The 72,089-nt window shown below is 37.9% G+C and overlaps 1 protein-coding gene and 1 pseudogene across 1 annotated transcript; one reads left to right on the top strand and one right to left on the bottom strand.

Annotated features, from left to right (window-relative positions):
* Positions 1-39,508: 39,508 nt before the first annotated feature.
* On the bottom strand, positions 39,509-39,982 carry LOC143600333 (uncharacterized). Its single transcript, XM_077078054.1, has one exon. The coding sequence runs from the start codon at positions 39,980-39,982 to the stop codon at positions 39,509-39,511; it is 474 nt and encodes a 157-aa protein (XP_076934169.1).
* A 7,433-nt stretch (positions 39,983-47,415) lies between these two features.
* On the top strand, positions 47,416-48,366 carry LOC143600332 (AT-hook motif nuclear-localized protein 18 pseudogene; annotated as a pseudogene).
* Positions 48,367-72,089: the final 23,723 nt, after the last annotated feature.

The raw sequence follows: 72,089 nt of genomic DNA, 5'->3' as shown, positions 1-72,089 counted from the left end.
CCAACACTTTCACAACTCTTGGAAATAAAAGAAGTTCTCTCCACTTCATCTTTTCTCTCTTTTACATAAACAAAACTAAGATCCGAGATCCGAGTGTTGTCGGTGATTTCTGCTAACCAACAACACGGATTGATCCGAGTCAAGTTGTGAGATCCATCTAGAGGACCTATAAGTGGTATCAGAGCTTTCGGCTCGACTTTTGTGGTTTTCGGGTCAAACTTTTCGGGTTTTGATCTTAGTTTTTTTTTTTGGATTTTAGGTTGATTTCGTGTTACTCACCTCTTTTGGAGTTTCTTACACCTTAGAAACACACGAGAATCACCAAATCTAAGTTTTTAGTGTTTTAAGTTTTTGTGTCTGAGCTCAGATTCGACTTAAAAACTCAGATCTAGGCCAATTTAGAGGTTTTTAGACTAAAGTCTTTTTGACTTTTTGGAAGTTTAGGTGCTATATTCTCAAAAAAAAAAAAAAATATTGTAGCAATCGTTTCCGGGTATTGTAGCAGTTGCATCACCAAGGTACTGTAGCAGTTGCATCGCCGAGGTACTGTAGCAATCGCGGGTACTATAGCAAATCGATTCGCATCGCACGGGTATTGTAGCAATTCGCATCGGGTACTGTAGCAACTCATGCGAATTACTGTAGCAAAACAATTCGCATGTACTATAGCAACTCGGGTACTGTAGCAACTCATGCGAATTACTGTAGCAAAACAATTCCCATGTAATGTAGCAACTCGGCACTGTAGCAACTCATGCGAATTACTGTCGTAAAAAGAATTCGCATGCACTGTAGCAACTCGGCACTGTACAACTCGGGTACTATAGCAACTCAGTACTGCAACAAAAAAATAAAAAATAAAATCTTACGATCTTGAACTTGGAGGAAATCTGGATATGGGAGAAAGCCGAAAGAAAATGTTAAAAGGAGAATTTGACATGTTTACACATGTTAAAGGAGAATCGGTTGCCTCTCTCATTAACAAATTTGAGTCACTCGTAACCGAAATAAGAAGTGTCGGTATCATCAATGGTTTGTATGAGATCAACATGAAGCTATTGAATTCAATGCCTTATACATGGAACATCAATGTAGTTACCATAAAGAGAACCACAAACCTGTATACCATAACACTCTCAAAGTTGGCTTCTACCATCAAGTCTTTTGAAATAATGGAGGATAAGCTCCAAATAAACAATCAGTCCAAAGAAAATAAAGTTGGGGCAAGTGCCGCAGGTGAAAGCAGTCATGCATGTCCTATCATTCCTGGCACATCACATTGTGATGAGGTAAACCAAAATTTATGCTCACAAGATTTCATATTCAAGGTTGCGTATTATACAAATAGTTATGATAAAAGTTTAAAAGAAATTTCTAAACTTAAGAAACTAAATGGTGAATATGTAAAAGCCGATAAGATATATGTTGATAAGATCAAAACTCATTATGATGATCTTGCAAGTCTCCGACGGAAAATTTTTGTAATTCAACATGAAGTTAAATATTATAAAGACATAGTTTCAAAATTGCAAAATGAAAATGAAGATTTAAGAAAAGAAGTGTCTGTAAATAAATCAAATGTTGAGAAACATGAAAAGGCAGTCAAGAGATTTGAAATAGCATCTGGTCAGTTAGATGAGATTTTTGGAGCACAGAGGAGTGCTAAACTAAAGTCGGGTCTAGGCTATGATTATACAGCAGTTCCTCCATCAATGAATGACAATTACACTAGCCTACCTCACTTTAGTTATAATAGCCCTCCCGAGGAAGAGATGGTATATAGAATTGGTCATGTACCAAAACCAGTAACATTTATTCCTCCAGTTTCTAATGCAACTGCTCCAATACCTGCAACTATTGATTCTAGTGGCGATTCATCATGTTCAGCAGGTTGTATTAAAGAAAGTGGGTCGGTGGAAACGGTGACACGAGTTGTGATTATGAAACCGTCTGTGATGAAACTTTTGTTGAAAACTGTGTCAATGAAAGTAGGCCTACTGAGGTGAACATATCAAGTTGTTCATCATCAAGTTGTGAGACTGAGGATAATTCAAGTAAAAGCAAAGTTTTTGAAAATGAAAAGACAAGTACTTCGTGTAAATATGTTTCACCAAATAAACGGCCATTTTCTCAAACAACCAATCAATTAAGAAATCCTCAGTCATACAACTTCTGTGATAACAACTACTATGGTCATTATCAACAAAATTTTGTTGATCCATATTACACAAATGTGTTTTATAATTATGTTCCTTTCCAAGGATCACCTTTCCCATCGCACCAACCACATTATAGTTCAGATGAGTTCTATGACACTCCTAGGAGAAAGTGATGCTTTGTGTGTGGTCACTCTTCTCACCTTGCAAGATATTACAAGCACTGGTTCAAGCAACAACTTGATATTCAAAGGCGGCTTAGTCAGTCCCCAAAAGGAGCTTTTAGTAGCCTAGATTCAAGGACTAATCAAGCTGATAGTGAAGCCAGTGAAATGGATGTGAGATCCAAAGTAAATAAATTAAAACTCAAAAAGAAACCATTTTGGAAATCCAAGAAGGATAAACTCAAAAAGGATCCTAAGATTGTAAAGTCTGAGAATTCACCAAAAATAATTTTAAAATCAGGAAAAGAAAAGTCCAAAATTGCCAAAAACCAAGGAACAAGTTTTTGCTTGGATTCCTAAGGACTGCTCTTCATCAAGTGAGGCTCCAACAAGAAATAAATGGTTTTCAGGAAATAAAATTAAGTCTGGTCGGTTTACGGTTGCCCTTCCCGGGATAAAAGTATCCCGGGAACCCATGTCTATTTAAACACTTAGTGTATGCAGGGTTAATCAAGAAGGACTATCAATAGTATTAGGTACTTAGATAGTGATTGGACCCGGCATATGATGGGAGACGAATCCTTTCTATTTGATGCTAAACCATTCGATTGCAGATTCGAGTCTTTCATAAGCGATATGGGAGGACAAACTTCAAGGAAGGGAAGCCTTGTTTAAATGGTTCAACAACAACTTTTCGAGTGTTTCTCAAACTAACCTCGTCCAACTACTTCTCTCAAGTGATGGATCCAGCATCAGCTGTTGGGTCTCAATTTGAATCTCTTCAACTTTGTTATACAATGTGATAATGCGTGCTTAAGATAGTCCATCTGACAACAACTTTGCTGACCTTTTCACTAAAGCCATCGATCATGCACGATTTGAGTTTCTGGTCGAATCGCTCGGCAAGATCAATTTTGATTAAAGCAACCTATCTATCCTTTTGTTTTAAATTGTAAATAGTTTTAAAATATGTCACAATTTTAGAGGAAGAAAATGAGTTAACTTTAACTCACCAAAAAGATTTTCACTTTGTAAGTTTAAGAAAAACTAAAATGAGTCATTTGACTTACCAAAAAGATTTTATGTTATTTTAAGAAAATCAGAAAAACGTTTCCAAAAGTACTGTCGCATTTAGAGGGAGCTCCTGTTTAGAGGGAGTCAGATATTTTAAAACTTTGAGAAATTGATTCGACCCTTGGAAAATGATAAGAAATTATTTCTAACAATTCTAGCACATGAAAAGAGTAGATCAAAAGCCAATAAGATCATTGCTTGATGTGTAGATACGCTTGACAAATGAGTTAGTGTCATAGTGGTATAAATTTAAATATCTGCCTATGCTAGTGGTTACACGTTATGAAGTAGTTGCTGACTCCAACTAAAGTCATATCAATGAAGGCAGAAATGTAAACAACATGTTATACCCAAGCCCCTCTTTACCTGATTACAGTTGTCTTATGAAAATCTGTGTCATTTTCATTTTTATGGAGTTAAGAAAAGCTTCAAGAAAAGTGTCAAAAAAAAAAAAAGAAAATGAAAAAGAAAAATCAAGAATAAGAGTCAAGGAAAGTCAGTTCTAGGAATTTTAACTTCTGATTTATTTCTTCATTTATTTTGATTCAAGCCTTGGACTTTCTACATTTGTCGTCATACAAGATCTGATTGTTAAGGCCCTGAATCTTTTGCTTTGTTTTATTTTCTTTCTTTTGTTCAAGCCTTGGACTTTCTCTACACGATAATATGGTATTATCCGACCTGATTGTTAGGCCCCTGAACTTCTGTTTTATTTTAATCTTTCTAGATCGAGTCAAGTGTACAAGAATAAAGTGTCAAGTGAGTTAATAAGCGTACTGTGATCAGATAAGAAAGGTTTAAGTCAAGTTGAGGTGATATGTCAACACAAACTAGGCCCAAGGTATGATGGAATCAGTAATATGTCTGATTAAATGGGGACCATATAAGCATTGTGCCTAATCTATACCTTAACATATCACATTGACATCCAAATATGTGTTAAGTTTAAAGCGGACAAATTTTATCTACAATCGACTTTGGGTTCTTGGCATAATAATGTCCAAATAGAAGTGTGATCTAGAAAGTTAACAGATAATGTGATTCCATGTCGTGATCTTTCTCACAAAATTAATTTAGTAAACTTTTAAGTAAATATTTTTGATATATAATATTAATTTCATCTTAACTCCTATCTTATTTTTTTTGTTTTCTTTTATGTTTCAACTTCAAAATATTATGTATATATTTTCGCTATTTTAAAATATATGAAAATGCCAAAAAGATTTTAAGTTTTTATTGTGTTCGTACATATTTTGTTTAACCCTGTTTATAATCATGAGTTTTGTTTTCAAGGTCGTTCATGCAAAGTTTGTTGGAAACCTAGGACTTAAACAAATCACTTACAAGTTGAGGGACTGAAATTGGGAGGGCCTGTGAACGAATTCTTCTTTGACCCTCGAGAGGGTCTGTGAACGAATCTTATTCGTTCTGAGTTTTGTGTAGTTGTATATGGACAGATAGATCAAGATCAAGTCTGCTTGGATGTAGAAACTAGAGTTGCAGACGTTGAAGTGCTTAGAAGAAAATGAGAACGTGAAAGTTGGTGGTTGAAGCTAAAAAATGAACTGATTGCATTCGAAGACAAGGAAAGAAACCAGTCGGCTCAAGAAAGTCAACAAAAGAAAATTAGATGTCGAGCCTCCCGCATCTGATGTTTCTAAAATTTGTTGTTGCCGATCCTTCCCAGAAAATAAGATTGAAGTTCAAGTCTACAAGATCAGAAAATAAAGAATTTGTCAAGATCCAATTTGGTTCAAGATCCTGGATCAAGACAAGTACTAAGTTTCAAGAAATAAAGACGAAGCAAAGAACTTGACGAAGGTTCCTCGACATACTCAATCCTAGAGGGAGATTGTAGGGCCAATATTATATATTGTTTTTAGGATTGTATATGTCGTTTTAGTTTGCTTTTAGTCGGTGTAGTACGTACTCGGTACGTTTATTTTGTAAGTTTATTATGTAAAGTTTCGAGAAGTGGGGACCATATAAAAGGGCCACTTACCCATTTCTCCACAACATAACTCCAACACTTTCACAACAACTCTTGGAAATACAAGAAGTTCTCTCCACTTCATCTTTTCTCTCTTTTACGTAAACAAAACTAAGTTCCGAGATCCAAGTGTTGTCGGTGATTTCCGCTAACCAACAACACCGATTGATCCGAGTCAAGTTGTGAGATCTATCTAGAGGACCTACAAAAGGTAAAAAACATGATAATCATTATGACTCACTCTTTACTGGATTTCACCATGGATTAATCAAACTATAAGAAATTAACCCTATAGCGACGAAGGCTATATCGAGGACAAAAGTCGTCGCTATTAACAGCCTTTTCTCGAGGACATTTCGTCGATATAGGGTTGGTCAAACTTTTTTCACTTTTGGACCCTATTTCGACGACATGTCGTCGCCATAGCCTAAATTAACTTTTATTTTTATTTATCCCGAGTAGATAAATAAATGAAAAAAATCAATAAAATATAATAAACACACTACTGTGACGACATCTCCTCGTTATAGGTTAATTAACTTAATTTATTATTTTTTTATTGATGATGGAAAAATAACAAAAAGAATAAAATATGTTTTTTTTAAAGAAAATTACCAACCCTATATCGAGGACAAGTCGTCGATATAAGGTTAATGCAATTTTTTTAGTTAATCTATATCAACGACATGTCCTCGAGAAAGAGTAATTAAAAAAAATTAATCATTTGTACTTTCGGGTCGAGTTGACTGAAAATGTCATGAAATTATATAAGATTGGCTCGTTTATTATTTTTTATATTATTCAATTGCTTATTTTGGTATGAATATTAGGGGTGTTATCCGGGTAAAATGTTTGGGTCAGGTTAATTGAGTTAGCACTTCACGAAATTTAACCTAAAGAACGACCCGTTTATGAATGGATTGTTCGGTTTTGGGTGAAGCGGGTCGAGTTTATTATGTTCTAATCATCTCTATGGATTGATCGTTTATTATTTTTTACATATAGATTCATGTTCTAATAATCTCTATGTCTAAATTAGGGTCAATCCACTAAATTTCTCGCCATCAAAAATCAAGTGAGTGTTTTACCATGTAAACCATTTTATACATATGATTAGGTATGTATGCTTGTTCATAACATATATAATTGTATTTATTTTATCGTATTAGATGGAAGGTCGATACTCGTGATTAAGAGAGGATTGTGGTCGGCCTCATGTATGTATAAAATTCTATATGTTTGGGTTATTTTGAGAACGCTTGTATAAGATGTATGTTCTTTTTGTCTTTTTATTATTTTGATGCCCATTGTGCTTTTATTAGTTTTGGCAATTTTGATAATTTGGTTGAAAAAAACCCGGTAAATAAAATATATATGTATATTAATTTTGGTCACCCTATATCGTCAAGATTGGGTTGGTCAAACGTTTTTCACTTTTGGACCCTATCTCGACGACATATCGTCGAGATATGCTATAGCAAACTATTGGAGATATAACAAAAATAAATGCGCCAAGTTGAAACCCTACTTTTATTATATGTGTGTATATTAATTTTTCTTACTAATTATTTTCTTTTGGTATTGTATTCGCCTCGTACGTGTGTATGTATATGTCCACGTATCTACGTAGGTATGTATGTATGTATGTATGTATGTATGTATGTATGTATGTATGTATGTATGCGTCTATGTGTCTATGTATGTATGTATGTTTGAATGTATATATGTATCTATGTATGTATGTTTGTGTGTACATATATGTTTATGCGTTTATGCATCTATGCATGTATGTATATGTCTATGTATGTATGTTTGTATGTATATATCTGTCTATGTATGTATATATGTGTCAATGTATGTATGTATGCATGTATGTGTCTATGTGTCCATATATGTATGTGTTTATGTGTCTCGTATGTATGCATGCATGCATGTATGTATGTATGTGTCTCGTATGTATGTATGGATGGGTTTGTGCGTCTATGTATGTATGCATGCATGCATGTATGTATGTATGTATGTATGTATGTATGTATGCATGTATGTATGTATGTATGTATGCGTCTATGTATGTATGTGTCTATGTACTTATGTATGTATATTTATATGTATATATGTGTCTATGCATCTAGGTAGGTATGTATGTGTGTGTCTATGTTTGTATGCATGCATGTATGTATGCACGCATGTATGTATGTATGTATGTATGTATGTATGTATGTATGTATGTATGTATGTATGCATGCATGTATGTATGTATGTATGCATGTATGTATGTATGCGTCTATGTACGTATGTAGGTATGTTTGTATGTATGTATATGTGTCTATGCGTCTATGTATGTTTGTATGTATATATCTGTCTATGCGTCTTTGTATGTGTCTACGTATGTATGTATGCATGTATGTGTCTATGTATATGTCTATGTGTGTGTGTGTGTATGTATGTATGTATACGTGTGTGTCTCTGTGTCTCATATGTATGTATAGATGGGTCTGTGTGTCTATGTGTGTATGTATGTATATATGCATGCATGTTTATATGTGTCTATATATTTATGTGTCTATGTACGTACGCAGGTATGTTTGTATATATATATGTGTCTATGTATGTATGTATGTATGTATGTATGCATATAAGTATATTTATACATATAATGTTTATTCTATTTTAATATAAAAACAACTATTATTAATATAATTTTCATCATCATTAATATAATTAATGTATATAAAAAAAACAAATTATTCAAAAATAGCCTATAGTGATGAAATGTCCTCGCTAAAGGTAAAATAAATTTTTTTCATTTATTTTATAATATTGAGTGATAAATAAATAATCAATAAAAAAATAAATTGACCTATATGGACGAAATGTCCTCGATACTAAGTTTGGCGGTGTGGAGGGAAGTTTAGCCACATCAATGAAAATTTCAATATTTTAATATTGGCCTATATCGACGAAATGTCCTCGCTATAGGTCTCAGCTTTATATTCTAATTTCTTTCTCAGTTTGTTTCACAATCCACCACCACTCCTCCAAACTTATTTTGTGCCACCGCCAAGCCTGCGTCTAATGTCGCCGATAACTTTCACCATGGCTCGTCCCACCTCCGCTGTAGTTGATAACCTTCACCACCACTGGTTTCACCTCTGTCGATCTTCACCACAACTAGTTTCACCTTCGTCGGCACAGCTACTCGCTGATGTATCCCAACTCTATTACCGCCGTCAGTCCCGATCCACAAATTTGGTACCACACAATTATTGTATTTATGTATCTTTGTTTGAACTATAGACCCAATTTAGTTTTAATTATATGTTTGAGTAGTATGTTTTAAAATAGAGATTTAGGATGTAATTTTCCACTAAATTTGTTTGGAAAATAGGATTGATTAGTATCTTTGAAAAACTCGAGATTTAGGAGGTGATTTGGCCCTAACTATGTTCGAAAATTAGAAACATGTTTGTTAATTATTATGTATGTATGTATTGTCAGGACCGTAAATCTGGTGTAACCTTAATAAGGTTGACAAGAACACACAGATCTAATAACCCGAAGACCTATTGAATATTCTGGCGGAATCAAAATATTCAATGGATGGGAACAAAGGTTTGAGATAATGACAACGAAACAATAAATTATAGTCGTTAAGAACAAAAGCAAAGACAAAGATTCACTGCATTTAATATATCATTTAATGTAAAATTGAAAGGAATGTCCAGGGTTTCGTGACGGCGATGACTGTACGAGGAGACAAAGAGAATATTCGTTTAGAATGTTTTGCTCTCGTATTGCATGCGCTCAGTCGTACCCTAAATGGAAACCTAGGATACTATTTATAGACCCTGACATTCCTTCTAGAATACCTAATCATTACATAATGAAAGACAAATAAAAATACAAGTGTAAGAGTCTTCGAGCATGATCTCTATCTTGCTCGAGCAGAATCAATATGCATTGTATGCTCGGTGATTATCTTCGAGCATACTTTACTTAGAATATTTTCAAATAGAAAATATTCTCCTTTAACATGCTTCATTCTTCTCAACTAATTCTTGCTTTGATCGAACTTGTCCATCGAGCAAGCCCATTCTTCTTGATGTCTTCAATCCTGTCTTGAGACTTATTGAACAATCTTTAGCATGCTCGGATGTAAATCTTGCTCGGGGGACTGAATCATGCTCGAAGTCTATGCTTAGAACATATGACATCTTCTTATTGCATCCATGCTCGTCACCAATGTGCTCGAACATCCTGTGCTCGGATCACTTGGTTAAAACTTGAATGATCAAGTTGTTTGCTCGATTGGCAATCCATACTCAACATAAGAACACTCTTGCTCGGAGAAGTGTAGCTTGCTCGAAGCCTTCAACACTTAGAGGAATTCACCAAAAATGGCTCTGAAGACCATGCTCGAGGTAGTAAACCATGCTCGATGATCCAAGCTTGCTCGAAGTCCATACGTAGTGGATTTCAGGAGGAGGTTGAGAAGATTACAATCTTCCTTGCAAAATTCTGACTCAACATGTATGTATGTATGTATGTATGTATGTATGTATGTATGTTTGTATGTATGTATGTATGCATGTATGTATGTATCTTTCAGTTGGGTTGTAGAGTCAAAAATGAAAAAAGAAAAAAGAAAAATGGTATAATTTTAATGTATAGACATAGAAGATGCAAATTTGATTCTAAGGTCAAATTTATTGTTTGTTACATTGCAACCAGTTTTTAAAATGTCACTTTACTTGGCGTAGACTATAAGTGATGAACAACATGAGAGATTAAACAACTTAACACTGCAATTAATAACAACTTAATACTCATGTTTTATAAGTGACAACTATATTTTCAACCGGCACAACCAATTAATAAAACCTCAATGGTGAAACCCGGGTGTTGGTAGATGTAACACCCCAGGTTAAGCGGAAACGCCCGAGTGTGACGTACATATTGTTCAAAAACACGTGACACTATTTGGTAACCATAATAACATTAATTCATTAATAAGCCAAGTAACACAAGTTCAAAAGTAACAATACAAGTTCAAACCAAAACATAATCATAGCAATAGTTCTTTTATTTAAATACCCTAAATAATCTAAGTGTCTTCCAATGCTTCATCCCTTAATCATGGTACCTGTAACGTATGTATAAAATAAAGGTCAGCTATAAATATAGCTGGTGAGTTTTCACAGTTTAAATATGTACATAAAAACCATACATTTAATAGACATGTGATAAACGAGCAAGTAAGCCATTTCCAGTTGGTAACAACCAACGTACTTGGGTAATCGCGCAAGTAAGGTCCTTTCCAATTGGTAACAACCAACGTACTTTCATAATGAGGTCCTTTTCCACTCGATGCAAATGGATTGGAGTGCAAAGGGGGACGTATGATCATACTTAATGAGGCTTCCCAATGTGCAAGTAATACAAGTAACACACAAGTCCATATACGAATTAGTTTTGTAATAGAAGAAATCAATACTTGAATTTTATTATGGATACATATGCTACCCCAAAAGAATAAAACATTAAAAAGAGGTGGTGAAAAACTCACCTTATAATTAAGGTAAAAGAGAACTTGAAAGCGTTGAAGGATGGCAAACAATCGAGCGCGTCACGAAAACCGAAGCGTGTGATCAATACCAACTAAAATAGACAAAAACAAGACTCAATCGATAACCTTACGGGATTGCATTTTTTATTGGGTATTTCATGTTATTTTGTATTCTTTAAATTTAATATTATCATTTAAGTTTTAACGGAAGATTGGTTATTAATACGATTTAAGCACTTTAACGGCGAGAAAACGAAGTTTATATGTTCGAAAGGCTTGAACTATTGTTCATAAGTTATATTTATATTTATTGTGTTGACGAAAACAATTTTTAGAAGTTCAAAGTTTACTTTACGTTTATTAAACGATTTTTAATTGCGGTTTACGAAAACCGGAAACTTGGTTTTTAAATGTAAAATAGTGAGATTTATTTTAGAATTAATTTGCATAATTTTTATTTAATTTAAAAAGGGTTTTATAAATTTATTTTGATTTTTTAAATGATTAAAATTGATTAAGAAGTTTATTAATAAGGCTGGAAATTAATTTAAAAAAAAAATATGATTGACCTAGGTTTCAAACCCGGGTCTTTGCTATGCAAGTGTAATGCGTTAAACATGTGTTCTGGGGGAAAGACATCCGATAGGTTTGGTTTTCTATTATACTTATTCATTATCTGATTCAAGTTAATAATAATAATAATAATAATAATAATAATAATAATAATAATAATAGTATATAATCTGTTTTAAAAAAAACTTGACACGCGTGACCCGGGTTTCGAACCCGGGTCAATATTGTGACAAACCATGTGACTAACCAACTGCTCTGATTGTTTCATTCGTTATAAGCATAAAAAATTATATATATATAATATACTTCAGGTTCAGCTTCTTCATATGAAGTTTCTGTTCAATGTTTGGTCAATTAAGTTTAGGATTATTGTTTATTGATGTAACAACATTGACATGCATATATCAATCACCACAAAAAAATGCCATTTAGTGGCACACATTTTTTATGTCATTGAACTTTTGTGCCACTATTTTAGGTTTTAATAACACTTTGTGTATGTCATAGTTGCCTGTCACACACTTTTAATAGTATTTAGCATTTGTGCCACTAAAATATAGGTTAATTGACACTTTGTGTGTGCCATATTTGTTTGGCACACACTTTTAGTGTCATTTAGTATTTATGTCACCAAAATTTAGATTTTTAATGCCACTTAATGTATGCCATATTTGCATGGCCCACATTTTTAACAACATTCGGCTTCAATGCCACTGAGTCACGATTACTACACATATTATTGTTGAAAACTAAATAACACTATTTATTATCATTTTTAATACAAGACAACCCTTAATTATTTTAACTACCTGTTATTTTCAATTTATTATATTATTTGTCACTACTAAAAAAAATTAGGATAATGCAACATTTTAGACCCAACCTCCCAACTATTTAGAAAATATTATTTTTACTTGGACTATTTATCATATCATTTGTCACTACTAAAAAATTAGGATAATGCAACTTTTTAGACCCAACCTCCCAGCTATATAGAAAATATTATTTTTACTTGGACTATATGTAGTTCTGAAGTGTGTGGACCATGAATTTCAATTACGATTACAATGCCCCATTTAATTTGAGTCATATACAATATTACTGTAGTTGGTTTCCAATATTTAAATTCTTTTACTGGAAGAAAATGTACAGATGAATCGCAAAGAAGACAGAAATTGCCAACAATGAGAATGTGAACAAGGAGGTATGAATAGCAACACTCGCTTCTAATAGCAAATTATGAATAGGATAGCAAACGGGTCGAATTTTTTGAGCATAGTGATCCACTTGTATGAATCATCGTCGCCAGTAAATTAGAATAAGAAAAAAAAAACGTTTTGCTTTATGATCAAGATCTAAACACCAACTATGATCACTTTTATGTGTTATTTCTTTATTAGATCCACACATAACTTTAAGTCAATTACATTAGTTCCTATAAGAAAAACCACAAATTTTCAAACTTTTATAAGTACAATAGAAATCAGTAAACACAAGTGATCAAACCAAATATGCCTAAATTGTAAGTTATAAACAAAAGGAGCATAAACCTACAAATCAAAACTAGAGGTGATGAAACAGGCGGGCCAAGTTCGGTGGCATGCTGGGCTTAACTGATTCGGTCAAGCGGGACGATTTAAAAAGGGTGTTTTTTGGTTTGGGTCACAACGGTTCACTTTAGAATGGGATTATATTGGTCCGAATCAGGATCGGCTAGGCTCATACGAGGCAATTTGAAAAATGGTAGTTTTGGAAACCGGAAGCACTTTACAATATTCTAACATCAATCAGCAGCCCCTAGTACCATTTTCTGATCTTTAAAGACCATATGCAGTTAACTTTGAACCTCTATCAGATTATATACAACTAAAGACTTGGCCAAGTCCAGCATTTGACATCTTATAATTGAGCATCTAACAACTGTTGGGTTTTAGTGGTGATTAGTTAAAATTTCGTTTATTAAATCCGGTTCAATAAACGTGACAAATAATAATTAATTACATTAATTAATATACGCAGAGGAAAATATATTTTAATCAGCACCGAAAACAAAACCCGACAGGATCCGGTTACAAACAATACGAATACGAGTAAAAACATTAAATATAAACTAACAATATATTTAAGTTTACCTCGGTTAATAATTAACCGGTTGAGACACCGAAGGCTAACGAACCGAACTAGACGACACAACGAGATCCAACGACCAACGGTGCGGTGCACGACGGCAACCCAACAGCGGTGGTGGTGTGCGGACAGCAGCGGTGGCACCGGCAGGCGGTGGCGGACAGGCGGCGGTGGCTGGTCAGGCGCCGGTAGTGATGGCGGCGGTGAAGCAGGTGGCCGGCTGTTGGATGGAGGAAGGATTAGATGGACTTGTTAGGATTAGTTGTCAGGTTATTAAAACATCATATATTTATATAGCCTCCTATTAGGTTTAACTAATCTCATTAGTTATAAACCTAATGGGCCAACAAGTCCAATTCTTACTCCAAAGCCCGCTCCATGTATTTTTTGTCTTATTAAAGTGTCTAACCCGGTTAACTAACTTAAGCGGGTTAATGGTTCGTTACCTCACGGTGTAACTCTCACGGGTCATAACCCGGTTGGCCGTATTAACTTACCCGAACCGGTCCATAATTCTAACAGTCTCCCTTTTGGACGGTTTATGGTTAAGTTACTCAATACTGACAGCCAGTGGTGCTCTAGCTACACATAATTGTCCCCAACAGGTTATAACATTTTAAATTCATTAACCAAAATAATCTTGGAATACACTATTGCAAGATAACGAATTTATGGTAATCGTTGTCATCTATCCTTTCTGTATAAGACATCAATTGAACAATGAGACATGGATCAAGTTCGATCTCATATGGAGTTCAATCATTATAGTTCTCAATCAAGAATCAAAGTGGTCCAATCAAACACACAGTTAGTTGGGTAAGGCCTCACACTTTACCAGTTTGAATCAACGAGGGCGCCAAGATGTCTAACTGTTACATATCATGTAAGAGTACAGAATCCCATCTTGAATACATACAACTCCCACTGAACTTCAGATCATTCCTAACCAATGCCTTTATAGCTGGCATTTACGCGACAACGGTTGACACTATTCAAAGAATAACCTTTAGTAAACGAAAGTTCTAATATGTATCTGAGGTCTAAGAATACTAAATGAGTATACCAGTAGCAAAACATCTTATGACTAAGATCCATGAAGATGATTTGATGCGAGTTACATCCAACGTCATTCCTAATGAGGTCTGTGAGTTTGGAAGTCAACTCCTTGAGTCCAAAGTCAGAATACTCTTAATTCAGAGTCGTTCCCACGAGTCTGACTGACTACGGATAATTTAGAATACAATATTCACGGATTAAACGTATTAAAACGAACACGGTTATATCATTCAACATTTGCATTTAACCATTAAATCAAAAGAGAACTTAAAGTATAACTGTTTGAAATGTTCACACATCCAAATACTAAATCAAAACAAACTACTAGCTAATCTAAGACCGATAGCATCTCTGTGATGATCATGCTTGTCCTGAGTCATCGGTTTAATGAATGGGTCGGCTAGGTTTTGATCTGTGTCTACTTTGCTTATTATGTTGTCTCCTCGTTCCAGTATATCTCGTATATAGTGGAACTTACTTAGAATGTGCTTGGCCTTCTGATGAGATCTGAGCTCTTTAGCTTGAGCAATGGCTCCTGTGTTATCACAGATTACGTTGATCGATTTCCGAAAGCTTGGAACCAGATTGAGGTGGGCTATGAATTTCTTCATCCAAGCAGATTGTGAGCGAGAATCATCTCGGTCAATCTGGAAGCTATCATTAGTGTAACACCTTACAGTGAGCTCATCTTCCACTCCTCCAAACACTAAGAACATGTCTTTCGTCCTTTTCAGGTACCTCAGAATGTTCTTCACAGCAGTCTAGTGGGCAATGCCAGGGTTCTGCTAAAAACGACTAGTTATGCTCAGTGCATACGAGACGTCCGGTCTAGTACATAACATAGCATACATGATAGAAACAATCGCTGAAGCATATGGAATTGCTTGCATGTGCTTAGTTTCAATGTCCGTTGCCGGAGATTGCGATTTGTTCAACACGGTTCCTTTAGCCTTGGGGAGAGCTCTTTTCTTGGAGTTGTCCATAGAGAAGCGAGCGATTACTTTGTCTATGTATGTACTTTAACTCAGCTCTAGAAGCCGCTTAGACCTATCTCGGTAGATCTTAATTCCTAGAAAATAAGTAGCTTCACCAAGATCTTTCATTGCGAAACAAGATCCCAACCAGTTCTTAACTTCCTTAAGCATGGGGATGTTATTTCCAATGATCAGTATATCATCCACATACAGGATGAGGAATGATATAGTGCTCCCACTAGCCTTTCTGTAAACACAAGGCTCATCTTCATTTTTGATAAAACCAAACTCTTTGATTTTCTCATCAAAATGAAGATTCTAGCTGCGAGATGCCTGTTTAAGTCCATAACTGGACTTATTCCGTTTGCACACCCTGTTAGGATATTTAGGATCGACAAAACCTTCAGGCTGAACCATATAGACATCTTCAGAAAGATGTCCATTAAGAAAAGCAGTTTTGACATCCATTTGCCATATCTTGTAGTCATAGTACGCGGCTATGGCAAGTAGTATCCTTATCGACTTAGTCATATCAACGGGCGAGAAGGTTTCATCATAGTTAATACCCTGAGTTTGAGTAAAACCTTTCGCGACTAGCCGTGCTTTATAAGTCTGCATATTTCCATGCATGTCGGTTTTCTTCTTGAAAATCCACTTGCTCCCTACTGCCCGACACTCGGGGGGTAGCTCAACCAAGTTCCAGACTTGATTGTCACGCATAGATTGCATCTCGGCGTTCATGGCATCTTGCCATTTCTCAGATTCCGGGTCTAAGATAGCAGATTTGTAATTAGTAGGTTCGTCACTTGACTCGGCTGCTAAGAGGACCTCGGGACCATCAAGATGCCATAGGTATTTAGAGTTTGGTACACGAGTCCTATTACTTCTGTGAACGCTTGTGTTCATGTCCGATGTATCAGCAACAACTTGTTGATCAGACGTTCCAACTTCCTCAGCGGTAGTTTGTAGTTCTTGAATTTCTTCAAGATCGACAATATTATCTCCAGTTCCTCGATCAAGAATTTCCTTCTCGAGAAAATGGCCATTCCTTTTGATAGAAATCACATTTGTATCAGGATGGAAGAAATAATATCCGCTTTGGTTATAGTATCCGACAAAAACAACTTTTACGCCGCAAGGATTGATCTTATCGTTCACTAGTGACATGAGCATCACATTCCCATACTCTAAGGAAAGACAAATTGGGTTTTCGCCCATGCCATATCTCATATGGGGTTTTGCTTACGTTTTTAGTTGGAGCCAGATTGACAATGCGGGCGGAGGTCAAAAGGGCAGAGCTCCAAAAGGAGTGAGGCAAGTTAGTTCTACACATCATTGATCGTACCATGTTTAGCAAAGGATTTATTTCTCCTCTCGCTCACGCCATTGTGTTAGGGTGTGCCGGGTGGAGTGAGCTGTGAAACAATTCCACGCTCTTTCAAATGATGTATGAATTCTGAGCTGAGATACTCTCCACCTCGATCTGATCAAAGCATTTTAATAGTTTTTCCGAGTTGGTTTTCCACTTCGTTTTGAAACTCTTTGAACTTTTCAAAGGTTTCATGCTTGTGTTTCATGAGATACACGTAGGCATACCGACTGTAATCGCCAATAAAAGAAACGAAGTATCTTTCATGATTCCTAGACTTGGTTTTGAAATGACCGCATACGTCAGTATGTATGATTCCCAACAGATCCTTTGCTCGTTCATTCTTATGAGTGAAGGAACCTTTGGCGAGTTTGCCAGCTAAGTAGGATTCGCTGTCATCAAAAGAGTCCGGTCCTATGGATTCAAGAATCCCTTCGGATTGGAGTCTCTTAACTCGTGACTTGCTTTGTGGCCAAGTCGGCAATGCCATAGAAATGTATCATTGATGCCAGATCTGATACGTTTAGAAAGATTATATACATTATTGTTTATTTGAACATCAACCTCAGAAATACCATTTCGAGGTTTAGCCTCAAAATAAAAGATATCATTCAAGTAGGCAGAAATAGTATTACTATTAAAAACGTACTTAAATCCTTGTTCAAATAATAAAGAAACTAAAATAATGTTTCTGGTCAAACCAGGTGCAAACAAACAGTTATCCAAAGTAACTACAAGGCCAGACGGACAAGCAAAACGATATATGCCAGTTGCAAGAACTGGGACTCTCTTCCCATTTCCAACGATGAGTTCCGTGCTGCCTTGTTTCAACTTCTTCCAGTTTTCTGGCTCCTGAAAGACATTAACAATGTAGTAACCACATCCGGTATCAAATACCCATGTGTTGCTAGAGATAGTGAAAAGTTCAATAACATAAATAGAAATACCTTTGAGGAGCTTTCACCATTGGTCCTCTACCTTTTCAGCTCAGCAAGGTAGTCGGAACAGTTACGTTTCCAGTCCCATTTTGTTGCACTTGTAGCACTGGCGCTCCTCAGGAGGCGGCGGTGGTACCTTTGCAACACCTTTGTTAGTGTTGGTGGCAGACCTGGCAGCAACAGTAACCTTCTTCTTTCCTTTACCGTTATGACCGTGGTTCTTGGGTTAAGGCTTGACGACTCCAGCAGATCGAACCATAAGAACTTGATTTGTTTTAGCGGGAATATTCATCTCAGCCGTCTTGAGCATTCCATGAAGCTCTGGCACTGTCTTCACCCAACCATTCATATTGAAATTCATTACGAACTGGTCGTAAGAGCTGGGAAGAGTGTTCAGGATGAAATCCGCTGCCATTTCATCTGACAAGGGAAAATCAAGTTTCCTTAGCTGTTCGATGTACCCTTTTATCTTGACGACATGCGCACTAACAGGTGATCCCTGTTCCATTCTACAACTGATGAGCTGCTTCATAGTTTTATAGCGTTCTTGACGGGCTTGTTTCTGGAACATGCCCTTGAGTTGCTCAAGCATCTCATAGGCACCAAAATCTTCCAAGCCTTTAGCAAGCTCGTAAGACATGGTGGCTAGCATGATACAAACGACTTCAGCAGAGTCGTCCATATGTTTGTCAAGAACCCTCCTGGCATCAACAGTATTGTTTTCAGGCTCGGTTGGAACAGGTCCATCGAGAATATAGTGCTTCTTTGCCATCTTGTGAACAAGTCCCAAGTTACGGTGCCACTCAAGAAAGTTGGTGCCATTCAACTTTTCTTTCTCAAGGATATTCTTGAGGGTGAATAAGGAGTTATTATCAGTAGACATCTGTTCAATTAAACAAAAGTAAATTTTATTAGTATTTTCGATGTTTTTAATCCTATTATTAATGGCCCAATGACATTTGAGCTTGAGAATCTGGCTTCGAGTTACTAATGGCAGCTGTAGCACACAACATTAGTAAGTGGTTAGGCAGACAGACAACGATTGCTAATTGTGGATAAAGCACAACTCTCGTTTATGAGGCCTATTAAGACAACATTTACCAAAGTAGATACGTTTAGTCTCATCTATGCCCACCTTAGTCTCCAGACAGTTGTAGCACGTAACAAGAGAGTAAAGTAATAGTCGCTCTAGTATAGTCACTTGTGAAAGAGTCGGATGTGTCATCGAAACCCTTTCACCTTAAAGGGATAGGCTAGAAATCAAGTGCGGAGCTGTAGCTCCAAACACTTGAAGTTTCACAGTATACCTCAAGTGTGACTTATAGTAGGATGGCATAGACTATTGATTTAAATTGGGATTAATTTTAAATATTACCGAATAGAGTAAAAGTCCAGTTTTACTTTATTGATCGAGACAACTTGATGAACCCTTTCATCTCTCAGGACACTTAGTTTTATATAACCTATTAAAACTAAGTTTGTCGCGATAATACCAACCAATTTTAAGTTAATAGTTTTACCTATTAAGTTATTAGTTATGGAAAATTAAATTTAGTTTACTTTTGTAAAACTTGATTGGTTAATTTATTTTAAAATATTTGGTATTAGGTTGGTGGTGTTATAATCCTATTATAATCAAGCAAGCAACCAAAATAGCAAACAGAATATGTAAAGCTTAAATGGCCATGATTAGTGATTGATCTTGCTAGAGCCTATTAGCAAGATCAATCGAGTCAAGGGGTTACAACACAAAACAACCATAAGAATGGATGATATGTGTCTAATAACCCTATAAATATGACCTGACCCTCACAACTAAGCTTTAATAATAAAACGAAAATCCTAAAACCACACACAACCGGCAAGTGTACCGATCGCAAGTAGTATAGACCTAGGAAGTCCGAGTATCGAACACGTGGACACGTCAGAACGCTAACGATCACTAACCCTAGACAAGACCTACCTTAGAATAATAATTATATTGATTTTTGATTTTAAAATACTTAACTGAACTAACTAGACTGACTAACAAAACTTACCAAAAATAGAAAACTTAACGGGGAACTAACTGAGTTGACTTCGGATGGAGAAAACGTCTACCTAGGTCTCAATCAAATTGTAGGCCTAACAAGATAATGGATTGGATGACTTCAAGACACCAGTCCCTAAAGATGACACGACTAAGGATCGCTCGGGCTCACTGGATTACCTCTCGGTCTCACTCAACAAGCCTAAACTACTCAAAATCGCCTAAAACGACCAAACCGGGAAATAATTGCTAACGTGTTCTAATGAAGGATCACCTCTCGGTCTCACCAACACTCGACCCTAATGTTAATGAATACTACACAACCAAGGATAGAGGAACAATTCAACTTAAACCAAAATAGATCAACTAGTCGCTCAAAACTCCTAAACCTGACAAGAAACGAACTCGCTCTCGCGCAATCCTAATTCTAGCATGCAAAGGCAATGAGACAACCCTAACTTCCTATCACCTCTCGGTCTCAAGGAAGGTGTCTAACCGCTGTACTTAATCCAATTAATCACGCAACAAAACCCTACGGTTGTACCTACCGCAAACAAACCCTAAACACAAAGTCTAGAATCAAACAATGCACCGATCAATCAATACAAAACTAATCAATCAACACACGAGGTTTATGCAATGAATCACCAAAATTTCCAGCCCTTAAACACAACCTATTTCATGTCTAAATCAAACTTTAAAATAGCAATTCAAGTCTATCAATCAAACAATCCAAAAAGCTCATCAAACACTAACAAGAATCATCATTCCTAGGTAGAACTAACAAGTTTAGCCAATAATCATCTTTGGACAGCCATGAACATTAAATAAAAGCATCATTAAACTCATCTTAAACATCAATTTAAACATTCAATAACCAATACTAATCAATAACAAGTCAATATCCCAAGTAATTGCAAAACTACTAATCAATTGAACAAGTAAACCAAAGTATATGAACAATGAAAAAGATGTAAGGATATGAATGAATTCTGGGCTGTTCTTGGCTGCTACAACTGATGAAAAACCTTCCCGAGGCTTGGTTCTTGTGTCTTCCTCCTTCCCTAGCCGCTACACGATCAAAACCCTAGCCGAAAAAACTTTTTTCTCTTTTCTTCCTTCCTGCTCTGCTGCGATCGGAACCTGCTGCAGCCCCTAGGGTTTTTATTTTTTTTATATAATATAATATAATATGGTCTTGGGCCTCCATGATGCATACGGGTCGGGCCTTGAGTTGTTTACTTGAAAACGTATGCGTAAAATGCTCGAAGAGTCCCGGTTTCTTCCTTTCTTTTACCCAAAACCTACAAGATTAATAAATGTATGTAAAACCTATCTAAAACGAGTTAAAACATATAAAATATAATATAATACGTAGATAAAACGTGCAGAAAATACGAGTGTTTTACAACACATCAAATATCCCCACACTTAAGACTTTTTCGTCCCTGAAAAAGAATACTACACAGGATCATACCCGAGTTCAACCGACAACTCTTGGTTTTATTTATTTATTATTATTATTAATATTTTTTTTTCTTTTTAAAGTATTATAACAAGTGACCCGTTACACCTTCCAACTTTCACCTAATAAGCCAGATCAGGTCGATTGCCGGTATTTCTGTCCACTTTAAACCCATGCCCCTAATACTTACCGATGCAAATAAGGCGTGACAATTCTATTAATTTGTATGACTAAGTGGAACCCACACCCAAAAGCCCTGCTGCCACTTCACCAATTCCATTATGGTTTTGCCGGGCCGAGCCACCCCAACTTGACATAAACCTATTGCCACATGATTAAAACATTTTGACTCATATACAATCCTATAAACTCTAGCTTGGTCAAGATCGACCGACAATAGTTTCCTTCATGGTGGTTTTGATTTAAAATAATTTTTTTTCTGCCTTTGGCTTTTATTTTTATTTTATTTTATTTTTTTTATACCATGTTGGACGAAACTACAGAAATGCATCAAGGCTCAGATCTGCGCCACCGCGCAACAGAGGGCCGAGCAAAACTGTCTTCTGCTAGCATCAACGTTCAGGTCTGCGCCACTACGCAACAAAGTACGGAGCTTCACAGGAATAAACACATATACAAAAGATTATACAAATAATATACAGACGATCATGTGACTCGAGGCTTGAGTATGACCCGGCTTTTCATTCCAGTTCTGTCAAGAGCTTAGTTAAACAAACAAAACCCCTAAGATGTTTCCCACTAAAGTCAGGCCATTTAAGAGGTTCAATTAGGTCAACAACCAAACCGCCCTTTCATTCTCAAAGGCTGAGCCTACCGACACATGATTACTGAGTCTAAACCGTTTGGTTACCATACATTACGTGCGGGTCTAATGGGCACTGTTCTTATTTATTATATATATATATATTAAAAGACACCAAGAGATTATGAAACAAACACTACTCGGTAATAATATCATTTCCTGTTCAACGTAGAGAAAACATATTTCAAGGGACAATTTTTCAAAAATTATTATTATCATTATTATTATTATTATTATTATTATTATTTTTATTTTTTTATTTTTTATTTTTTTTTCAAAAATTTTCCTACAACTAAGTAAAATAAAATAAACCCCATCCCCACACTTAGAACGAAATCGTCCTCGATGAGTATAAGGAAAAGAAATAAAATAAAAATAAAAACATAAAATAAAAAGAGAATATACAAGAGTAAAAACAAAGAACGGGTTACTCCCCTGGTTTGTGTGCAGAATCTTCAATAGCTGAGTAGTGTCCAGACGACCGTATAGCATTTGATTCGTGGCCGCAACCTCGGGAGAACCTGTTCCAAAACACCACCATAGCTACTATGCGCATAATGTAACCTGCAAAACTCAAACTCGCTCGCATGTAGCGGCGTACAATACGGAAAACAAAAACATAAAGAAATAAACATATTTTTATATATATATATATAAATAGGATACTCCTTAAATCGACCGACTCGAATGAAGATTGAGTACGAGCGGTTTCATCTTGGAACAACCTGAAATAGAAAAAAACAAAGAAAACAGATAGCGTCACACAAATACATACATACAAACTCTACAACTCGGGCAGTCTCCCGAGTGTGCATCCTTCGTGTCTAGGTCACGGAGAGCGCGTCAAGGTAGAATACCTCGACCGTCTGATCAGTCACCGGCTCTCCTATGTAGTGCTTCAATCTATGACCATTCACCTTAAACTTCCCACCTTTATCCTCTATTTCCACAGTGCCGTACGGGAAGACCTCAGTGACCGTGAACGGTCCCGACCATCGGGATCTCAACTTTCCCGGGAATAACCTCAACCGGGAGTTATACAATAAAACCAAATCCCCACACTTGAACTGCTTGCTACCCTTCAACTTCCTATCGTGCAGTTCCTTCGTCCGCTCCTTATACATAAATGACTGCGCGTAAGCGTGATCTCTCAGCTCCTCTAACTTGTGCAACTGGTAGAAACGAGTGCTCTCTGCGGCAGACATATCAAAGTTGACCCTCTGTAGGGCCCAAGAAGCACGGTGCTCCAACTCGACAGGAAGGTGGCAGGACTTCCCATAAATCATCCAAAACGGTGTGGAACCGGTCGGAGTCTTGTAGGCTGTACGGAAGGCCCACAACGCGTCATCCAACTTGTCAGACCAATCCCGACGATTCGAACCAACCATTTTCTCAATAATACGTTTGATCCCCCGGTTACTCACCTCTACCTGCCCACTAGTCTGTGGGTGGTAGACGGTTGCAAGCCGATGGGTGACCCCATAGCGACGCAACGCCTTCTCCATCTGCGCATTGCAAAAGTGAGTTCCTCTATCACTGATCAACGCCTTCGGGACACCAAAACGAGCAAAAAGGCTCTTGAGAAAACGTAGTACAACTCGGGCATCATTAGTGGGTAAGGCCTTGGCCTCAACCCACTTCGAGACATAATCAACCGCCACGAGTATATACTTGTTCCCACACGAAGATGGAAACGGTCCCATGAAATCAATTCCCCACACATCAAAAACCTCACAAACCTGAATAGCATTCTGGGGCATTTCATTTCGCGAAGAAAGGTTGCCGACCCACTGGCAACGATCACAATTCCTCACAAACGCGTGCGCATCCTTAAAAATCGAAGGCCAATAGAATCCACAATCAAACACCTTCTTTGCCGTCAAACTCGCACCGTGGTGACCTCCTGTCGGTCCAACATGGCAATGGCTCAGATTCTGCCATCCCTCCTTAATGTCAACACACCTCCTGATCAACTGGTCAGCACCTATACGAAAAAGATATGGGTCGTCCCACAGGTAAAACTTGACATCAGCAAAGAATTTCTTCTTTTGCTGGTAAGACGTCTTCGGGTAGTACCCGTCAGCAAGATAGTTCGCAAAGTCGGCGAACCATGGGAAACCCTCATCCTGAGCCGAAACAAACATAAGACTCTCTGTCGGAAAGTGGTCATTAATCCTGACCCCCGGCTCTCCTAACTCAGCTCCCTCAAGACGCGAAAGAGGATCGGCCGCCACATTCTCGGCCCCCTTCTTATCACGGATTTCAATATCAAACTCTTGAAGCAACAGGATCCATCGGATAAGGCGTGGTTTAGCATCCTGTTTGCTAAAGAGATAACGAATGGCAGAATGATCCGTGTACACAATCGTCTTGGAAAGAACAAGATAGGACCTGAATTTGTCGAATGCAAACACCACAGCTAAAAGCTCTTTCTCGGTGGTGGTGTAACTCTCCTGTGCACCATTCAGGGTCCGGCTCGCATAGTAAATCGGATGGAAGTGTTTATCCTTCCGCTGTCCAAGAACCGCTCCGACTGCGAAATCGCTGGCATCACACATCAACTTAAAGGGAAGCGACCAGTCGGGAGCAATCATGATCGGGGCGTTAACGAGTTTGTCTTTTAAAAGATCAAACGCCTCGATACACTGCTCAGAAAACACGAATGGGGCATCCTTCTCCAAGATTTTGGTCATGGGTCTCGCAATCTTAGAAAATTCTTTAATGAACCAGCGATAGAACCTAGCATGACCCAGAAAACTCCGGATGGATCTCAGGGAAGTGGGCGGGGGAAGATTAGAGATGGTATCGACCTTCGCTCGGTCGACCTCTATCCCCGCACTCGAAATACGATGCCCCAAAACGATGCCCTCGCGTACCATGAAGTGACACTTCTCCCAGTTAAGAACTAGGTTGGTGTCAACGCATCGGGCCAACATCCTCTCAAGGTTGCAGAGACACTGATCGAAAGAACTCCCAAACACAGAAAAATCTTCCATGAACACCTCCATGGAGTCCTCGATCATGTCATGAAATATAGCCACCATGCACCTCTGAAATGTGGCTGGAGCGTTACACAGTCCGAACGGCATACGTCGATAGGCAAATGTACCGTACGGGCAGGTAAAGGTGGTTTTTCTCCTGGTCATCGGGAGCAATAGGAATCTGAAAGTACCCAGAGAAACCATCTAAGAAGCAGTAGTACTGCTGACCTGCCAAACGCTCTAACATCTGATCAATGAAGGGTAGAGGAAAGTGGTCTTTCCTCATGGCATCATTTAGTCTGCGGTAATCGATGCAGACTCTCCAACCGGTCACAGTCCTAGTAGGAATGAGCTCGTTCCTCTCATTGGTGATGACAGTCATGCCACCCTTTTTAGGAACCACTTGGACTGGACTAACCTACGAACTATCGAAAATGGGGAAAATGATCCCCGCATCAAGGAGTTTGATGATCTCCTTCTTCACGACCTCCTGCATCTTCGGATTAAGCCGCCGCTTCGGCTGAACGACAGTCCTATAATTATCCTCCATGAGGATTTTATGCGTGCAAAACGAAGGGTTGATACCCTTGATGTCGATAATCATCCATGCAATGGCCTCCTTGTGCTCTCGAAGCACCCTCAACAATCTCTCTCTCTCGACCTCCGTCAAAGCAGATGCGACAATAACCGGTAACTTCCTCTCCTCGTCCAAAAACGCGTACTCCAGATGGGCAGGTAAATCCTTAAGCTCTAAGGAAGGAGAGGGGCTCTCGACAGAAGGTCGGTCCATCGGATCGTCACGTACGATCTCAGCAGACACTTCAGACTCTGGGTGATGTGACTCAGCGTCATCTTCCGTTGACTGATCGGTCATGGCAACCATCTCAATCTCCGGAATGTCCCTATCGAGAATCTGAGTGTCAGAGGCAGATCCTCCACAGATCTCGCTGAAAAACTCCCCAACATGCTCCATGATGGTATCAATAAAGTACAGGGAGACATCAGCAGACTTGGGGTGTTTCAGTGACTGTCGAACGTCAAAGGTGACGTTCTCATCCCCAACTCTCAAAATCAACTTACCCTCGCAGACGTCGATTAACGCCTATGCAGTGGCAAGGAATTGCCGGCCTAAAATAAGCGGTACGCTATCATCATCGTTCATGTCCAGAATGACAAAGTCCACCGGGAAGATGAACTTGTCGACACGAACCAGCATGTTCTCGACCACCCCTCGAGGGTATTTCACAGAACGATCAGCAAGCTGGATACTCATCCTGGTAGGCCTCGGTTCGCCTAAACCCAGCTTGCGATACACAGAATACGGCATGAGATTAATGCTGGCACCGAGATCGGCCAGCGCATGAATAACCGTATCATCACTCAAGATGCAGAGAATCGTGAAACTCCCTGGATCGGCCATCTTTTCCGGTAATTTCCGTTGTAAGACAGCAGAACAGCTAGCACTCAATGGGATGGAAGCAACCTCAGCAAGCTTCTCCTTATTCGAAAGGATATCCTTGAGGAACTTCGCGTGTTTAGGCATCGAGTCAGTGCCTCAAGGAATGGAATGTTAAGGTGAAGCTGCTTCAAAAGATCAAGAAATTTGGAACTCTGCTCCTCATCTCTGTCTTGGCGGAGTCTTCCGGGGTATGGTACTCTGGGCTTGTAGACTCTCGGCGGCTCGCTCGGTAGCTGCTGTCTCTCGGCCTGTGCTGAACTCCCTGGGCTGCTTCTCCGATGCACCTGGGCCGGTGGAGACTCCATTTGAATCTCCTCATCCTCGACGACTCCTCTCTGCTGAATCCTGGGCTCCTCTCATGCCCCTGCACCGCTCCTTGTTGTCACAGCTTTAGCGAATCCCTTTGGGTTCTGCTCGGTGTTACTTGGTAGTGAACCCTGCGGCCTCTCGTTCAACCTACTCGCTATCTCTCCCATCTGCCGCTCGAGACTTTGAATCGACGCTCCCTGATTCCTCATGAACTGCTCGTGCTTTCGAAGCTTCTCCTGCGTCTCCTTGTGTCGGGAATCTTCTCGTGACATAAGCTGTGACAGCATCTGTGTTTGTTGCGCCATCATCTCCTCCAAAGTGGGCTTCTTCTCCCCACTGCTTGCTCCCTCACCGGCATCCTGAAATAGGCTCTAACGTTGCTGAAAACCGGACTGGTTGCCGCTTCTCAAGTTGGAGTTCTGATTTCCCCTCCATCCCGAATTATACGAATTGAAAGAATTTGGATTTCAGTTTGGATTTCCTACGAAGTCTACGGCCTCCTCTTGGGAACTGACTGGGCACTGAATGGTATCATGCCCCCCTCTGCAGATCTCACACAACTTGCTCTTCGTCTGCATATCCTTCACCATCTTCGCTAACGCCTCGACCTGTGCCGTCAGTGCGGTGGTTGTGTCCACCAAATGCATGCCTCGTGAGATGGAATCGACGGTCTTACCTCCTCTGGCGGGTGGTCTCTGGTACCCACTCATAGCTAACCCATTGAATAAAGCGATACACTCATCGGGGTCCTTTGTTGTCAACAGATTTCCTCCCGCCGCCGTGTCGAGCATACTCTGCGTCGTGTACGTCACTCCATTGTAGAACTTTTCGACAACCGCTCAATCTTGCAAGACGTGGTTGGGGCACAACGCTAATAGATTCTTGAACCGCTCCCAGGTCTCGTAAAAACTCTCTGTGTCCTCCATCTGGAAAGAATGTATCTGGTTACGCAAACGAGCGGCCTTAGCCGGAGGATCGTATTTTTCAAGAAATTGGGTCTGCATGGCAGCCCAAGTAGCTTTAGAGCCCTGTGGGAGGGACTCGAGCTATAGACTCGCTTGATCAGCGAGTGAAAACGGAAAGACGCGGAGCTTAACGGCGTCTTCGGAAACGCCCGCAAGATGGAAAGTGTCGCAAATACGCACAATGCGAGTGAGATGAGAGTGCGGGTTCTCATGAAGCAACCCGTGAAACTGAGCAGAATGAGCAATGGTATTTAGAATGTTTGACGGGATCTGCCAGTTCGTCGCAACTCCAATGGCGGGTGGTGCGATACTGGATCTCGCGCCAGCATTGGCCGGTCGGGCCCCGGCAACGGCGCCAAAAACTTGATGTGTGTCTAATAACCCTATAAATATGACCCTCACAACTAAGCTTTAATAATAAAACGAAAATCCTAAAACCACACACAACCGGCAAGTGTACCGATCGCAAGTAGTATAGACCTAGGAAGTCCGAGTATCGAACACGTGGACACGTCAGAACGCTAACGATCACTAACCCTAGACAAGACCTACCTTAGAATAATAATTATATTGATTTTTGATTTTTAAATACTTAACTGAACTAACTAGACTGACTAACAAAACTTACCAAAAATAGAAAACTTAACGGGGAACTAACTGAGTTGACTTCGGATGGAGAAAACGTCTACCTAGGTCTGAATCAAATTGTAGGCCTAACAAGCTAATGGATTGGATTACTTCAAGACACCAGTCCCTAAAGATGACACGACTAAAGATCGCTCGGGCTCACTGGATTACCTCTCGGTCTCACTCAACAAGCCTAAACTACTCAAAATCGCCTAAAACGACCAAATCGGGAAATAATTGCTAACGTGTTCTAATGAAGGATCACCTCTCGGTCTCACCAACACTCGACCCTAATGTTAATGAATACTACACAACCAAGAATAGAGGAACAATTCAACTTAAACCAAAATAGATCAACTAGTCGCTCAAAACTCCTAAACCTGACAAGAAACGAACTCGCTCCCGCGCAATCCTTATTCTAACATGCAAAGGCAATGAGACAACCCTAACTTCCTATCACCTCTCGGTCTCAAGGAAGGTGTCTAACCGCTGTACTTAATCCAATTAATCACACAACAAAACCCTACGGTTGTACCTACCGCAAACAAACCCTAAACACAAAGTCTAGAATCAAACAACGCACCGATCAATCAATACAAAACTAATCAATCAACACACGAGGTTTATGCAATGAATCACCAAAATTTCCAGCCCTTAAACACAACCTATTTCATGTCTAAATCAAACTTTACAAAAGCAATTCAAGTCTATCAATCAAACAATCCAAAAAGCTCATCAAACACTAACAAGAATCATCATTCCTAGGTAGAACTAACAAGTTTAGCCAATAATCATCTTTGGACAGCCATGAACATTAAATAAAAGCATCATTAAACTCATCTTAAACATCAATTTAAACATTCAATAACCAATACTAATCAATAACAAGTCAATATCCCAAGTAATTGCAAAACTACTAATCAATTGAACAAGTAAACCAAAGTATATGAACAATGAAAAAGATGTAAGGATATGAATGAATTCCGGGCTGTTCTTGGCTGCTACAACTGATGAAAAACCTTCCCGAGGCTTGGTTCTTGTGTCTTCCTCCTTCCCTAGCCGCTACACGATCAAAACCCTAGCCGGAAAAAACTTTTTTCTCTTTTCTTCCTTCCTGCTCTGCTGCGATCGGAACCTGCTGCAGCCCCTAGGGTTTTTATTTTTTGTATATAATATAATATAATATGGTCTTGGGCCTCCAAGATGCATACGGGTCGGGCCTTGAGTTGTTTACTTGAAAACGTATGCGTAAAATGCTCGAAAAGTCCCGGTTTCTTCCTTTCTTTTACCCAAAACCTACAAGATTAATAAATGTATGTAAAACCTATCTAAAACGAGTTAAAACATATAAAATATAATATAATACGTAGATAAAACGTGCAGAAAATACGAGTGTTTTACAACACATCAATGGACTCTTGGTGCATCCCGTCATCTTTGGTAACTCCCACTGACTTCAAGAACTCCATGAGCTCGTCCTCGTCCTCGGTTTCCTTCGGGTCTTCTTCATTAAAAAATTACACTAATACAAGTAATGAAAAACTAAACCCTGTCTATTACAATTTTGAACCATCAAGGTGGCCAAAAACCATAAAATGAAACCAAAAACTAAATACAACTTTTGAACCATCCCTATGGCCAAAATAAAAAATCATTCAACCAAACAAACAAGGTCGGGCCAGATTTACATATTCAACGAAAAATAAGTCGGGCAATATTTTGGTCAAATAAAATAAATAAAATTTTGACCAAACTAAAATGGCCCTAATATTTTATCTAGATAAAAAACGTCAACGACCTTGAAGTTTATAATGTAGAACCGGTGAAAAAACGGATTCGACTCGTATGTTGTAACCAAGGCTCTGATACCACTGTTGGGTTTCAGTGGTGATCAGTTAAAATTTTGTTTATTAAATCCGGTTCAATAAACGTGACTAATAATAATTAATTACATTAATTAATATACATTAATTAACTGATTCAGGTCAAGAGGGATGATTTAAAAAGGGTGTTTTTTGGTTCAGGTCATAACGGTTCACTTTAGAAAGGGATTATATTGGTCCGAATCAGGATCGGCTGGGCTCATACGAGGCAATTTGAAAAATGGTAGTTTTGGAAACCGGAAGCACTTTACAATATTCTAACATCAATCGGCAGCCCCTAGTACCACTTTCTAATATTTAATGACCATATGCAGTTAACTTTGAACCTCTATCAGATTATATACAACCAAAGACTTGGCCAAGTCCAGCATTTGACATCTTATAACTTGAGCATCTAACAACATAATATCCATATTCAAATGATCATCTTTGCATCATGTATCAACTTCACCAACATCGGTATCCAAGCTAACCAATTCTCCACATTCCTGGAATATTTTGATCCGGTCAAACCTGATAAACACCATAAATAATATCATAGTTTATTAACAGCCTGCACAATGACAAATCCTATCTCTGTTGACCAATGGAGTATGCCATTGACTTTTGTTGAAACCAAAGTCGGTTAACTAAAAATAAACCTAAATTAATATAATGAGAAACTTGAAAACCTACTTCTCATTCATCATTATTCATTATAATATAAAGAAACTTAGAGAATTTTGTACAAAGATTTATTCTAAGAACATGAATGACGGGAAGAGGACTTTACAATGTGCTTTTCAGCATTTTCTAGAAATCAAAAAGGAAAAAAGAAAAAGAAACCTACAATATTCAACAAACTAGAGGTGGAGAACAAGACAATCACATCTCAGAAATTGAAGTTAAACCTTACTTTGTGTTCTGCTTTACTATTAAGATTTGGGGCTGAACGCGAATCTCAGTTTCTTTGGTAAGCATTTAAGGCTGCCATCTAGCAAAATGCTACTAGAACTTCAATACTCAACTTTGGCTCTAAACTCTGAAGAGATTTTGATTTACGCATGGAATCTTGGGGAGGAGTAATATAAATTAATGAGGGAATTTGGGGAAAAGGGGGGGGGGGGGGATTTATGAGTTGGAGCGAATTTGAGGATGGGTAGAAGTTTTAATATTTTTAACAACATTTGGAGCTCCTATCAATCAATACCCGAGTGAGTATTCTAGAGACAAAATGTCGATCGTTCATATTGAGGAAGAAACTTACTACTGTGAAAAAATCCTTTTAAGTTGAGTTTCGAACCCACGACCTCAAAAATCCAAAGTCTTAAACATCCCTTTCATTTCAGTTGACCAAAAGGCTAGTTGCCAGGAAACAAATATATGGTCAACTAGATAAATTACTGTAAAAATAGATTCAGTTTTTGGTAATCAAAACACGGGGTGTATATAAAGTTTTTAAATACAAAAGGAAAACTCTTAATTTTAATATTATCAATAAATAAAATAAAACAAAAAATATTAATTATAATAAACATATAAATAAAAAAAAGTTTATGTTTTTACGAAATTCATCTATGACATATTGCCTGGCTAATGATCGCTAGCTCAATTGATTGAGATGATCCATCCAAATTTTAAAAGATGGACGTCTTGGATTCAAGTCCCACTTGTGAATCAAAAATAAAAAGAATATGGGGTTTTCTCCTCGTAGTTGAATTAATCAGGTGAGTCAGAGATCCATCAGTAATTTAAAATGCTATTTTTAATTTTTTATGGGTCATATTGATTACATGGATCACTACGGATTACCATAACTTCCGCCGTTAACCAATTATTTGACCTACACTTATTATGTTCTTCCACGACTAATAGTGATTGCTAAGTATGACCAACATTTACAATGTTTTGTCATTATGTGCTATATTACACAACAAATATTATATTAGGCTGCAAGATTTTATAATAGGTTAGTTAAAACACATATAATAATTGCACATTAGTTGCGAGGAGTAGAGACTACGGATAAGCTAGTCGAGGATGAATATTTTAGAATGAACTTTACGAGTAAGATTAAAATATATAAAAAGTATGTGTATCTGTGGCACTTGTAATACATAAATATATTAATTCAAAAGGCCTAAATAGTCTATTAGATTGTAGTTTAACCTTTACGGTTGATTTTCATTATTTTTGTCCATGTTTCACGTCTGTGTGACGTAAGTGTTAACTCAGCTTTTTCTTTATCATCCAACCTCATCATACAACCCTTGTTATAGTTCATTCTCCTCATTCTTTACCATTATATTATTTAATAATATAAAGAAATGAAAAGGAAAAGGAAAAAAAAGGATTTTTTTATTGGACCCTTGGAGGAGTGACCGTATGACCACCCTCATTCCTCTCATTTTACGCATGACCGTTGAGGGCGGCACGATGTTCCTCCTTTACCCTTGAAGGAGGGATTGCCCACGTAGGACTATTCAAGAGTCTTTCATGACCCATACTCGATAGCTTAAGTGTAAGTGAGAAATGATGGGCTACTTATGATTCATTATATTTAGCTACGATTGACAATCACTAACTCAGTATCGTAAATCTAAGTGACATATAATGGGCCACATATCATGGTCAATTAGAGTAATAATGAACCATTTTAACTTCTCCACATTAAATTTTCCTCCTAGTATAATTTGACATTTTTTAATTTCCCTCCTAGTATAATTTGATATTTTTTAATTTCTCTCTTAAAAGTAATAATCCCATACCAAAAGTTAATATTTTTAAATTTTCCTCATCTGCATCCATCTCCTTCGTCACACCGTATCCATAATCGGAGCAGCAATTGGCCCTAATCGAAGCGTTTGTCTGCATTTGCTTTGATACAAATCAGTGAGTTTTTATTAACCTCCTTCGCTTGTTAGGGTTCTTTGTTTTGCTTTTCTGTATTTAATCAACTTATTTGTAACCAAAAATCCAATTACCCTTAAATTTTTCAATGAATTTCAGTGTGCACCGATTTGTTTACTTATTAGCATAAGAATTAAATTTTACGTTTAGGGATTTTATAGTTTGAGACAATAAAATTGACCTTCAACTCCCCATTTTAGAACATAAGGACTAGCCTTTGAGTTAACAAACTTTGTCCATATGAATTAAGCATAATAAATATAACAGTTGAAATTCTGAATAGGCTAATCTTATATTCGCAGAATATAATGAAATTGGAGAGTTGTTTCAAGAAGACATCGTAAGCATCTAAGTTTAATAATGAAATTGTTATTATATATTCACTAATAGATTTGCTTATGTTGTTTTGTTGTTGTTGTTATTATCATTATTATTATTATTATTGATTTACTATTATTATTAGTATAATTTTCAACTTTTATAACTTTTAATAACAATTTAATATCCTTTGTGCATTCAGAACTTTAATGACGTCTTCTTTTATAGAGATACATATACGTATATTACATTGATGCAGAAACTGTACGGAACAGAAGGATATATATCAGAGAAACTCCATCGGTTCATTGAGTTCAATGCATTATCATAGCCTCAAAATTTAGAATACCATGAGGTAACTTTTCTTGTGTCTGTATGTTTTTATTAAATGCGGAGCTAATAAATTTTTTTAATATTTTTTATGCTTCACAATCAGTTGCAGATAGAGTTATAAGAGTTGAATTTGGAACACATTAGTTTTATATTATTTTCATCACAATCAAGTGTAGCTAGAGTTACACAAGTTCGGATGTAAAGTATTTATCTTATTGATGTGAAATTTGAAAGAAAATTGGTTGTGTTTATAATGTATGAAAAGGAAATGGAAGGAAAGGGCAGTGGCTATTTTTGTGTTAAAGCCTCGTGGCCTGGAGCATTCATGACTCTTTTTAGGGATCATAAAAGATACAAAACAACTTATGTTAGCTTGTCTCCTGATTATTGTTTCAGAAGTGATGCCCGCGGTAGGTAATATTGTTTTATATTTCTTTATTTTTTTTACTTTCAGTAGGTTAAGACACCCAAATAAAGAACGATTATATATTGCTTCGTTTGTTTCAGAGAAGGATTTATATTATTGGCTCGCTAGAAGAGTAGATGATGTAATTAGTGTCTGGTAAGTTTTAAATTTAATCATTAGTATATCTAAAACTGTTATACAATATAGTTGATTTACAATTTGTAACATAAACAATGGACACCAAAGTGCAAAGCAGAACTGAATCGGCTCTATGTATAAATTTTAAGGAAATTAGGCTTTAAATTCAGTTGAGTCACATATTATTGCTAGCATTGACTGAGTTTGAAGATTTGTACACATAATGTTTTTCATGATTTGAATTTAGGCAATAGGATGTGGTAAAATCAAATGATCTAAAACTGCAAAAGGGCCAAAGGGGCTTAATTTCATGTACTTTTAGATGACTGCAGCGTTGATGGTCGATTAATATTATTATTTCTTGAATTTATATATGCAGAAGAAGATTATGAAAGTTCTTTATGGGCCAAATTATGAAGTCTTCAAACACTCATTGTTTCTTTTTTTTCAGTAATTGTATGTCCATATTACCATCTCAGCAGTATCTATAGAGTTTTTACTGGTATGTTGTGATTAATATTCCACCTTTTTAGTTATGAAAATATTAATAGTTTTTTTATGTGTTTTTAATTATATGATGCTTTATTATTGTTATTACTGCAAACAAGTTAAAAGCCCTGAATCATGTTGCTCCTGTTTACACATGGTGCTGTATCAATATCAAACGTACTAACTACAGCATATCAATACAACTATGCGAGGTTAACATTCTATATGTTTCCAACTTTAAAGTTGTTATTATTATTATTATTATTATTATTATTAGTTTATAGTTTGACCTTGTAAATTTAATGCAGATTTGAGGATCCTTGATTATGCAAAAGAAGTATAAAGGGCCAGCTAATGGCAGAGTAGATAACATGAGAAGCTTTGGAGCTAAGTTTCATGAAAGTGGAATCCTTACCCCAAAAGCACATTTAGACTTACCATCTAAACTTTTTGTATTCGGAATATTTTTTAACATTTGAAAAATGTTTCGATTAAATTACTATTGAAGCTAATGATTGTTACATTTACAATTCGATTGAAATATTAATTGTAAATCATGTGATTTTGATGGTAAAATTATCTACAACTATAAGTACTCCATATATACATATATATTCAAATCTAATTAGCGTTTACTTACACAAAATTTGTGTCACCAAAGTTTTTTTAAATTGTAGCAAAAAAAATGGGGAAAAAAAATGCCACTAAAACTCGTATGGATATGTAACTAGGATTATTTTTTAAAGACATAAAAATTGTGCCATAAAAGTTGTTTTTTAATATTGTGGCAAATAAAAAAGTGCCACTAAAAGCGAAAAGACTTTGTGCGGCATATTGGAAAAGTGTCACAAAAAGGCTTTAGCGTCACCGCTTCTAGTGACACTTTTTTGTGTGCTGCACATTCTTATAGAGGCCTTTAGTGGTAATTTTTGTGTGTCACTACATGGCATTTTTTTGTAGTGAATTACCTTATAATGTGTTGTTTTGATCGAAACCCGGTTGCCGGAAAATAAAATAGAGAAGTCTCCGAATTACAAAAAATCCATGTATTAGAGGGGGGTTAAGAGGAGTGAACGAGTTGGAATGAAGGTTTGGGTTCTATTTATACTAGATGGAGGAGCGTGTACACGGTAATCGCATTAATGGTGAATCCCGTGAAATCCGGCGACGATTACAGGGTGTTTTACGGCAATGAATCACAATTAATTAGTCGGTTAATGTTTTATGTAAACGGAGAAACACGTTTATACATTTATTTGGTTAAAAAAATAAGGTTTGGTGGTGTTTGGGTCACCTCCAGCGCCGATTCCGGCGGCCGGAAGGTGGTCGGAAAAACGGGGCAGGAGAGAGGGGGCGGGACAGGGTTGGGTTTTATTATATTAATATATTTTTAAATACTATTTACAGTTTTAGCCCCTAAGGTTACACAAACATTTTAAATGGAAATTTAAATATCTTTTAAGTTTATTATAGTATTCACGTTTTACACTTTTAACTCTAAACTTTATAATTAAATTATATAGTCTTCGGTTTTGGATTATTTACGCGTCTTAAGCGGGTTAACGATAAGCCTCGAGATTTCATAAGTAATGGAACATAGTAATAAATGAACGAACGTTTGAACATAAATGTTGGGAATACTTTATTAATAATAATGACAAAATAACCAAACGACTCAATGGGTCGAGTTTACAAATACAAATACGAATCGAAAATTGATGAATGTCACAGCATACCCTACTTTTGAAAATTTCGTCCCGAAATTAGTTTAAAGAATCTGTATCAAACAAATGAAGATACTTAGTTCGCATTTGGTCTTCCTGCTCCCAAGTGAATTCAGCGCCTTGTTTAGATTCCTAACGAACCTTTACCAAAGGTATACGGCTACGTTTGGTCTCTTTGTCCTTGCGGTCCATGATTTCCACCGGTTTCTCAACAAAGTGAATAGACTCATCGATGTGCACTCCATCAAGTGGTATGTGGAGATTTTCCTCGGTCAAGCATTTCTTAAGATTCGACACATGAAACGTCGGATGAACATTCGCGAGTTCTTGCGGAAGTTCAAGAGTATAGGCCACTCTACCAACACGATCAAGAATTTTGAAAGGTCCAACATATCGAGGAGATAGCTTACTTTTCTTACCGAAACAAACAACACCTTTCCAAGGGGATACCTTGAGAAGGACACGATCACTAACGTTAAACTCAAGAGGTCGTCGACGATTATCCGCGTAGCTCTTTTGACGACTACGAGCGGCTAATAGATTTTGTCGAATTTGCGCAATTCGACCGGTGGTCTCTTGGACAAGTTCGGGACTGGTGATTTGGGTTTCACCAATCTCATTCCAACAAATAGGAGATCGACACTTACGGCCATAGAGTGCTTCGAAAGAAGCCATACCGATGCTCGTATGAAAACTATTATTGTAGGAGAACTCAATCAAATGAAGATGAGAATCCCAGTTTCCACCAAAATCCAAAACACAAGACCTAAGCATATCCTCAAGCGTTTGAATCTTTCGCTCGAATTGCCCATCGGTTTGAGGATGATAGGCGGTGCTAAGGTCCAAACGAGTTCCCAACGGTGTTTGCAAAGATGACCAAAAGTGAGAAGTAAAACGACTATCACGGTCGGAAATAATACTCAAGGGTACACCATGACGACACATGATACGTTGAACATAGATGAGCGAGTTGATCAACCAAGAACTTTTCATTGATCTGAATGAAGTGCGCGGACTTAGTCAAACGGTCAACAATAACCCAAATTCCGTATTCGCGGTTTCGAGTGGTTGGGAGTTTAAACACGAAATCCATGGTCACATCTTCCCATTTCCAAATCGGGATGTGCGGTTGCACGAGTAAACCAGATGGTCGCTGATGCTCGGCCTTAAATTTAGCGCAAGTAAGGCACTTTGCGACGTACAATGCAATGTCTTTCTTCATACCGGGGCACCAAAATATGGACCGTAAGACGAAATACATTTTATCCGCACCGGGATGAATGGAATATCGTGACTTATGAGCTTCGTCCATGATGAAAGTACGAAGATCATTACGATTGGGAACCCACAAACGATTAAGGTAATACAACAAACCATCACGCTTAGTTTCGAGTTGAAGCTCAGCCACAAGACATTTCGTCATGCATATTACACTCGGTGACCGAGACATGTTGGGCTTCAAAGATTCGGAGTTGGAGATCGGTTTGAACGGTCACAATATGAAGCAAGATAGATTTCACATGAGTCTTTCTACTAAGGGCATCGGCTACAACATTCGCTTTACCGGGATGGTAGCGGATTTCATAGTCGTAATCACTAAGTAATTCGGCCCATCGACATTGCCGCATGTTCAAATCCTTTTGTTCAAAAATGTGTTGAAGACTCTTGTGGTCGGTGAATACCACACATTTTGTGCCATAACGGTAATGTCTCCAAATTTTCAACGCAAAAACAACAGCACCGAGCACGAGATCATGCGTCATGTAATTCCTTTCATGAACTTTGAGTTCCTGAGAAGCGTAAGCGATGACTTTACCTCATTGCATAAGGACGCAACCGAGGCCTTGGTTAGAAGCATCGCAATAAACAACAAAGTCCTCGTTGCCCTCAGGGAGATCAAGGATCGGCGTATCGCAAAGCATATGCTTGAGAGTATAGAATGCTTCATCTTGCTTTGGTCCCCACGTAAGGTTTATCCTTGTTTGTCAAGGCGGTTAGGGGCAAAGCGATCTTGGAAAAATTGAGGATGAAGCGACGATAATAACTCACGAGACCGAGAAACGAACGAACTTTGGTAGGAGAGGTTGGAGTCTTCCAATTCTTAATGGCTTAAATTTTGGCGGGGTCAACGTGACTACCCTTTTCGTTTACTATGTGCCCTAAGAATGGAATTTCGTTCAACCATAATTCACACTTCGATAACTTCACGTAAAGTTGTTCCTTCCTCAAGAGATCAAGGATGGAATGAAGGTGCTTTGTATGCTCGGTTTTGGACTTAGAATATATGAGAATGTCGTCAATAAAGACAATCACGAATTTATCTAAGTATGGCTTGCACACGCGGTTCATAAGGTCCATAAATACCGTGGGTGCATTGGTTAGCCCAAAGGGCATAACCCTAAACTCGTAATGTCCATATCGAGTCCGAAAGGCGGTCTTGGGTATATCATCTTCATGCACGCGTAGTTGATGATAACCCAAACGAAGATTAATCTTGGAGAAGCAAGAAGCTCCTTGAAGTTGATCGAAGAGGTCGTCGATGCGAGGCAAGGGGTAACGATTTTTGACCGTAAGCTTGTTAAGCTCGCGGTAGTCGATACATACGGAAGGAACCATCTTTCTTCTTGACAAACAAAACAGGTGCTCCCCATGGAGACGAACTAGGGCGGATGAACCCTTTTTCCTAAAGTTCTTGGAGTTTCGTATACAATTCTTGCATCTCGGAGGGTGCAAGACGATAAGGAGCCTTCGCAGTCGGAGTTGCACCAAGCACGAGACCAATGCAGAACTCAACTTCTCGAATGGGAGGAAGACCAGATACGTCATTGGGAAACACTTCGGGATACTCACGAACAATCGGAATGTCTTCAATCTTTTGCTCCTTCTTTTCAACAATGGGAGCCACCAATGCTACATACTTCTTGCATAAATACGTATGGGATTGAGAGCAAGTTATGAGGTTAAGGATCGAAGGAGAAGGCTTTTCACCAATAACACGAAGAGTTTGACCATCGGAAATCAGAATACGAATAATCTTCTCGAAGCAAACGATTTCTGTACGGTGAGAGGACAACCAATCCATGCCTACTATGATGTCGAAACTTCCCAATTTCATCGGCATGAGGTCTATTGAGAACGTGTGGCCATTAAGATTCATCTTGCAACTTCGAATAACGGAATCGATCGTCACGGATTTACCATTCGCTACTTCAACAGCGTATGAGCTCGTAAGTTTAGACCGAGGTTTAGCAAGCAAGGACTCAAATTCAAAAGACACAAAACTCATCTTGGCACCGGTATCAAATAAAATGGTTGCAAAGTGGTCGTCTATAAGAAATGTACCGTTCACCACATCGTCGTTTTGTTGCGCTTGGTGGGCATTCATCATGAAAGCATGCCCATGGTTATCTTGAGGAGCTTGAACGGCTTGACCCTCTTGTGGTGCAGGTGCTTGAATATCTAGCAGTGGTGGAGCTTGATTAGCCAACAATTGAGGAACTTGTGGCTGAATGGTTAGGTAGGCTTGGTAAGCTTGGAGCTGGAATTGCGGAGCAGGAGCCAGCCGAAGTGTGTTCACGTTTGCGAGTCGTGGACACACGTTGCGGAAGTGGCCAAGGTTAATGGGTTGGACATATGGTGCGGTTCGGGGGTTCGGTTGAGTAGCCCGCTGGGGAACCGCTATGGTGGTTTCACGACAAGTGGGGCTAAGATGCCCGTAACGTTTGCAACGGGTGCACCATCGGCAAGAGGCATAAGCGGGATGGTGACGTTGGCAGGTGCTACAAAACGGGTGAGGTCTGCTAAAAGGTTTCTTGAGTGGTGGTGCGGGTTGCTGGGTTAGTGCGTAGTTCTTGCGCTTCTTGTTGCGGTTTTGGGAGGAGTATGCGGGTTTTATGATTCGGGTTTGGGTTCTTTGGGTTCAGCAGCAGGTTTATCGATCGATTTCTTAGATGATTTCAATGTCAATGTCAAAGTCCCGCTTCTTGTTGCGGTTTTGGGAGGAGTATGCGGCTAGATTAATCTCAATGCCAAGTTCCTTGGGAGAACTACTAAAGACATTATCTTTAATTTGCCTTGGTAGTCCTCTAATTTACTTCTCGATGGCACGCGAATCGGGGGTGACAAGATGCGGCACCAACACACTTAGCTTATTGAAACGAGTGGTGTAAGCGGAGTGCTCACCACCCTCTTGCTTAAGGTTCCAAAATTCAGACTCCAAATTCATATGCTCATTGGGAAGAAAAAACTGTCGGGTCATGAGATCTTTCAATTCGTTCCATGGCAAGGCCATGGCAGCTTCAGCACTGCGGGTCGACTTTTCCTTGACCCACCATGTAAGAGCGCCTTTCTCGAACATATCTGTAGCAAATCGGGTTCGCTTATCATCAGGACATTCAATTTGGTAAAACACGCTTTCCACTTTTTCGTACCACTGAAGTAGGGCAGTGGCACCTTGAGTTCCATCGAAATAGGTAGGTTTGGCATCGGTAAAGTTCTTATAGGTTACAACGGGAGCTGAAGGTGGGGGAGGAGGAGGGTTAACGTTAGTCATGATGTTTTGGAGCATTTGGGTCATGATATTAGGGTGGACCGCTGTTAGGTGCTTAGTGATCTGGGAAGTTATCTCTCGGCTAGAGGTTCCAGATGATCGACTTAAGGTTACGGAAGCCATTCTACGAATAAGGGTAACGAAAATCGTGAGACTCGGAATAGTGCATGATATATATAAAGAAAATAAATCTTTGTTAAAGTTTGTTAAAATATGAAAACCATAAATATAATAAGTGTTGGGAGGAACTTAGAGTTTTCATGAACCACCATGGACTCTTATGTTCCAACACAAAAATCGAAATTTCAAAAATAAATCGAACCAAAAGCTGAGTATTCGTGTATCACCATGACTTGACAGACTTTTGGTTAAAACACATTGTTAAACATAGAGGGTCGGAGTCACACGTCGCATGAACCACCATGACTTGTGTGACATCCTAAGGGATGCAACAATATCCTTATCACAAAGAGGACATGATCACGGTTGAAAACATAAAGTGGTGACTCGTATGGCATTGGGTGGTAGATTTTGGCCTAATAATTTTCATGCCCTTCCCGAACTCTCCAGGTAAGCAACCGGGTCCGACGTCTGATTGGATATATGCGCATTGCTTATCCTTAGGTTTCATGAACCTTGATGTCAAGAGTTCGGGAAACAAGCACGTCCCCCTTCTAGTTACTACATACTCGCCACGACGAGTCATCTTTATGCAGAACAATTATTGGAACACCACATAAAAATTGATTTGAAAGTTCTTTAAAATCTTTGCTTTTAGGCATAAGCAATGGACTTGTGTGTGCTTTGTGTACATAAGGAGTAAATGAAATAAGTAGTACAATCGTAATAAGTGCATTCGAACAATCAAGTAAAGACCCACATAATTTTCTATCATGCAACCTAAACATTTAAACGATTAAGCTATAGCTACCTAGAACACTACGTCTAATGTCCTATCTTATAGCCACGGCTCTGATACCAATCTGTAACACCCCGGGTTAAGCGGAAACACCCGAGTGTGATGTACACATTGTTCAAACACACACACACAAATATATATATATATATATATATATATATATATATGTATATAATATACCTCAGGTTCAATTTCTTCATATGAACCCTAATTTCAATTCTCAGTTTCTGTTCAATGTTTAGTCAATTAAGTTTAGGGTTATTGTTTATTGATGTAACGACATTAACATGCATATATCAATTACCTTATAATGTGTTATTTTGATCGAAACCCGGTTGCCTGAAAATAAAATAGAGAAGTCTCCCAATTACAGAAAATCCGTGAATTAGAGGGGGGTTAAGAGGAGTGAACGAGTTAGAATGAAGGTTTGGGTTCTATTTATACTAGATGGAGGAGCGTGTATGCGTTAATCGCATTAATGGTGAGTCCCATGAAATCCGGCGACGATTACGGGGTGTTTTACGGCAAGTAATCACAATTAATTAGTCGGTTAATGTTTTATGTCAACGGAGAAACACGTTTATACATTTCATTGGTTAAAAAAATGAGGTTTGGTGGTGTTTAGGTCTCCGACGCCGATTCCGGAGGCCGGAGGGTGGCCGGAAAAACGGGGCAGGAGAGAGGGGGCGGGACAGGGTTGGGTTTTATTATATTAATATATTTTTAAATACTATTTACAGTTTTAGCCCCTAAGGTTACACAAACATTTTAAATGGAAATTTAAATATCTTTTAAGTTTATTATAGTATTCACGTTTTACACTTTTAACTCTAAACTTTATAATTAAATTATATAGTCTTCCGTTTTGGATTATTTACGCGTGTTAAGCGGATTATCGATAAGCCTCGAGATTTCATAAGTAATGGAACGTATTAATAAATGAACGAACGTTTGAACATAAATGTCGGGAATACTTTATTAATAATAATGACAAAATAAACAAACGACCCAACGGGTCGGGTTTACAAATATAAATACGAATTGAAAATTGACGAATGTCACAGTAGAACTGGAGCGTTGGTAGAACCGAGCGTTGGTAAAGCCTGAGCGTTACATCGGTGAGTTGACGCGAATTCAGTTAGTATCGTTTACCTTCGTTACAGTGCAGATACCATTAACATATAAAAAGCATATTCGTCAAATTAACATATAAAAAATTTTTTTAAAACGACGTTTGTTTGGTCGGTAAACTTGGGCAGTGGTAAAACCCAATCGTTATCGGTGCGGTGACTTGGCTGGGATTAGGAGGTGACTTGACACAAATTTTGTTGGTTCCAGCTTGGCTGCATTTGCCATGGTACCAGAGCTAAAAAAAGAGAAAAATATATAAGAATTGAGTGGACCAATGGGGTTGTGTCGGTCGGTAAATTCGAGCATTGGTAACACCGAGCGTTGTTGGTCCCGGGCGTTGAGACGTTGAGTCTATGCAAATTCGGTCGGTTTCTGTCACGTTCGTTATGATATCGGAATTAAAACATACAAAAGAAAAAATAGAATTGTCATTTGGTCAGCTTCCGTTATGTTTGTTACGATACCAGAACTGAAAAAAATTTGCTATGGACAAGTATGGTGCCGCCAAGTGGCCCAATGGCGGCTTAGCGACACCAAACTTGTGTTATATATATATATTAGATAATAAAAGACCAGTAAATTCCAGACGTTCGTAAAACCAAAGCATTGTCAACCCTAGGCGTTCCGATGGTGAGTCAAGGCGAATACCCTTTAAATTATCAAAATTAAAACAAAACATAAAAAAACAACATAAATTTCTTGGACCAATCTCATACCGCCAAATGGACCAATCACTACCTTGCGTTGCCAATCTTCTAATTTATATTATATAATAATAATTTGCTTACGAAGATGTCAAGCAGCTGAAAAAGAGGAAATGGGGCTGGCGCTATGCGTTTGTGTACCGAGGATAACCACTTGGGTATGTTGGTAAAGAATTTAAGATATGAAAGTCATGACATTTAGAGGTGACATTGACGGAAAATGTCATGAAATTATATAAGATTGGCTCGTTTATTATTTTTTATATTATTTAATTACTTATTTTGGTATGCATATTAGGGGTGTTATCCGGGTAAAATGTTTGGCGGGTTAATTGAGTTCGCGCTTCACGAAATTTGACCTAAAGAACGACCCGTTTAAGAATGGATTGTTCGGTTTTGGGTGAAGCGGGTCGAGTTAATTATGTTCTAATCATCTCTATGGATTGCTCATTTATTATTTTTTATATATAGATTTATGTTCTAATCTTATCTATGTCTAAACTATGGTCAATCCATTAAATTTCTCACCATCAAAAATCAAGTAAGTGTTTTACCATGTAAACCATTTTATACATATGATTAGGTATGTATGCTTATTCATAATATATATAATTGTATTTATTTTATCGTATTAGATGGAACGTTGATACTCGTGATCAAGAGAGGATTGTGGTCGGCTTCATGTATGTATAAAATTCTATATTTTTGGTTATTTTGAGAACGCTTGTATAAGATGTATGTTCTTTTTGTCTTTTATTATTTTGATACCTATTGTACTTTTATTAGTTTTGGCAATTTTGATAATTTGGTTGAAAAAAACCCGGTAAATAATACATATATACATATATATATACATATATATATATATATATATATATATATATATATATATATATAAATTTGGTCACCCTATCTCGAGGACATATCATCGATATAAGGTTAATTTAATATTTTTATGGTAAGGCTATCTCGACGACAAGTCCTCGATATAGGATTAATTAAAAAATAATTAAAACGTTATCTCGATGACTTGTCTTCAAAATAGGGTGATTAAAAAACAATTAATCATCTTTTTAATCACCCTATCTCGAGGACATGTCATCAAGATAAGTGACTCTATATCGACGACTCTATCTCGACGACAATTTAAGCTATTACGACAATTATGTAGTGACGATGGATATATCAACGACAAGTCGTCGACAAAGGCTATCTCGACAACTTTTGTCTTCGCTAAAGCCCCTGTTTGTTAAGGAAGTCTAGTCAAAAGTACCACACAAAAAGGTAAAATCCTAGTAATTAGCTCATTTTCATACAAACACAAAGACCTCAATATCCTCTAAGGCAAAGTGTGATGAGGTGGAAAATATGGGCGATAGGGGCGACATATAGAGAGGAACAACCACCCCCCCCCCCCAAGCGATAAGAGGGTCGACCGGGGAGGGGGGGGAACTGTTCTTTGTCGCCTGGTAAAGTTTGAATCTTATTATTATTTATTATTATGTGTGTGATATATATATATATATTATATATATATATATATTGAGAGAGATAAGTGTCATTTAACGTCTGGTCAGCAAAGGGTGAATTCTTGTTTATGGGTGTGGTGGTGTTGTATCCCTATATATATATATATATATATATATATATATAGGGATACAACACCACCACACCCATAAACAAGAATTCACCCTTTGCTGACCAGACGTTAAATGACACTTATCTCTCATATATATATAGGGATACAACACCACCACACCCATAAACAAGAATTCACCCTTTGCTGACCAGACGTTAAATGACACTTATCTCTCTCAATTTATATCCTCCCAGTACACATTGCCTTGTTGAGTAAATGATTAAAAACCATATTTCACTTAATTAATGTCTTGAATCTGAAATTAAATTTTTAATCAAGCATGAATGCAACAAACAAACATCCGAGCAATTAAGACAAAATGTTATTTTTTATTTTATTTTAACAACTAAATGTTATACACTACAGGAATTGAACATTTGATCTTATATTTCACACCTAAACCACCTTATCACCCCTCAAAATATGAATGACAAAACAAAATGTTTTAAAAGAGTATTTGGCCTAGTGATATTATGATGTTCGATAAGTATTTGTCTTTCCAAATAATTAAATATTGATGATGAAATCCTATTGGCAATAAAAATATTTTAAAAAATCGTTAAAATAAGGGGCAGAAAGAATCTCACTCTTAGATTAAGGTATGTAAAGTATAAGATAATACCAAATATTTGTAGAGCTAACAAAATAAAGGGAGTAATTCTCAATAATGATAAGTAGCTCAAAAAATCCCAATTTTATGCGCTTTATTTATAACAAAGGGTATTCATGATGCTTAAAATCGTTGTAAATTCGTTGCTAATGGTCATTTATATATATCTGAGGAGTAGTGCCCTAGCAGTAACCCGATAATTTTCTCTAGGTGAGGTCATCGGTTTAAATCTCATTTGTGACAAAATGTCGTACGCAAATCAGGGTTTTTATCACAGTGAGCCTTCAAACAATGGATTTTCCCTTAAAAACATGACGAGACGGATCACCAACGATATATGCAATCACGGGTGTGAGTGTTGTTTTGCCAATGGATAATCGCTAAAGAAATAATCATTTGTGATTGGCGACTCTATTACAAATACCTAATTAGGTTATATTAGGGTCTTATTAATTATTGCTGCTTCTCGAAATGTTATATAGTTATTGTCTTATTGGATGGCAGATAGATACTGATATGAGATATCAAACAAGAAATAGTAAAAACATAAACATAATTTTAATGTTAAAATATGTACACATTTGTTTAAAGTTTAAACTAATCTAGTATTTATTTCGAAACGGACAAAAGGAGGAAGAAATTAAGTTTGAAAAATGAGAAAGATGGAAGAACGTGGGCAAGCGAGGGAGACAAAAGAGAGAGAAAGGTGGGTCCCATTCACCGCCACCGCCCCCATGCGCTCCCCTCCTTGTCTCATGTCTTCTTTCTTTCTTTCATAACAAAACCTAAAACCATAATCCATCTTTCACTTCAAACTCAAACCCTCTTTCTCTCTCTAGATTCTCAAACATCTTCTTATGTTAAATCAGCACATGCAAGAGATTATGTTTGCTGTTCGTTTACCTGTCTATCTATTGTAACTGAATCTTTTGTTCAGTTATAATATATTTGTTGAGTTCATCAAAATCTTGTTATCTCCAAGTTAAATTCAAGATTTAGAGAAAAGTTTAAAGGGTTGTTTATAAATTCAAGAAAAGCTGAATATGAATCCAGTTACAGCTCATGGTCGACCTCTACCTCCTCCTTTTCACACTAGAGATCTTCAACTACAACAACACTACCATCAATTTCAACAGCAGCGGCTTCCGGAGGAAGAAGAAGATGATCAAATCGTTGGAAGCAGCACCCGGAACCACGGACAGAAGCGGGATCGTGACGGTAATTATAATGATAATACTGATGGTAACGGTAGCGGGAGTGGTAATCAAGAGTTAGGGGGGATGGCAGGAGAAGGAGATCATAGTAGTGGTGGTGGTGGAAGTGGCGGTTCAAGGCGCCCGCGTGGTCGTCCGGCTGGATCAAAGAACAAGCCCAAGCCTCCGGTTATTATTACGAGGGACAGTCCTAACGCGCTCCGGTCGCATGTGATGGAGGTCGCAAACGGGTGTGATATACAGGAGAGTATAGCGAGCTTCTCGCTAAGAAAGCAAAGAGGGATCTGCATCTTGAGTGGTAATGGTACGGTTAATAATGTAACCCTGAAGCAGCCGGGGACACCAGGAGGTGATGTTTTGAACCTACATGGGCGATTCGAGATCTTATCGCTTTCAGGTTCATTTCTTCCTCCTCCAGCGCCCCCGGCTGCATCGGGGTTAACTATTTACTTAGCTGGTGGTCAAGGGCAGGTGGTTGGAGGTGCAGTCGTGGGACCCTTGTTAGCCTCCGGACCGGTGGTAATCATGGCGGCGTCTTTTGGAAATGCATCGTATGAGAGACTGCCTCTTGAAGAAGAGGAAGAGACTGCACCAGGTTCAAGAAATGAACCTTTAGGGTCACCTTCTAGGACCAGTGGTCACCAACAACAACAAATCATGAACGACGCAAATCCGTCCTTGTTCCATGAATTGCCTCCTAATATGCTAAATTCATGTCAGTTGCCAACGGACGCTTATTGGGGTTCGAATCGTCCTCCTTTTTGATGATAATGATCAAGAGTAATCAAACGCTATTGTTTCATTTTTCTTCTATCCTTAACTACTTTAAACTCATGTAATTCGAACTTCTTTTTGTTATTTTCCTTTATTTGTTTTGATTTACACATAAATTAGTAAGTTTGTGATGTTAATTAGTTGAAATGATTAGGGTTTCGTAGCATGTTTGACCAAGAGTTGAGTTGTACAAAAGGTTGTGAAATTAATTAATTATATCCTTTTTGTGATGTTCAATATGTTAATTAGAAACATTAATCTGTCCATCACTAAATCTTTGTCATTCTAAGAGCACTAATCTTTATTCTATGATGAAGTTAAGGTAAATGAGACAGCCTAGATATAGATGCTTTGTATTAGTTGTTTCCTCCAAGGTTTCCTTTTTAATAATTAGGTTGTATGAACCATGAAACCCTCATTAAACCATTCAAGTACCAACTATACATTGCTTACATATGATATATGAGACCCCACAAGTTCTTGAATAGACATACTTTATGATCATGTTTTAGTCTTTTCATTAGTTGTCCATAGCATGTTTTGTTGTAAAGAAAAAGAAATTGGATTTTAATACCCTTTAACAGATGATTATCAACAAAACTCATAACTTTCATTTTCAATCATTTTTTCTTTATTTTGAATAACTAAATATTATATTTTACAAGGATTGTACTCTTTATCTCCTGTTCTACACCATAACCGTCTTACCATCCCTCGTTCCAATTCCCTCTAATAGTATCGGCCATTAATGAACAGCCAATGTTGCCCTGGACCGTCTCAATCATTTTGAAAACCTAAATCGAAATGAGATTTTGTAGTTTTTTCGTGACAATTTATAAAAAAAGGAAAAAAGAAAAATGAGATGCTTGTTACATGTCCCGAACTAGTGACCTAAGGGTTAGCAACAACCAAGTTTACCGCAAGATCAATACATAACTCTGAGTTTACTTTGCCCATTATTATATATCTAAATATAATGTATTTTTATTAAGTAATTAAGTATGGGTCTAAAACAATTACTTGGCTTTGCTGGCTCATGGGCCGGCCCTAATGATTCCATATCAGAATATTGTAATTTGTTTTGAAACAATATAAATGAAGATTAGAGATACTTAGAAGTGGGATAACTTTAACAACAAATTTGAAAGTTTGGAGCGACGTTGATCACACTGCTCGATGATTATCGGTCTAGTTGTAATTTAGATTATTAAAATCCAGTTTTTGGTAAATTAAAGCAAAATAAAGAACTTGAAAGTACAAATCTTTTTCAGCATCTTTTGATGAAGGTGGAGCAAATGGCGGAAAGTGTCTTGAATGGGTTCTGTAGAATATGGTAAAGTCGGTATCTTTAGGACGACATGGGCGTACAAGAAAACACTCATTTATGGACATATATTTAAATCCTTGTCTAAGGCTTTGTATGCATGTACATACAATTTTTTCCCCATATATATACATGCATGTATTTTGTGTCTCTAAATCTGTGTATGTAGATATGTGTGTGGGTGACGTTTGACTGTCTTTATGTAGGGTTGAAGGTGTATGATGAGGGTGATTACACGTGCAAATGCAAGAGCTCTTAACTGCTCTTTTCCAAGGCAAACAACAGCAACTGCAACCCACCATCTTCAGCTTCATCGTCACACTTCTCTCTCTCTAGATCTATATATATAAATATATATAATTTTTTTCTATAAATATGTGTGTATATATATACACATATATATGTGTGTTATCTCTGCGTTACAGATATATATGTGTGTTATCTCTGCGTTACAGTTATCTGTGTGAGTTCCTTGCAGAAGAAAGTGATTGGTTTGTCCTGAGTGAGAAATGGAGATGCTTTGTTGAACCCTAGATATGCTTATTTCTTTATATATATGTTGATTGACCAAGATAAAACAACTAGATTATTTTATAAATTGCCACTAACATATTTATAATATAATACCATACCTATATCTTTATGGAAGTCAAAAAAATATATAATACTAATAATATTAATTAGCAAGTCAAGTTGAGCAAGATGTCAAGTGGAACTCGTTTGAGAAGCTAAGAGTATATACAATCGAGAATTCTTGTGGTGTTTTTCAGAAAAAAAAATAATGATGTAAGAAAAAGAGGCTATGATGTGAAGGAGAGATGGTGTTAAAAATATTCTTATAAAAGAATGCATGAAAAATGCATTTGTGAGGAATAGAGATAAGAGAGAAGAAAGATGGTATTTTTGTGAGGCCAGGTGTCACACAAACACTCAAAACCATCTAAAAAAACATCATTTATTGGTGATTGTCTAATAATTAACAAGCTTATGTAACCTTTCTATAAATGCTTTTGATTAGTTTAATCTCCATTATTAGATGTTTTAAATATTTTTTTATATGATATATGTAGGTCCCGAAGGGTGGATCTAACAACAAATCTTGGATCAACCAACTTAGTGCTAGCGGAATATCACACTAAGGCACCTTGGTCTCGGATCTTGGTTTGTTTATTTTCGGCTTTTGTTTAGAGAGAAAGAAAGAAAGATAAGAGAACGAGAATGACCAAAAGCTTTTTGTTCTCATGGCATGCTTCCTTATTTATAGGAAGCATGCATGAGAAGTTCTTTCCATTCATATTGTTCAATGGGCTTCTTTACATGGCCTTAGGCCCAATAACATACAAAAACAACACATTGAGCCCAAAACATACATTCCAATTCAAAAGAAACACAAACAAAACGGGACCTAACAATCTCCCTCAAGTCTTTAGTATTGGAAGCCGTCCGTATCATACTCCAGAACGCCCTCCTAAGATAGTGGAATCTCAACAAGTCTCTTGACGAACTTGTTGAAAGCATCAACTATCCGGTCTGTGTTTTGATGGCCAATGTCTTCAACGGTGGGCATGGGTGAGTTGTAGAGCTTTAAGATGTCTTCCTTGCTTAGCCCCATTAGCTCATGCTCGTCAAATACACGAAGGTCGTGCATATTCTTGCAGTGTATGACGGTCTCACCGGTTGTGTTGTCGAGCTCCCAACCAATAAATTCTCGGAGTAGGTTTGGAGTGAAAGGTTCTCCATGATAGATAATAAGGCTGTGTTTGGGAGCCTTATACCTCCACATCACTTTTGGTTCTCCAGTAACGGGATCAATCTCTTTTGGGTTCTTGAACTTGCGACCCTTATTCAACTCAAAATCTTTGTATCCCACTTTCGCCTGATGTTTCAGATGACGTGTCACCCAACAGTCCAGATTCTCATCATAATCACCAGGACCTAAAGCTTTTCTGAGGTAGTTGATGTCAAGCTCTGGTAGGGTATGCAGCTCTTTGTGAGTGAGGTGGATGAGGTCTCCGCTATATCTTCTGATGGCCCAACAGCTATTTTCTCTGTAGTATTTAGCGTAGACGATCAGAGAATCATCATGGTACGGATAGTTGAGAGAGCGGGTACAAGCACGACTTGTCAAAATGTGAGTCTTTCGTTTCTTCTTCTTTGGCACCTGTGACAAGTCTGCGGCTGGATCAATGACGGGATTGGTGGCAGGTGCTTTAGAAGCTTTAGATTAAGCAGGTGGAGTGTTTGGATTTGGCGAGTAGTTGATGTAGTCGTCGTCTTCAGCCTCCTCCGCATGATGAGTTAGAACCTGTTCAAGTGTTTTCCCGGCTTCAATAAACTCATCAATGACACCTGCAAGATCACATGCAGGAAATAACTCGTTATATAAATTTTCGATTCCGGCCTCAGCTTCTCTCACCTTTTTCGCAGCCGTATGCGGCAGGGTCTTGATATTCTTGAGTATGTGGAGGTGATTGAGGGTTACCTCCACCTCCACTTCCTCCTGCCACACCGGCTCCACTATCACCACCATCACCTCCATCAATATCCCCGTCATCATCATCAAAGCTATCGTGGACGTTATCATCCACATCATCATCATCGTCTTCATCATACTCATCATCACTATCTTCTTCATCATCACCATCTTCTCCTTCATCATCATCACCGTTACCACCACCAGCTTGAGGTTGAGGTTTTTCAACATGAGCAAGCCCCAAGCTGGTTTCAACAGCACTTCCTGCTTGGCCGATCTGTTATGCAATTTGACCTATAGTCGCCTCGCCTACAGATCCAACAACCTGTTCATCTTGCAAGGCCACACTTGGACCTGCGGTAGGTTGTGGTTCACCTGTTCTTGACGTTTGCCCAGTTCTCTGCCAATTACCAAAAACTGAATCCAAACGATCTTCCAAGTCATGAAGGTCATTATCATGCATTCTTATAAGATCTAAAGCTGCTTGATATTTGCTAACCACGTCTTCATTGGTCTTGAGCTGTAGCTGGTTTAGACGGTCCTGGGCAGAAATCTTTGCTCGGATAGCCTCAATCTCGGTTCGGAATTGTGTGTTTTCCGTAATGAGTGTACCGAGAGAAGTTAGCTGTCCGACACCCTGGAGTTGGTGGCTTCTTTCTCAATATCCCACTTCATAGTTGCATCATCAATCTTCTTGAATAATCGGTTTTCAAGAGCAGTGGCAGCAGGTAAATTCTTTTCAAGAGTTTCCACTCAATCTGCTACTCTTGAGTGTGCTGCCCTCAAATTTGCATTTCCCACTACTTCACGGTTCAGAAGCTCCTCCTGATTCTTATGCGAGTTTGAAGTTGCTTGATCCGGGATCTTTGATTGTCAATCAAAACATAGTGTAGCTCTCGTTGCTCCTCTAGGATCTCAACTCATGTTACCAACTTAGCTTTCTCCTTGGCGTCCTCAACCTCGTTCTTCTTCTGAGTTTTAATATACTCAAGCAACACCAACTCACGTTCAGACCTTTTTGCGTTTGATTCCTCCAGGGCGATGATCCTATCGAGGATAGGATCAGCGTACACTAGAAGTGTCAAGCACTTTCCTTTGGCTATCGGTTTGGGTGAAAGGATTGTGGTTGGTGGAGTGTCGGATAGGATGGGTGGTGAGGTTGATTGGAATGTAGAGTAATGGATTGGGTAGGCAATGGTGAAGTTGTAAAGGTGGGTGGTGATGACTGTGTTGGTGGTGAGGAAACAAAAGTCTAAGTCCATAAGCTTGTTGACTTGATTGGTGAGCTAAAGATGGGTGAGGTGAATGGTGAGGTTGGTAAGGGTTCAGTTTTTTTGGTTGTACGAGTGGTGTGGTGGTTTCAGGTTGTTCTTGTTGTGGGGTTGGTGAGAGTGGTAGGTTTTCTAACAATGTAGAAATGGGCTGGTCTTGTTGTGTGGGTGATGGTTCAGGTGATTCATCAGGTGAGTCGTGTAGCATGGTCTTGGCTCTTTTGGACTTGGATTTGACTTTGGGCTTTGGTTTCTTGTAGACGGGAATCTTGATCTTGGATACGTTTAGGTCTTCTAGGGTTTTGGCAAGGGTTTTGAGTGAGGCTGTGTGTGGGTCAGGTATGGAGGAGGGCTTAGGTTTGCTGGAAAGCTTAACAATGGGTTTTGAAGACTTCTTGGAGTCTCCAACCCTCTTCAAGTGCTTCAAGGGCTGACGCTCTTCTTCTTCTTCCTCCGCTTCACCCGAAGTACCACCAACAGAAGGCTTGTCGATAGCCTTTCGCTTAAGATCATGTTTCTCCTTTGTTCGATCTTCAGGGGCTTCATCAGATAAGTCACCCTGTTCGGCCTCTAAACCTGCTATCTCCCTACTTTCCTTCTCAGATTCTTCTTCAACATCCTCAGTCTCCTCAAACAATCCAAACTTGGGTCCCAGTCTCTTCCCCTGATATATGTGACCCTTCTCTTTTGTGCTCAACATTAGACCAAACACCGTCTGTTTGATCATATTGACGTGGTAAGGCTCAGGCAACGACTTCTTATCTGCAGCTTCCTAGTGAGCAGGTCTCGGTACTTCAGGGATCATATCATCAAGCAACAGCTGTATGAATCTGAGATACATAAGCCATGTTCTATCTGTGGTTGCATTCGCCAGCATGCAGAGCAAGATCATTCGGGAGTAGTTGAACTTCTCCTGAAAAGTCAGAGCATACATTATCCGTACCCAGTCTGCCCTCAAGCTATCAAACCCACCCTTCAGATCTGATAAGCTATGCATTACTACGTGAAACAAAAATCTCCAGTAGGGTGGGAGATGCTTCTTCTCCAAACTCTTCCATTCAGTGTCATATCCCATATCTTTCACTAACCCGACAAGCTTAGCCTTATCCCCCTTCTCAAATAAATACTCAGGCTCATCTTTGATCTTTAGTGCACGTCTAATGTCACCTTCTATGATTTTCAAAGTCTTGCCTGCTACTTTGGTGACAACAGACAAGGAATCACCAGCAGCTTTTGCGTTTAACCAAAACTCAGTCACCCAAGTAGTGTAGATGGCACGGTTAGCTGAGATTGCATACTCTAAGGGTGACTGCCTTAGCCCCTTGATCACAGAGGTAAACACCTTATCTTTCTTCTTTGTGGGCAACTTAAGAGGACAATATAGATTGTGCAACTGAAATAAGATATTAAGATCATTAGAATCATCATTGATAACTTAATAAACAAATAAGTTATGTACAAAGGATTTAGATATGAAAACACATATATACACTTATACCTAGTGGATTATATACAATTTTGTTTTGATAAGTAATAAGTTAATTTTAGTTTATTAATAAGTCAATAAGTCATTAATATATTAATTTTGTATGTTCAAGTTGATCTTGAAGTCAAACAGTCCATAACAATTAAAACAGTCCAGTAGCAATGAGTTTGATTTCTCTGAAAATTTGCTAAGTGTAAAGAATTCATATAGAGAGAATTCGCATGAACACATATTCTCTTCGCACGGCTGTGCGAAGCGAATTAGATATTCCATTAGCTTCGCATGGATTGTGCGAAGAGGATATGACACTCCATTCGCTTCGCATGCTTCATGCAATGCGAATAAGATTATCACATTCGCTTTGCATGTATCATACGAAATGAATACTATTACTTTGCGAATTTTCCCTTTGCGAATAAATTTCACTTTGCCCCTTTTTGTTTTTCATTCATTCCAAGAGATCTGGAAAGTTTGAGACCAAAATCCTTTTGTTTACCTCCTCAATCGAACCCTGAAATGTCCGAACAAACCCTAGATCTACAAATTGTACAAACCTTTTTCTAACACTAAGATCTAACGATGAAATCCACGATCTAAAAGCCTAAAAACAGTTGTATGACTAGATTATAACAACTATTATGAAGATCTATCATCTAAATCTAGCCGACGGTTCATATGAACCGCTGCCTAGATCTGCAAGAACCCAGACAAGAAAACATGAAAATGGGGTGTTGATGATGTTATAGCGAGGGTGTGGGTTCCATTTTGTGATCAAAGTGTGATTATGATGCCAAATGATTGTGGTTTTTGAAGAAGAGTTAGGGTTTGGGAGATGAGTAGTTGGTAAAGTGTTTGAGCAAATAGTGAATGATATTTTGAGAGTCCCTTTATATAGGGTCAGCCTATCTCGTGATAGGGTCAAAACATTACGAGTATTCACCGAAAATACGTTATCAGTCTCGGTCTTTAAAAATATTTACAAATTCAAACCCGTAAAATGTTTGCTCACCGAATCTAAGCACTTAATTGTTTTTCTAATTTTCTTTTGTCGGTCCATGACTGTTAACATTTTCATACAAGATCTCTTTGACAAACAAAATAAAGTAAACAAAAAAATGAAAATAATCAAAAAATAACATTTAAAATTTAAAATAGAAGAAAAATAGAAACAAAAATAAAAATAAAATTAAAATTAAAATTAAAATAAAATTAAAATATTAATATAGATAATATTTTACAAAACAAAATAAAATAAAACAAAAATAAAATATAAACAAAATTAAAGTTAAAACTAATTTTAAGGAAAACTAACACGAGAATTAAAAATTAAATTAATTTACATAGTTCTTTTCATTTAATTGATTAATCAATTTATCAGAACGATCGCAACATGGAATCATATTGATTTGCAAAGTCCTAGATCACGTTTCCATTTTAATGTTATTGTGTCACAATTTCATCACCGACTGTAGATATTGTCCACTTGTTTAACTTGACAAGTGTTTTGATGCCAATGTGATACATTTGAAGTACAATTAGGCACAGTTCTTATGTGGTCCCCACTTAATCAGACATGTTACTGATTCCATCATATCTCGGGCCTAGTTTGTGTTAACATATCACCTCAACTTGACTTAAACCTTTCTTATTTGATCACAGTATACTTATTAACACGCTTGATGCTTTAATTTTGTACACTTGACTCGATCTAAAAATATTAAAATAAGGAAGAAATTCAGGCCTTAACAGTCAGGTCGGATATTATCATATTATCGCGCAGAGAAAGTCCAAGGCTTGAACAAAAGAAAGAAAATAAAACAAAGCAGAAGATTCAGGGCCTTAACAATCAGATCTTGTATGTCTACAATGTAAGGCCCCGTTACCGGTAGCCCTACTTTCGTGTTGGATTTACTCATAAACACAGTTCTAAATATCAGAGTTAATTAAAACATTTACGCGGAATATAAAACTTTACATAATTCATAACTTGTCTCAAAACATCCTTTGTCTTTCAACATTAAAGCATTAAAATTAAAACATCATAAGTCTTCAGATGCCAGATTCTTGTTCAGTGCCATGTGTCTCCTCAAGCGAGCTGCCTCATCCTACTCACCTGCGTGCATACTAAAAGTCAGCTACGCTGAGTGAGTTCTAGTTAATCACATAATCATACAATACATTCTTACGCTTCATACTTAATCTCTTAACTTTCTTTCATATACACCTAAGTGCTTTTACTTTCATTTTTACTTTCATACTTTCTTTACATTCATAATCATACGTTCATTTTTACCTTCATGCTTTCCTTACATACATAATCATACTTTTTAAAGAGCCTTTCGCCCTATAACCTCACAGATATTATAAGGGTCTGGTCCCTAGTTTTCGAATATTAGAAGGGTTCGATTCCCTAACATCACAGATATTATAAGGGTCTGGTCCCTATCATCACAGATATTATAAGGGTCTGGTCCCTAGTTTTCGAATATTAGAAGGGTTCGATTCCCTAACATCACAGATATTATAAGGGTCTGGTCCCTATCATCACAGATATTATAAGGGTCTGGTCCCTAGTTGTGACATTCATGACAAAACGAGGTACACTATATTCATTACGTAACAAGTAAACGATAAATCGGTTAATTCGTAGTGCTTAAACGAGTAACCGACTGACACTAATTATGACCCGTATACATACTGAGGGGTCATATACGAGTTATATATATGTTATAGAGGCTAACATATTGATATTTAGGCCCCAGTACGTTTAAAACTCTTTAAACGAAAAAGGTTTCGCTTATCGATACGCTATAAGCTTAAACGTAATCGTTAATGTCAAAACAAGCATTGTAGCATCCGTTAAGCCGAAAAAGATTTATAAAACACTTATATGACATGTTCTAAGCAATCCGTGAAAATATTTTGGAATTTTACAACGAGTCAGTACGTTTTTCTTATTTTACAAAAATAAGCTGAAAAACACTCGTTTTTACGCTATTTCTTACACCCGAATTAATTTTCTTGCGAAAAACCGGACCCGAACTAAATTTGAAATGGGCTTTTCATGTTTGGGCTTGTATGAATAGTTTAATGGGCCAAAACAGCCCATTAAGGGCCCATTCCATAGTTCCGATCGCCAGCCACCATATTACACATTTCTTTTATATAACTTATACTTTAAGTAGTCTTATTCATTCTAACTCATAACATTTTGAAGTCCAAGCAGCACTAGCTCTGTTCTATCAGCTTCCCTTCAAAAACCTAAGGTAAAAATCAAGTCTCATGAAAATTTAACCAAATTTGATTTATTTAATTAACATATAAACATGTTTTAGTTAGTTTTAAACATGATTAACCATCCAAAAACCCTAAAAATCAAGTAAAACCATGTTTTGATGTTAAACATGTTTACAAACCAGGAACATATACTTTTTTGGTCAAAAACGCGGATTAGAACATGAATACAACGTTTTTACGGTTAGAAAGTTCGGTTTGAACCCAAAACCGAAACCCTAATTATCAAGGCTGTTACATGGATGATTTATGCTTGGTTTGATGTTATATGATATGTAGATATACTGAGTTTGCAACCCGAGACCCGAAAAGTCGTTTAAGCTAGCAAAATTCATCGAAAACCGACAAGGTAAACCCGTAACACTCGTTTAGGGGCTGTTTAGTATTAGGTTGTGACGTGCTTGTTGTTAGCTTGTGAAAACTTGCAGGGACATTAGGTATCATATATATGAGTCCCTGTTCAAATTTGGTAATTTTTCGATAAACGGAGAATATTTGGTGAATTTATTCCCGTTTATGAGCGTTTATTTGGGAAAAATAGCTAAACATATTGAAAAATTATGAAACTTTGTTTTGGAGTTTAATATGTGATGGTAAGATCACTGGTAAAGTTTGGGAATCATTGGAAATGTATAAGTATGGTTTGTGCAATCATGGCTTAACCGAATTTTAACAGCCGAAAAACGCACAAAAAGGTATTTTGTCAAAAGAGTTAGGTTCTGGAAATTTTTCAGGGGCTATGTGTTAACATTGAGGCCATTGGTAAAAATTATCGGATTTTTCGGAGGTCGTTTGATATAAACGGGCCATTTATTACACGATTATAACCTATTAAATGAATTTTTATAAATAAATAATTAATCATAAAATTTCTGAAAATATTTTTATAAAATTCTCCATGTCTTAATGTATTTTTACAAAAATTTACATAATTTATATATAAGTACATATTTAGTTATGATTAATCAAAGATTTAAATTATAATTGTTTTAACGAAACCGGCAGTTTTGTGTTTAACGGACTGACTGGTATGTCAAAATGTCAAAAGTGGTCAAATATCATATTTTTGAATGATATTGATAAAAACGAACTTTTTACGAGAATTCCGGACAAATCGGGTGGATTGTGCGCGTTTTGTATAATCAAACCCGTGTGAAAACGGAAACGAGCCCTGCAATCAAACTAGACACCGAAACTTTAAAATTCTTTCATAAATCAAATTATTTTATCAATCAATATATTTACTTAAGTTTTATGTGATCTTACCTAATCCCGAAACGTATAAACGATCAACTGAGCTAGGCTCGGAAAACGGTGAAACTGAGCCAAATCCAGTTTTAAACATTTCATAGTATACAACGTCACAATCTAAGACTATGGTCATGTTCTGGGCCTAACAGCTATACCCAGATTATCTATACAGCCCGATTTAGCTTGAACACTGTACTAGTATTAACGATACGATACCGTTTATAGGAATCAGGCTATAAACGAGACATCTGACTATTTGATACGTGATTTCTGTGCGAACTACGATAAGGTGAGTTTCACGACCCCCACTTTCTAAACTGTTTTACGAACTTTTGGGGTGAAAAGCATGTTTACATATACTGATATACTTGAAAACGTGTGATGATGTGAATTATCTAAGTACTAACACTTGACAAGTCCCCACAAACACAAGTGATTAACTTCGTGCCGGTGACGTGTGGATAGTACTATCGGTTTGACAAACCCAACTGACAGAGCCGGAGGGGTATGCCGGAACATATGTAAACCCAGTTGCACATTGTCATTATATTTTTACATACTGTTATGTGGTGTTAGACATAGTACATACTTGGGGCAAAGTGGCTGTTAAATGCCCACGGGAGTGCATGGGCAGTGGAGGCCATGTGTTTTAGCTCGTTTCGGTTTCACTTGTGGCTTAGTATAATGCATCATACACAGACATATATACATACACACTGTAAACTTTACGAACTTGTGAACTGATTTCATTGATACTCTTAATACTTGAAACTCACCAACTAGACGTAGTTGACCCGTTTTAACATGCTTTTCAGGTAAAGCAAAAGTGGAATGATTTGCTTACATGCTTGGTGTTAGGAAGAAAGTTGAATAGCTGTGAATAGAAGCTGATATAATACTGTATAAGAAGCTCGTAAACCGGTTATGTGTTTTTCTCATCTAGTTTGTAAACTTAGTACCAACCCATGTATTATGATGTAAATTAGTTTATGAATTTCTTTATAAACAATGTTATTGATACCAGTGTTATCTGTTACATCCCCGTATTACGCTTCCGCAACTACCTAGTCGGGGTGTGACAGAAGTTGGTATCAGAGCCATTGGTTATAAAGAATTAGGATGTCCCTTAGGATACCCTAAGATAACCGTAGGCTCGATTAACTCTGGGAATAAAATAATATTAAATAATATACACGAATGATTCTCGTGATGAACGCGAATGGACAAGTGGGTTATTATGGTCCGGAACGTAATAACAGACTTGTTTGTACGAGGAAATTCGAGAAGAAGTCGATAAACAATCGAATAGGTAAAAACAGCAACATATGTGTATAAAATATAATAATAAATAAATATTTGTGTATATAAACGATTATTTGTGCTTATGTGTATAAATACCTGCACGTATCTTACTATGATTAATATAGAAGGATATTATTCTTATCATTAACAATTGTGCAGGAATATGTCAAGATCTACTGATCGTGTACCTAATACCCTACCAACAAGGCCTGAGGAGGAAGAAGAGGATCCGGAAGAAGAAACTGAGGAGGAGCCAGAGGAAATAGAAGAAGGTGCAGATGCGGTAATTCCACGTGAGGTACCCGCGGATCAACCCGACTTATCGGGTTATCGTTGTGACACCTATCCCCATAGGGAATCCCCTAGGAATGCTGCAGGACAGGGAGCTACTAGTGCTTATCGTTCACCTGTTAGAGCACCCAGATCCCCTACTCCACCTGTACAGCATACACCAGTACCCCCACCCACTATTAGAAACCGTCAGACCGCTCGTATTTCAGTGCGTCCACCTGAGCACACTTCTTTCCCACCTCGATCTACGTACCATAGGGGAGAAACATCACGTGTCCAGGTCACTGAGATACCTATTCCTTCTTGGGGTTTACCCGCCCCGGTACCCGAGCCACCTCGTTATTCTGATTCAGCATGGTTTGGTTTAGCGACTGATCAGCTTTTAGACCACTCACATTCTATAAATAACTTAAACCTGCATAGATATGATATGCAAGATCACATGCGATACATGCAGCAAGAAATCAGAATTGTGCAAAGATCCAATGCTCATAGCCACGGGCGTCAGGATCGAGCGATGATACTACTGGGGGTATGCTTAACGGTTAATGCGGCCTTAGTGGCTGCTGTTGTTTGGTTGTGGCTCCATGTTGCAAAGAATGGATAGGACATAGTAATCTAGCCTTATGTATATAGTCTTTTGATATCCCAAGCAGCATTTTGTTATAGCGTGTTGGACTGACTTGGGAGTTGTTTGTGGTTTAGTACTATTTCAAGCACTGGCCCTTATCGGGTTAAGTCTACATGTCACTTAGTGACAAATTTTGATACGCATATACAAGCGCTGGCCTATACCAGGTTAAGCCTATGCGCTAATTTTGGATGCATATGTACAGTAATGATTATATTTAATACAAACGTGTTTTCTTTGGCATAGTTATGTGTTGTGAAGGTGTAATATCGTAAAGTTGTGTTGATCATAGTGAAACGATATTGATTATTATATAATTGATTATTCTATAGAATGGCCCCGAAGAAAACAAACCCTTTGTCTGAGGCGGAAGTGGCCGCATTGATTGCTCGTCAACTTCAAGCAGTGATACCAACAATTGTAGCACAAGTCACTGCAGGCATACGTGCTAACAATACTGTTAATCAACCTACGAGCACCACCACGGCCACTGTTAATACACCTCCGCCAGACACTAATGTAGCCCCGGGTGTTACTACCCCGGTGAATACTGATAATGTCATAAATAATAATAACACTCTCCCAACTATGAATGTCACTGGGAACCCAGAACCTGTTGTGCACCCTGGTAATATCCCGAACCCTGTACCGGTTGTTAACACAACTAATAATGATAATACTCGGACCAGTACCGATAATAATAATAACCGAGAACCCCCGCGTCAGGAGTACTCATACAAACAATTTACATCATGCAAACCGATTGATTTTAAGGGTATTGAAGGACCTAGCGGACTGGTCAAATGGATAGAAAAGACCGAATCAGTAATTAATATCAGTGAGTGTCCACCGAACCGCGTGGTCAGATATGCTACCAGTATGTTTCTAGACCAAGCGCTGATGTGGTGGAACACGGTAGTCCAAATAAGGGGACAAGATGCTATTAATCGTATGTCATGGACTGAATTAAAAACCCTCATGCTAGAGCATTTTTGTCCTAAAAGTGAGATTCAGAGGTTGGAACACGAGTTATGGAATCTGGAAATGAAAGGAGCAGACCATGTGGGATACACGAATCATTTTAACGAACTGTCCCGCTTAGTTCCGTGGTTAGTTACACCGGAAGCGAAACGAATTGAACGTTATATCTGGGGACTGACCCTTGCTGTGAGAAGTATAGTGAATTCAGTTGCCCACCCGACATTAGAAAGTGCTGTATCTCAAACGGGTGTCGTTACTTTTGATCTGATGAGAAGTGGAGTGATAAGGATGCCAGGTGAAACAACAAGTTTAAAACGAACTGATTATGGGACAAGAATGCAAGGAAACCCTCAAAACAAGCGGATTCGTCCGAATACCCGAAGTTATGCCATGACTAGTTCTAATGTTAAACAAGAGACCTATAAAGGGACGTTACCGAAGTGCAGAAGATGTAACTTTCATCATGTGGGTGATTGCAAACCGATCGTTTGTCAAAAATGTGGAAGAACGGGACACTATGCCCCCAACTATAGAACCCCCACCAACACTGTTAACCGTCCACCGCAATCAACTCAACTCCCTCGACCTCAACCAACCCGCCCACAACTCAACCAACAAACCCCACCTACCACGAACCTCCGTGCCTGCTATGAATGTGGCAGTACGGAACATTTTCGGAGATACTGCCCCAATTTGAACCCGGGTGCAGTGAGAAGGCAGAACCAAGCACAAGCATCAACCTCCAACACAGCTAAGGGACGCGCGTTTGTATTAGGACCGGGTGAAGCGCGTCAAGATCCGAATGTGGTGACAGGTACATTCTTAGTTTCGGGTCAGTATGCTTCAGTTTTGTTTGATACGGGCGCCGATAGAAGTTTCGTATATGTTAATTTCTTACCTTTAGAAAATATGCCGGTTAGTGAACTAACAAAACCATATATTATAGAACTCGCTAACGGTAAGTCTATACTTGTTAACCGAATAGCCCGAAACTGTTCTCTTATCCTAAACGACCACCCATTCCTTATTGATTTACTTCCAGTAGAATTGGGAAGTTTCGATGTTATAGTCGGTATGGACTGGCTATCTAAGTATAAAGCTGAAATTGTCTGTAAGGATAAGACCGTTAGAATACCTCTTTCGAATGATGAAGCTATGATTGTTCAAGGTGAGAAATCTGGTACGGTACTGCCTCTTATATCTCAACTTATGGCATTGAGATATTTACGCCAAGGTTGTACTTTATACTTGGCGAGCGTAACAGTTAGGGAACCCGAAGAAAAACGAATGGAAGACATCCCAGTGGTACACGAGTATTCAGATGTATTCCCCGATGAGTTGCCTGGTTTACCACCGACCCGACAAGTTGAATTCCGTATTGACTTGATACCGGGAGCAACACCCATTGCTAAGGCACCTTATAGACTTGCGCCTTCTGAAATGCAAGAACTGTCCAACCAGTTACAAGAATTACTGGACAGGGGTTTTATTCGCCCTAGTTACTCACCGTGGGGAGCACCAGTGTTATTTGTAAAGAAGAAAGATGGGAGTTTTCGAATGTGTATTGATTATCGGGAATTGAATAAAGTGACTATAAATAATAGATACCCCTTACCTCGAATTGATGACTTGTTTGATCAGCTCCAAGGTGCGAAGTATTTTTCAAAAATTGATCTTAGATCTGGTTATCATCAAGTAAGAATTCAGGAAGAAGACATACCAAAAACAGCTTTCCGAACTCGGTATGGTCACTATGAATTTTTGGTTATGCCGTTTGGGTTGACAAATGCACCCGCAGTGTTTATGGACCTCATGAACCGAGTTTGCAAACCTTACCTTGACAAGTTCGTGATAGTGTTTATCGATGACATTTTGATATATTCGAGAAGTAAGGAGGAACATGAACAACATTTACGGGAAATCTTAAAATTATTGAGGCAAGAGAAGTTATACGCAAAGTTGTCCAAATGTGAGTTTTGGCTACAAAAAGTACAGTTTTTGGGACACATTGTGAACCATCAAGGAATCCAAGTAGACCCAAGTAAAATTGAGGCTATTAAGAATTGGCAAGTGCCTAAGTCACCAAAAGAAATTCGTCAATTCTTAGGACTAGCCGGGTATTATAGAAGATTCATTGAAAACTTTTCAAGTATTGCACAACCTCTAACCCTCCTAACTCAAAAAGATCGAGCATATGAATGGGGAGAAGAACAAGAAATGGCCTTCCAAACGTTAAAACAGAAGTTATGTGAGGCTCCAATATTAAGCCTTCCAGATGGAACTGATGAATTGGTGGTATATTGTGACGCATCTCGTAAAGGTTTAGGATGCGTACTGATGCAAAGAAAGAAAGTAATAGCATATGCTTCCCGACAATTAAAAGTGCATGAAAAGAATTATACGACCCATGATTTGGAATTGGGAGCAGTTATCTTTGCATTGAAGATTTGGAGACATTACTTGTATGGCACTAAATGTACCATCTATACTGATCACAAAAGCTTACAACACATATTCGATCAGAAAGAGCTAAACATGAGACAAAGGAGATGGGTAGAACTGTTAAATGATTATGATTGTGAGATTAAATACCACTCGGGTAAGGCTAACGTAGTAGCTGATGCTTTAAGCCGAAAAGACAGAATCAGACCATTAAGGGTACGAGCAGTCGGAATGATTATTCAAAGTAGCCTAACCGAACAAGTTCGCATTGCACAAGATGAGGCCTTGAAGACAGATCAGCTAGAAAAAGAAGAACTACATGGAAATGAAAGGAATTTTGAGAAGAAAACCGATGAAGTATATTATTACAAAAACCGGGTCTGGATTCCAACACTTCATAAACTCCGAAAGCTGATACTTGATGAAGCACACAAATCCAAATATTCTATTCATCTAGGTACTGATAAGATGTATAAGGATGTCAAAGAATTTTACTGGTGGCCTGGTATGAAAAAGGATATAGCCGTGTATGTAAGTAAATGTGCAACATGTGCAAGAGTAAAGGCGGAATATCAAAAACCTTCGGGAATGTTACAACAACCCGAAATTCCACAATGGAAATGGGAACAAATTACCATGGACTTTGTGACACACCTTCCTAAAACCGCTAGAGGACACAACGCAATTTGGGTAATTGTGGACCGATTAACCAAATCCGCACACTTTATTCCCATCCGTAACAACTACACCACCGAAAAACTTGCTCAAATTTACATCGATGAAATAGTATCTCGACACGGAGTACCTCTTTCGATTATTTCCGATCGAGACAGTCATTTTACTTCACATTTCTGGCAAGCAGTACAAGAAGCCTTGGGAACCCGAATCGACCTAAGTACGGCTTACCATCCCCAAACCGATGGTCAATCTGAACGAACCATCCAAACCTTAGAAGATTTACTTCGTGCTTGTGTACTGGACTTTAAAGGGAATTGGGATCAACACCTCCCGCTCATTGAATTCTCTTACAATAACAGTTATCACAGTAGTATACAAGCAGCACCTTATGAAGCTCTATACGGGCGAAAATGTAGATCACCACTATGTTGGACAGAAGTGGGTGATACTCAAATTTCAAGATCCGATTTAATTCAGGAAACCACCGATAAAATTCACCAGATTAAGCAAAAAATTGAAAGCTGCCCGTGACCGACAAAAGAGTTATGCCGATGTTCGCAGAAAACCGTTATCTTTTGAAATAGGTGATAAGGTATTTTTAAAAGTATCGCCATGGAAAGGTGTTATAAGATTTGGAAAGACTGGTAAACTAGCCCCGAGATACATCGGACCTTTTGAGATTGTCGCAAAAATTGGTCCCGTAGCTTACTGATTAAAACTACCCTTAGAACTGAGCACTATTCACGACGTGTTTCATGTATCGAATCAGAAAAAGTGTTTGACTGATGAAACGACAATAGTACCACTGGAAGATGTTCAGATCGACGAAAAGCTCAACTTCGTAGAAGAACCGGTAGAAATTGTAGACGGGAAAACCAAACAGTTACGACACAACAAAATTTCATTAGTAAAAGTTCGGTGGAATTCAAAACAAGGACCCGAATATACTTGGGAACGAAAGGACGAATTCCGAAAGAAATACCCACACCTGTTCCCTAGAAACCCGGTAACACATTAAATTTCGGGGACGAAATTTCTTAACGGGGGGAGAATGTGACATTCATGACAAAACGAGGTACACTATATTCATTACGTAACAAGTAAACGATAAATCGGTTAATTCGTAGTGCTTAAACGAGTAACCGACTGACACTAATTATGACCCGTATACATACTGAGGGGTCATATACGAGTTATATATATGTTATAGAGGCTAACATATTGATATTTAGGCCCCAGTACGTTTAAAACTCTTTAAACGAAAAAAGGTTTCGCTTATCGATACGCTATAAGCTTAAACGCAATCGTTAATGTCAAAACAAGCATTGTAGCATCCGTTAAGCCGAAAAAGATTTATAAAACACTTATATGACATGTTCTAAGCAATCCGTGAAAATATTTTGGAATTTTACAACGAGTCAGTACGTTTTTCTTATTTTACAAAAATAAGCTGAAAAACACTCGTTTTTACGCTATTTCTTACACCCGAATTAATTTTCTTGCGAAAAACCGGACCCGAACTAAATTTGAAATGGTCTTTTCATGTTTGGGCTTGTATGAATAGTTTAATGGGCCAAAACAGCCCATTAAGGGCCCATTCCATAGTTCCGATCGCCAGCCACCATATTACACATTTCTTTTATATAACTTATACTTTAAGTAGTCTTATTCATTCTAACTCATAACATTTTGAAGTCCAAGCAGCACTAGCTCTGTTCTATCAGCTTCCCTTCAAAAACCTAAGGTAAAAATCAAGTCTCATGAAAATTTAACCAAATTTGATTTATTTAATTAACATATAAACATGTTTTAGTTAGTTTTAAACATGATTAACCATCCAAAAACCCTAAAAATCAAGTAAAACCATGTTTTGATGTTAAACATGTTTACAAACCAGGAACATATACTTTTTTGGTCAAAAACGCGGATTAGAACATGAATACAACGTTTTTACGGTTAGAAAGTTCGGTTTGAACCCAAAACCGAAACCCTAATTATCAAGGCTGTTACATGGATGATTTATGCTTGGTTTGATGTTATATGATATGTAGATATACTGAGTTTGCAACCCGAGACCCGAAAAGTCGTTTAAGCTAGCAAAATTCATCGAAAACCGACAAGGTAAACCCGTAACACTCGTTTAGAGGCTGTTTAGTATTAGGTTGTGACGTGCTTGTTGTTAGCTTGTGAAAACTTGCAGGGACATTAGGTATCATATATATGAGTCCCTGTTCAAATTTGGTAATTTTTCGATAAACGGAGAATATTTGGTGAATTTATTCCCGTTTATGAGCGTTTATTTGGGAAAAATAGCTAAACATATTGAAAAATTATGAAACTTGGTTTTGGAGTTTAATATGTGATTTTAAGATCACTGGTAAAGTTTGGGAGTCATTGGAAATGTATAAGTATGGTTTGTGCAATCATGGCTTAACCGAATTTTAACAGCCGAAAAACGCACAAAAAGGCATTTTGTCAAAAGATTTAGGTTCTGGAAATTTTTCAGGGGCTATGTGTTAACATTGAGGCCATTGGTAAAAATTATCGGATTTTTCGGAGGTCGTTTGATATAAACGGGCCATTTATTACACGATTATAACCTATTAAATGAATTTTTATAAATAAATAATTAATCATAAAATTTCTGAAGATATTTTTATAAAATTCTCCATGTCTTAATGTATTTTTACAAAAATTTACATAATTTATATATAAGTACATATTTAGTTATGATTAATCAAAGATTTAAATTATAATTGTTTTAACGAAACCGGCAGTTTTGTGTTTAACGGACTGACTGGTATGTCAAAATGTCAAAAGTGGTCAAATATCATATTTTTGAATGATATTGATAAAAACGAACTTTTTACGAGAATTCCGGACAAATCGGGTGGATTGTGCGCGTTTTGTATAATCAAACCCGTGTGAAAACGGAAACGAGCCCTGCAATCAAACTAGACACCGAAACTTTAAAATTCTTTCATAAATCAAATTATTTTATCAATCAATATATTTACTTAAGTTTTATGTGATCTTACCTAATCCCGAAACGTATAAACGATCAACTGAGCTAGGCTCGGAAAACGGTGAAACTGAGCCAAATCCAGTTTTAAACATTTCATAGTATACAACGTCACAATCTAAGACTATGGTCATGTTCTGGGCCTAACAGCTATACCCAGATTATCTATACAGCCCGATTTAGCTTGAACACTGTACTAGTATTAACGATACGATACCGTTTATAGGAATCAGGCTATAAACGAGACATCTGACTATTTGATACGTGATTTCTGTGCGAACTACGATAAGGTGAGTTTCACGACCCCCACTTTCTAAACTGTTTTACGAACTTTTGGGGTGAAAAGCATGTTTACATATACTGATATACTTGAAAACGTGTGATGATGTGAATTATTTAAGTACTAACACTTGACAAGTCCCCACAAACACAAGTGATTAACTTCGTGCCGGTGACGTGTGGATAGTACTATCGGTTTGACAAACCCAACTGACAGAGCCGGAGGGGTATGCCGGAACATATGTAAACCCAGTTGCACATTGTCATTATATTTTTATATACTGCTATGTGGTGTTAGACATAGTACATACTTGGGGCAAAGTGGCTGTTAAATGCCAACGGGAGTGCATGGGCAGTGGAGGCCATGTGTTTTAGCTCGTTTCGGTTTCACTTGTGGCTTAGTATAATGCATCATACACAGACATATATACATACACACTGTAAACTTTACGAACTTGTGAACTGATTTCATTGATACTCGTAATACTTGAAACTCACCAACTAGACGTAGTTGACCCGTTTTAACATGCTTTTCAGGTAAAGCAAAAGTGGAATGATTTGCTTACATGCTTGGTGTTAGGAAGAAAGTTGAATAGCTGTGAATAGACGCTGATATAATACTGTATAAGAAGCTCGTAAACCGGTTATGTGTTTTTCTCATCTAGTTTGTAAACTTAGTACCAACCCATGTATTATGATGTAAATTAGTTTATGAATTTCTTTATAAACAATGTTGTTGATACCAGTGTTATCTGTTACATCCCCGTATTACGCTTCCGCAACTACCTAGTCGGGGTGTGACACTAGTTTTCGAATATTAGAAGGGTTCGATTCCCTAACATCACAGATATTATAAGGGTCTGGTCCCTAGTTTTCGAATATTAGAAGGGTTCGATTCCCTCTTCGTTACCATACAACCATACATCATACCTCGAGTATTAGTAGAGCTCGGTACCCTTTTCGTAACCATACAACCATACATCATATCTCGAGTATTATTAGGGCTCGGCACCCTTTTCGTAACCATACATTATCATTTCTTTCATCTATTATCTCTATCATGTTCATACACATAAACATACATAACATACTTACCTTATACATAGCGTTACAACCTGACAGTACGTGCAATATCCGAAGATCGTTCACATACTATCAAGCAATCATTCATACATTTCACATTATCCACATAAGGCATACACTTATCTCTTAGGATAAGTGTATTAACAAACATATTGAGTATGCACACAGCCCCGAAAACGTAACACATAAATGGGGCTAGAAACTCACCTGAACACGGCTACGTTCTCCGTTGATCGTAATCCCTTTCTTCAGTTGTGCACGGCTGACTGTATAACAAGTATACATATCAATTTAACTATCACTACTTATAACATCTTTCTAGTCTTAATTATTACCCACAACGAACGGGGGTCCGGGGGCAGCGCCCCTGGCAGCGGGGTCTAGGGGCGGCAGCCCCTAGCAGGGTCCAAGGGGCAGAGCCCCTGGCTGGGGTCGAGCTGATGGAAAAATTTTATTTCCATTAACTGTCTTAACACATTTTTCATTAGATTTTTAATTTATTTTCTAATCGAACTTGACTTTAGGCGAAGTTAACCTTAGGCGAACTTAGCTTTAGGCGAAGTTACCAGCTAGGCGAACTTAGCTTTACAGCGAAGTTGCCATCAGGCGAACTTGGCTTCAGGCGAAGTTGTCATCAGGCGAACTTGACCTCAGGCGAAGTTACCAGTTAGGCGAACTTAACTTTACAGCGAAGTTGCCATCAGGCGAACTTAGCTTGCAGGCGAAGTTCATCAGGCGAACTTAGCTTGCAGGCGAAGTTCGTCGCTTTGAAGGCGAAGTTGCCCAGATGAAGGCGAAGTTGCCCAGACAGCCGCTGTTTTAGTTTCTGATCGGCATTTCGAGCGATTTTAACACCCTTGCTATGGTTCAATATCACCCACTACGCTACCCGACCATTTTTGGTCGTTTATACACTAAAAAGCTTGGATCTTTAAACTTCAAAGATCAAGAATCATACATTTTTGGGCTTGTTTGGATCTCGTTTACTTGCTTATCACCACTAATCGCTCTCTCTCTCACTCGGGTCTGCCTGATCTGCCCGGATCTGCCTTCGGTCCGGCGGCGAAGTTAGTGTGGTATGTGTGTGCTTTTGGAGTGTTAGGGAGTTTGGTGAAAAATGAAGATATTTTGGGATTTTTGGGGTATTTATATCCCTGAAATCCCATTCTCATTTAACCCCTCTCAATTAATCCAAGTCCAAGACCCGCTCCTTACCCGATATTAATTAATTACGCGAAATCACTAAACATAACTTCCTTTATTCATCATTAAAATTTTAGGATGTTACATACAAACATAGAAAGTTCAAGGCATGAATCAAAATAAGTGAAGAAATAAAGCAGAAGTTAAAATTCCTAGGACTGGAACTTTTTCTGACTTTTTTTCTTGACTTTTCTTTTCTTCTCTGACTCTTTTATTTTCTGATCTTTTTTATTTTCTTTTCTTTTCTTGACACTTTACTTGACACAATAAAAATTAAAAATTGACACTGATTTCATAAGATAACTGTGATCAGGTAAAGAGAGGCTTGGGTATGACATGCTTAAATACATTTATGCCTTCATGAATATGACTTCAACGGAATCATGCAACCGTTTCACAAACGTATAGCACTAGTACCTAAAAGAATTTTAGGTTTATATCACCCGACACTTACTTGTTTGTCAAGCCTATCTACACATCTGTGAGTGATTTTGTAGACTTTTGATCTACTCTTTTCATGCACTAGGATCATTACATACCAATGTACTATCATTTTCCAAATGGTCAGATCAAATTCTTAATTGAAAATTTTTAAATATCTGACTCCCTCTAAGAAAGAGCTCCCTCTAAGCGGGACAATTCTTTTTGAATTTTCTAAAATGTTTCTTAACTAGGAGCAAGGTTGCAAAAGTTGCTAGGCGCTCCTAGAGCGG

This window comes from Bidens hawaiensis, unplaced genomic scaffold, assembly GCF_021521415.1.
Source record: "Bidens hawaiensis isolate Kalapana, Puna unplaced genomic scaffold, B.hawaiensis_p1.1 tig00053954_1, whole genome shotgun sequence".
Lineage (NCBI taxonomy): Eukaryota > Viridiplantae > Streptophyta > Magnoliopsida > Asterales > Asteraceae > Bidens > Bidens hawaiensis.
Note: the sequence above shows the minus strand (reverse complement) of the source record. Positions and strands in the feature narration are given on the sequence as shown.

Bases quoted from the DNA above. Each gene is read 5' to 3' on its own strand.
- LOC143600333 (XM_077078054.1), bottom strand. From the start codon at position 39,982: ATGAATCTTAATGGCCACACGTTCTCAATAGACCTCATGCCGATGAAA.